We start from the raw sequence: 72,089 nt of genomic DNA on the forward strand, positions 1-72,089 counted from the left end.
ATGCTCCTGATGGCCCTGAACATTATGAGGTCTCTCTAACGTAAAGTCCCTTATTGAGAAAAAACATCTCGAGGTTAGCTTACCAGACGCCGACGGTGTACCACCGACCGAGCGGGAAGCAGAGGCAGAACTCTTCTCTTCTTGGTGAATGGATTTGGGCATGGCAATCATAACTATGGTGAAACAAGAAAAGAGAAATGAAAACTTAACTGAAAAGCCTTGAATTAAAATGGTGAAAGAACTAACGCAAGAAAGAAGAGCTTTATAAAAAGGATAGTTGCTCAAAGTAGGAGAATCCTCGAATAAGAAGAAAGCAAATACATAAAAAGAGCAAGCGACAATTGTTCGCCTATAGAGCAAGTAGTCATTCACTCAATTAATTAGCCCCTGGGCTACCCGAGTTCGAGCCAGTTCTCACTCGGGGACTATGTAAAAAACCTCCAGGTTATCTTTTTTCTCGAGTTCAAGTGAACACTCACTCGATTATTTACCTCCCGGGATACCCGAGTTAGAGCCAGCTCTCGCTCAGGGACTATTTATAAAGCCTCACGGCTATCTTCACTTTAAGTTCGAAGCAAATTTTTGCTCAATTAGAGGCCACCCGAGTTCAAGCAAACTCTCACTCGAGGACTATTGGTAAAGGGGTAAGGGCTATCTTTATTTTCAGGTGATCAAGCAAACTCTCACTTGAGGACTAGCAACAAAGCCTAAATAGGCTAAGCTTTATTTCAAAGAAAATAGGGACCCTGATCTCACTTAACTTGAGTTCAGAAGTCCCAGCGACCTAAGTTTATATCAGATCGATCCATACTAAGTCCGAGGGATGACAAAGAATCTCAATAAATATCATATTAACCAATCGAGAACAGAAGGGATTATGATGTCCAGATCCAGTATTCGGACTGATCGAAAGTAAAATGGAAGTTCAACACAAGCTAAAGGCAAATCAAAAAAACTTTTGTATTGATAAAAGACAATGACAAAAGCCCACGAGGGGTCGTTACACAGAAACAAAGAAGCAAAAAATAATAGCTAAAAAGCCTAACCTACTTTCGGTGGTACATCCTCGGGAGCGATATCTGCGAGAATCGTTTCCTCGGGGAACCAATTTTGATATCCAAAACGACATCATCGAGAATCTCCTCCGCAGCAGCAATAGATGAGGAAGAGGCTATAGCCTATCAAAGAGCAAAAGCTTTTAACAGGAAAAGAAAATAGTGGCTTGGTGGAAAATTTGGCGAGTATGGGTCTCGTCAGCACTACTATTGTGAAGCCACTTCTTGAGACATTGCACCGGTGTGGGATGGAAAAGTTAGTAGATGGCACCACCTCACTCCATGGAAAGCAAAAGGAGTGAAGTGCCACACCAGGTTAAAGTTAAGAGAGATGAGCAGCAGTTTACAGTCCATATATCCTCTGATACAAGGATAATTTGAGGCTACTCTCTCATTATTTTGGGCAAACAACAACAACAACAACCCAGTATGATCCCACTGAGTGGGGAAAAGCTCTGGAAAAGAGCCATGGCATAACTAGCAAAACTGCTTCCGTGTGACCTTACGGTCACGGATTTGAACCATGGAAATCGGAGTTTGGATGAGGATGAAGAGAAGAAAAGGGTTAAAGTCTATTGAAGAAAGGATGAGCAATGTCTTGGCTCAAGCAATTCCCTATTTATAGAGGGACAATAGCGTAACTGACGGTGCAATCAATGCCTTTGGAAAACGTATCAATGGTGCAATCAATGCCCTTGGAAAATGTTTCAACGGTGCAATCAATGCTTTTTAGGGAAGTGGATCGACGGCGCGATCACCGCTTTTAGGAAAGCAAATCGGTGGTATATCCGACGCTTCTAGGTAGACGGACTGATGGGACGTTCTGTTCACTTCAAACGCTTATGTCACGAGTATGACGTCATCACGAGATATTCGAGAGAATTGAGGTCAAGATCATTCCTTTTTAATTCATTCTAAGAAACACCGGGACTATCTGTATACGGCTAAAATCGGAGAGTCCGGTTTTGTGATCATTATGGCATTTCGCAGCCCGTCTTCAGAAGCCTCAAAACATAGCTCGAAATTTGACCCCGAGGTCTCCCAATGCTCGATCTCAGGGTAGTGCAAATCGATGACTATCTTAGACAAGTGGGAAATTCCCAAAAGGCACGTGGCTAAAGCTGACCAGGTCTACAAGAATAGTACAAGTCCGTATCGTGACATTAAATAGTTGTACCAGCTGGTTATCTTTGTAATAAATGCATATGTACTATGTTGGAATTCCCCCTCCGATATAAAGGGGATCCTTGTCATTTTGTAGAGATACATAATATTCAATACAAGAATAAGAACATTATCTGCTCTCTAGCTTAAACATTTTCCATTGTCTTTCCTTTGATTTTGTTGCTTACATTTATTGTGTTTCATTGATTGTTCTTCATTTATTATTCATCGTTGATCATAAAGATCCATCATCAAGGCCCCTCGGACTGTTAGTCCTTCTTAGATCGTCCTCGATCAAGCCTGTCTAGCTCGACCTCGAGGCCCCACTTAGGCCCGTTCGAGACCCAAACTTGCAGCCGTTTGGTTTGAATAACCACACTGCCTCTTACTCTTACTTTACTTTCTTAGCTCATACTTAGCATCTATTGCCTTACAACTAGTATTAAAATGAATCATGTATTTTTAGAACCACTACATCAAATCTAATTGAAATTACCATTTTCAAGGTAAACAATATTAACTACACAAGATCGCTAAACTTAATCCACCACAATAAAATCTCCAACAGGTGTGGACACATAAACAAGAATATCTAAAGAATCACAAGACATACCCAAATGTAATATGACACATATGAATAAGCGAACCCAGCTCAAATAATACTGAAGTATTTATATGAAAACTTAAGATACTAGTGCATCTGACACCACCGACTCAGGTCTACTAGGAAATGTAAAATAATGAGCCTAACCTCCACCAACTTCTCCTTCTTCTCTAGGACAACCTCTAACTGACTAACTTCCACCTCTAGCTGGCTAGCCTCCGACCCAAACTGGTTGGGCAGATAGTATAGCAATTGGGATTGAAATTATAACATACGTACCTTGCTAAGATATACCACTCTGAAGTCTGGGACAATACCTCTTCATATGCCTCAAATCACCATAGCCAAAGAAACCTCTCTACTAGCATAGTTCCTAGAACTGAGTTTGTATCTAATGACTAGAATAAACACTATACGAACCATAAGTTGTAGGTTTGTTGTAGGATGCATGCCCCAAACGAGTACCATGGGAACTACAACCAACTGGAGCATTGTGAGAAGTCTAAAGTACTGAGTGAACTAGCTTACTAGAATATACTCTGCCAAAATGCACATTGCCTCCAAATGAGGCACTACTGAATTCTCCTGAATGACGATGTCTCTTATATTTTGTGGCCCCGCTCCCTAACCATAGATGCTCTCAATCATGTATTTTCTGCTAAAAGTTAGTACTTGTCTCTATCTCTACATCCATGCTAAGCTTAATTTCAAAATTAAGCCCCTCAATAAGCCTTCTCACCTTCTCTGTCTCATAGGGAATCAATAAAGCTGCATAACGAAGATAACTCCACAAACATCATCTCATGTTGAGTAACTGACATACGATCATGTTGTAGGTTCTTAAACTGACTACGCAACTCATTTCTCCTAGTGAGTGGAATAAACTTCTCCAGGAAGAGAGTAAAAAACTTAGTCCAAGTAAGAGGAAATAATCATGTGGGCCTACTTTGCTCATAAATCATCCACCATCTCTTGGCTGGCCCTCTCAATTGAAACATAGTGAAATTAACTCTATAGGACTACACAAGACCCAAATTATGCAAAATATTATGACATATATCCAAGAAATATTGAGCATCAGATGTGAGATCACCATTAAAACATGGAGGATCTAACTTCTGAAACCTATCTATCCTCTTCTTCTCATTAGCAGACATAGCAAGCCTAACCTCAGGCCTAACACAGTAATAGGCTGAACTACCTCGGTTGGTGAAATAACTGAAAATCCCAAAGTCTGGAACATAGTAACGTCATGCTTTAGAGTGTGAGTAGTTGTGGTCTGGCTCCCCCTCCAGCCTAAGAAGTAGTTGGGTCTGTAGGGATCATCTTGGCATGTTCCAAAACATCAAGGTAACTAAGAATCCAGACCATAGTGTCCTAAAGCACTGAGTAATAATAAAATCCTTAGGAGCCTGAATTGTGCCTTGTTTTACAATCTTGTTTGGAATGTGGTCCACCACTAGAGCTATAAGTGGATCCTCAAAAATGGCTCTAGCCAGAGCAAGAGTAGCTGAGGGTGCTCCACCGTTGTTGTTGCACATGCTCTGATCTGGATTCTATCCCTACTTTGTCCCGACCTTTATCTCTAGTAGCGGTTATAACCCGGTGCACTAGCTCATGCTCAGTTGCTGCTGAAGCACGTGTTCTCACTATTTGTGAGAGAATAAAAGAGCAAAGATTAAAATTTTAAGATAAAACAAAGGATAAACAAAAAGGAAAAAAGAAGTAAGTTTCTTAGTTGTCTCATAGCCTCTAAAGATAAGTACAAATGTCTCCACACCGATCCAGAAGACTTTATAAGACATGCTCATGACCCTTGAACCCTTGAACCTAGAGCTCTGATGACAACTTTTTCATGACCCAAAATTTCACTATGGTCATGATGTCACCTAACCCAATATGCTATGTAATCCAACTCCTAAATTTAGACAAAACAAGACAAATAAGGGATAATTGGTTGTTATACTATAGATAAAATACAAATAAGTCTCAAAACAACAATACCAAATGCAAAAAATAAACAACAAACTCCCAAAACCAGATGGTAAAAAGTCATAAGCTACTAAAATGAAATACAATTGAGTCTCATAATACAAGAGTAATATATGGAATAAGATAAACAGTATAAAGGAGAGAAGGGGATTCCATCAGTTATGAATCAAGTACAACAGCTCACCACAAAGTCTCTACATGTAGCTACTAAATGCCCTCCTGAATGATGTTGGGATCGACACAAGAATCTGTATAAAAATATGCAAAAATATAGTATAAGTACAGAACTACGTATACTCAGTAAGTATCAAGTCTAATCTCGAAGAAATAGTAAAGAGATTTTTGACAAAAATATTAAACTCACCTTCGCAATCTGAATAGTTCATAATAGTATGAAATATCAGAAAATAATCAAAATCACATGTATAATAATAAAGAGCACAAACCAGAGATAGGATAAGTATGCTTCTCAAACAAGGCAATCAAAATTTAATTCAATCTCTATGTCTTTCATATAAAGATAAAATGCTAAAATAAATACATATATGAATACCTCTATTTGAATCTAAGATAATTATAAATGCTCAAAACTCAATCATATTCAATATCCAACACATCCCATGTGCTCCAACATGATCCAACACATCCCATGTGCTATAATATGATATGTGTATCACTTGCTCTCAGAAGGGCCAATGTAACATGTGTGATCACCTAATTCCGAAGGAACAGATTCATATCTAAGCGACGCACGAATACTTATCGTGTCATAATATATCAATATCATAATGACCGCATGATATAACCTATCATGCCATAACAATATCAATCCGCTCATAGTGTCTTGATGAGTCATATTATATCAATCTTTATCAAGATCTCCAACTCCAAGAGTGTACACATATGCTCAAGAGATGACAAATAAGATGCATAGGGACATGATAAATAGAGATGCAGATATGTTTTTATGATATAAAGTATGACTACGAGTAAATTAAATATATTAACATCTCAAGAATAGTTCATCATGCCCAATAAAATATCAAAAGTCTAAACATTATATCTAGCACACAAAAATATAATCATGTATTCATACAATCAAATAAAGCAGTAGTCAAGACGAGCATAAAACAACAAGACATAAAAAAGCTATACCACCCCAAACATGTTATAGCTTTAGTATACGTATATACGCTCGGTACCTCGCATCAAGGAATAAAGAATCCTAATACTGCCCCAAACATCATACAGCCTTAGCGTATGTATATATGCTCGTCATCTTATATATAAGCCACCTCCAAATCACGTAGCATGTACACATAGGTCCATTTCTGAAGAAACGTTTCTCTTAACAAGGTTAGACAAGAGACTTACATGTTTTTGGAATAGATTCAACCCTCAAATACTATTTTTTCCTTTTATATTCTCCTCAAAATGAACAAAATCTATTCAAACAACACTTAACAAGGTCAAATAAAGTCATAAAAACTAATTCCAAATAATAAAGCATCACTCTTTAATTAAATCTCAATAGTCAACAAAAGTCAACCCAGGGCCACATGATCAAACCCGGGTCCAAGATCAAATCCCATTAATCCATAACTCCACGAATCCAAATATGTGATTAGTTTTCAAATCCAAGTCCAATTCGGTATTGAAAACCTTAGAATACACTCTCATATGTTTTTGTAATGATCTGACCGCTTGTTTTGAGTATTTTAGCCTTGTTTCCCTTATTTGATGCTTTAGATATGTGTATTTGTGACTATGTTACTTGGGGGATTGGTTGGTTTGGTTTCGGTAGAGTTTTGGGTTAAATTGAGACACTTAGTCCCTTGGTTGGAGGTTTAAGTTGTAAGAGTTGATCGGAGTTTGACTTTTGTGTAGATGACCCCATAATGGTATATTGATGGTTCCAATAGTTTTGTATGGTGATTGTGGATTTAGACATATGTCCGAATTCGGATTTGGAGGTTCCTAAGTTGATTTGGTTCTATTTGGAGAAAGTTGTTGAAGGTTTGGAAGGTTCATAGTTTGACCGGTAGTTGACTTTGTTGATATAGTGTTCAAATTTTAGTTTTGAGAGTTGGAATAGGTCCAATATGTCATTTGGGAGTTTTATGCAAAATTTGAGGTCATTCCGAGTTGATTTGATGTGGTTTCGCATGAGTTTTAGAAGTTGGAAGTTCATTAGTTCCTTAGGCTTGAATTGAGGCCTGATTCATGGTTTTGGTATTATTTTTTTGAGTGATTTGAGGGCCGAGTAAGTTTATTTTATATTTTGGTATTGGTTGGTGCGATTGGACGGGGTTCCTGGTGCCTCAGATGTGTTTTGGATTGATTTCAGATCATTTTGAGTTAGGTGGCTGAAGATTGCTGAGTATGGTGTTTTTGCATTTGTGAAATTGTGGTCATAGATGCAAAGCCGCAGAAGTGGTTGGTGTTACAGATAAGCGGACTAGGTTGGAGGCAAAGGGAAGTCCACAGATGCATAAGTTGGAGCATATAAGCGAGCCCGCAGATGTGGAGGAGGGGCCGCAGATGCGGGAGGTTGGGATTTTAAGTGGGACTCAAAGATACGGGAGGTCGGAAGTGTGTCTGTAAATGTGGAAATACTGGGCAAAATATTAGCTTGAAGGGTTTGGCCATTTTCTTATTATTTCGATTTGTGGAGCTCATCTAGAAGCGATTTTTTGAGGGTTTCTCACTACAATTGAAGAGGTAAGTCCACCTTACTTAATTTCGATGTTAGATATTGATAACCCATGGTTTATTACACCTAGTTTATGTGAATTATATGTGGAATTTGGGGGGTTTTGACTATGGTTTTGTGGAGTACAAATTGATGATTTGAGTCGATTTGAGGTTGGATTTGGAAGAAACATACATATTTGGACTCGTATTGGATTGAGTGTTCGGGATTTGTGAGTTTTTTCAGGTTTTGAAGTGCAGGCCCAGGGTTGACTTTTTGGGTTGACTTTGTATAATTGCATCAAGATCTTAGCTTTATTATTTAGGGTTGTTTTCTATGGCTTCTATTGATATTATTAAGTTGTTTCTAATAGATTCAAGACGTCCGCAGGTTGATTCATGCGGGAAAGGCTTTCTATAATACTGATTTAGCTTGCTTGAGATAAGTATCTAATCTAAACTTGGTTGAGGCACTAGTTGCCTAAGTTATTAGTGATATCTACGTGCTATAGGTGGTGCACATGTGAAGGGATTGAGACCATGTGCATACACTGGGGTAATATCAATCCTCGGGATAATGTTTTGGTGTTACACCCCGCAATATTATGATGATGTTATGTCGTGCAATATTATATTACGATGATATAGTTATGCATTGCAATATTACATTATGATCATGTTACACTTCGCAGTATTAAGTTACGACAATGTTGTACCCTGCAGTATTACATTACGGTGATGTTACACTTTGCAGTATTAAGTTACGACGACATTGCACCCTGTAGTATTGTACGTTGAATTTGTCGTAAGGTAATTGACATCAGACCATGTAAAAGATTATTTGGAGATTATAAGGATTATGTTATTTCACAAGTGATGAGTAAATTCGTGAAGGTGGAAGGGGAAGCAAGTCAAAGAAAAAGAATTTTCGTCAATGTTGGGCATTTTGGGGGTAAAATACGACCCGAGCTAAAATACCTGGTATTTATGGAATAGTACCATACAAGATACCACATTACCATGAAGGTAAGGTATGTGAAAAGTGAGTAATATTTTAAGTAAGTAAAAATAATTCTTAATTATACAGGTAATTGGTTAATTACCGGGTAACGGGACATTACCCAATTAACTAAAAAGTAGATAAAAATTTATAAATTTTCCCCCAAAATAACGCGGCAGCCATGCCACTTTCCAAATAAATGACTCTTAGTCATTTTAGAGTATGTGGAAACCTAGTATGTTGGTTACAAGGCATGTCATGCCTCACATTTTCATTTCCCAACAACACTTTAAATTCTAAGACTTTTACCAAAAGCTTCCATAACTCCAGTAAATCATTTCTAACGTCTCTGTTAAGAATAAGCTCTTCAAACTTCACCAAGACTTTCTTAACTCTTTTCATAGTTAAGGATACATTTTAATGTTATAGTTACTAAAGGAAAAATTCTACCCAGATGGTCTTTGCATAAGAAACATTATTGCTTCAAGCTTTCATACATCTTGTGTCGCACCCCTTTTTTTCCTCCACGGAGAAAGTCCGGATTCCGACGTTCATGGGGGGTAATAACTCATTTCCTTTTAGGATTTGGATATTTGAAGAGTCGCCACCTAACAGATTATGGTGCGTTAGGGCACATAGAGCAATTAACTCTTTGACTAGTTTGCATTACTAGAGATTTAGGGTAAGGGATCGAAATAACCGTGAGATGAAGGTGTTAGGAACCTCTCTCGGTTCACAACGGTGGGTCCCGACCGAACTTATACTTATGAATTAGTCATTTTAACACATAAATAAATTTAACACTTACTTGCAAGTAAAGGCATATTTTGGCATTCTAAGCACATGTATGTTTCAATTAATGAAATAAAAGATAAGGTTTGAACAAGTTGCACATATATAAAGGAAAGTAAATTTATTTAAACAATGGGAATTGGGAAAGAGGGGTCCTAGGTTGGTTAGCCTACAGGATCGCCCCACACAATGCCCAGTAATCACTCCTCAATAAGGGGCTACACATGACATTAGTACGTAGTCATCACATCCTTACTACCTAATTCCCTCCCCTTGGTCATAGCCTAAAGCGTTCTAATAACCTTGAAAAGTATCATATGCGTGTACTACCAGTCCCTTCCTTGTGGCCCTGGAGGTATTTAAGACCTCTAATTTAGGTAGTTATAGAACTTCCTAAGGTTTTAAAAGATAAAAATCTAGGCGTCAATCAAAAACAATTAGGACTACATTTAAAGAGAACAAATACAGGCTCACATTCACCTCCACAAACATAACACGTAAGTGCACGTCTTAAACAATAGTTTCAAGTATTTAAGAGAAAAACCCTAAAACGTGATATCTAGGTGAGCAGAGACTATACAGCATTGAATTAAGACAAAGTGTCAAAGACCTATTCAGCTTGCCTACTGATTTTAGACCTGTTGAATGTGAGCAGTCTCAAATAACAAAGCGCAGTTTTATAGTTGCAAGATTTTAATTGCCCTATAGGCTTGCCAAAGCACATAACCTATGAACATGATATCTATATTGATTAGGAATAAAGTAAAATAGTGAACAATTTTTAAACGGACAACTTGAGATCCTGTAGGCATGTTTTTCTAGCGGTATTAATTTTAGTGTAGTGTTTGAAAATCTTTTAAAGAAGCAGACAGATTTAGTTAATTAAACCACTTCAAAATATATAACCACGAATTTAACTAACTGAACTGTTTTAAGTCTTATAGGCATGACTTCTAATTGAGCATGAGGTAAAATAAACAACATACATTTAACCAAAGTGAAACCCCTATAGGCATGATTTCTATAGAGCTGGCATTTTAATCCTATAGACATGATTTCTATAAAGCTGGATTTTAATCATATAGACATGATTTCTATAGAGTTGGGTTTTAATCATATAGACGTGATCTCGATTATTGAAGCCATTTTACATCCTATAGGCATGGTTTCTAATTGTGTGGAAATAAAGCAAACATAACAAACACATTTGAATCAGCATGGACCCTATAGGCATGGTATCTACCCAATTTTACCCACAATATATACTACCCTCCCTTTTTCACTAATCACCCCAATGTTTGTTTACAAAAATTATTACAGACCAATGAATTGAAATAAAAAAATTACAAAAATAAATAGAAATTAATCTATAGGGAGCCTGTAGTAGGCCCAAATAATTTCCAAGCCTCCAATAGCCTTAAATGCCCAAAGTTTATAGCCAACACCATGTCTAGGTGTGTCAGAGTTCCCTAAGGACCTCAAGGATCTCGAGCAGTGCTCACACCTAGACCTTTTCTCAAATAATAACTGATTTAGGTGCAATGTGGAAAGACCAGCTTTGACATGCCAGAGTTCAGAGAGATCTCAAGGATCTCAAAGTAGTACACATGTCAGAGGGGCAGAACCTAGTATTTTAAGAGTAAAGTGAGAGTGCTCGTCATAGTTTTAAAAGCGTTTTGAAAATAATACACAGATGAATTTAGGAGTGAAAAGGTTTTCTGAAATAGGAAATAGTTTGGTAATAAAAGACAGTTTGAGAAGTGTACCAAAACCCTTTTGAAAATCAGTAGACAATCAATTAGTCATAAAACATCCAAATTCAGAAACACTCAACAAACAGATCTCACATGGGAATAAAGGGATTGGGGCACATAAGAGTCACATTGGGGGTACATGGATAAGTATAGAGGAAGCATATAGTCAACAAACTGCATAAAACACTTAAGGTCTTAGAGACTTAGCAGGCTAGTCATGGATAGTAAACAGTTATGACATAGATCACAGTTGTAATACAAAAAGCCTGACATGTCTTGAACAGGATTAAACATACAAGCATGGTCAATCACCTACATCAAATAGCCAACAAGATCACATAATTAGGGGATTGAACAGATATTCACATATAGACTGGTTAAGTATCAAATAACTAGGTGAAGTGTAGATATGTTAATCAAACATTGAACGTGATGGAGTTTAGACATGCTAGGCAAAGAAGTAAGTAGGAATACAAGTTGAATTCATAGCTGATGAACTATTGTAGGAATGAAACACATAGGGTTTGAATTTCAAAATTTAACTAGAGACATACCAATTGAAGAAAAGAGTGCAGAATATAAAGCAGATGTAGTTCCAATATCTAGCCTTGGCTTTCAGTTGGCTAGACCAGTGAATATCACAAGTAGCAGAGGAGAAAAGAGAGCTTTAGAGTGTAAGTGTGCTTTTGTGAACTAATGTTCGTTGTCAGAAGTGAGAATAGGAAGGAGTTTATATAGTAATCAAAAGCATAGAAAAATAAGGTAATGGATCAATTAAGTAGCAATTAGAGAAATTCATGGAATTAATTACATGTAAAATTAGTGAGTCTTCCCTTGAATCAAGGGATAATCAATCAATGGTTAAAGCAGACAGATACTTAGGGAAGGAAATCGAGTACAACTTAAGTATAGAGTAGGTAATTATGGGTGAATACATAAGGGTTTCAATTAAGGAAACAATCAGTAAGAATCAGCCAAATAAAAAATAAGGCAAGGGAAAATTAAATAAGGTAAGAAGTTCAATTAAACCAAGTAGCGAAGTAAGAATCAAAAGTTTTGTTAAGGAAAAGTGTTCAAATCAAACCAAAAAATAAGGACTTCAGAATAATCAAGGGTTCAATCAAAGAGAAAATCATGAAAGAGTCAGCAAGTTTAGCGAATAAAATAAGGTTAGAAATGAATAGTCAGGATTCGACACATAATTTTAACACAACAAATAGTTAAATCGACACTGATTCAAGATGAATAGTCAGGATGAACACAAACATATAGAATCAGTGAAAGGTTGAACTAAGAAATTCAGTAGAGGCATATTAGGACAAGAAAACCACGAGACATTCAAATGGCTATAGAGAAATCACAAGAACCAAGGCAAAAACACAATCAGTACACCAGTACTCAGAAGCCAAACAAAGAAATGTCAGAAAATTAAGGATTTCAGTACAAGCGAGTTAAGGTTGTAGCAAACTTACAAAATCAGTCAAACACATAAGAAGCAGAAGATCAAACACTCAAACGATTACAAACTGTTTTGAAAAAGAACTCTCAGAACCCTAGTTTAGAGAAAGATTAAGAATCACTCGAAATTCATACGGTTCTTGTAAAGAATCACAAGATTATTGTAAAAATCATATGAAACAAGTCTTAATCATCTCAGATCTGTACAGATCTAAGAGGTTCAGAAGAAAGAAATTTGGGTTTTCGAGGAGAACAACACAGAGGTGAATAAACATGCTTAGAAACCCATAGATCATAGTCGATGTAGGACGATCTTACTCAGAATCATACTGGAACAGCATGAAATAGGCGAGAAAGGAGCTATAGATGTGCAATTTAGCCTTAAAATGTAAATGTAATTACAAAAATACACTTTTTAAACACTATGTTGCCATAAATAATGAATTTAAATGGCTAAATCACCACAAAAGTAATATGAAGGATAATTATTGGATATTTTATAAATAAAAAGAAAAGAAATAAATTGATTTGAAGCTTTTAAAATTATAGAAAAATTATAAAAATGCTTATGCATGCTCATAATTGCATATGTGCTATTTTGAAAGTATATATATGTATTAAAAATATATGAGAAAAAATTGGGTATCAATAGCTGCCCCTCTTTAACAGGGAAGGATGAATGAGTTTTCGGGTAAAGAAATGATGGTCAATTTTGACCGAACGGGATATTTTGAAAGACAGAGGTTGGACTCCGGTCTTGAGTTGCCTACATATCCCTGGTTTTACAGGAATCAGGCCACGTGTAGTTCTGGATTTATTGGCAGATTATACCGATGAAGTCATTGCAAGAACGGACACGAGATTTTGGTGTGGATACAAGAGTGGTTATGGTGAACGGTCCAGGTTTGAGATAGTTGAAGGAACTAGAGCGAGGTCACTCCTGCTAGGATAGCGGTTGCTTGATGTTCACCTGCAGGTAAAGAGATGCTACAGACATGTATTTGTGCTAAAATTTAAACATGATGCAGATTCCCTTTGGTCCATGAGAGTTGTCTTTGGACGGTTAAAGATGACGTCCTTGGACCATGATGTCCTGACCATGAATTGTTCAGTGAGGGATTCGCAAGCCATGAAATGGTGTTCTCGGGCCATGCAGATGGTGCCTCCAAACCATGACGCCTTTGAATAATTATATGCAAATTTGAGGGATCCTCAGGTCATGGCATAGTGCCTTCCGGCTATGAGGATGATGCCTTTTAGACTATGACGCCTTTGGATAGATTGACGATATTTTAGCCCATGAGATGCAATAATACGATGCTACCAAGACAAAGCTTAGTATTGTGAAATGCATGGCAGGGCTTAGCCCGATCAGAAAACAAACAGATGGTACCAGAATAGAGCAATATTCATGCAAAGAGGGACAGTGCCTAGTCCCATGTGAATGTGGAGGCAGGGATTAGCCTCATGCAGTATGGAGGCAAGGATTAGCCCTCATGCAGATATGGAGGCAAGGATTAGCCTCATGCAAATATGGGGCAGGGATTAGCCTCATGCAATATGGAGGCAAGGATTAGCCTCACACGGTATAGAGGCAGGGATTAGCCTCATGCAGATATGGAGGCAAGGATTAGCCTCATGCAGTATGGAGGCAAGGATTAGCCTCATGCAAATATGGAGGTAGGGATTAGCCTCATGCAAATATGGAGGTAGGTATTAACCTCAAGCAAATATGGAGGCAAGGATTAGCCTCAAGCAAATATGGAGGCAAAATTAGCCTCATGTAAATATGGAGGCAAGGATTAGCCTCATGCGGGTAAGGAGGTAGGGATTAGCCTCATGCAAATATGGAGGTAGGGATTAGCCTCATAGGGAGGCAAGGATTAACCTCATGGAGGTATGGAGGCAAGGATTAGCCTCCTGCAAGTGGGGAGGCTGGGATTAGCCTTATGCAAATACGGAGGCAGGGATTAGCCTTATGCAAATATGGAGGCAAGGATTAGCTTCACGCAAGTATGGAGGCAGGGATTAGCCTCATGCAAATATGGAGTCAAGGATTAACCTAATGCTGCACTGTGGGTCGGGCCTGAACCGGACCGGACCGGGCCCGCGGTCCTAACGGGCCTAACGGGCCTGGTGGGCCAGTCCTAACGGTCCCTTAAAGCCCGAGGCGGGCTGGTCTTCAACGTTAAGCGCACGAGCCTGGGACTGTTTAGCCCGGGACCGGCTGGTGGGCCTGGTCCGGGCCCAACGGGCCTAGCGGGCTTAACGGCTATAATTTTAAAAAAAAAATTAAAAAAAAACAACCCAACGGCCATATTTAAAAAGTAGCCGTTTGGGGATTTTAATGGTGGTATTAGTACCTTGTTGTGCTCATTCCATTGGGGGAAGGAAGACTAAGAAAGATGTGCCATTTTTGGTAATAAAAATTATAAGACATGCCCTTTAATATCTTTTTGCAATATTTTCTTGTCTTTAACTTGGAATTATTTATAAGCTATAATATATATATATAACATACAATATATACTACAAGAAAATATATAAGCTATAATATATATACATAAGATACAATATATAATACAAGAAAATATATAAGCTATACTATATATATCCATAACATACAATATATACTACAAGAAAATATATAAGGGAATATATATACATAACATACAATATATATACTACAAGAAAATATATAAGAGAATATATATACATAACATACAATATATACTACAAGAAAATATATAAGGGAATATATATACATAACATACAATATATACTACAAGAAAATATACAATGAAATATATATACATAACATTCTATACTAGTATACTATATATATATATTATATATACTATACTAGTATACTATAGTCTATATATATATTACCTTTTTCGTCAAGCACTTTTAATAATTAGATTTCTACTATTTTATATAGCCATGATATGGTTTACAAGATATTGCCTTAAACAAAAAAAACAAAAAAAACCCGCTAGGCCCGCTAAGACCACGGGCCCGGCCCGCTAAGCCCAGGACCATATGGGCTTAGGCCCGTCATGGGCTAGTCTCACCCGTTGAGCCCACGAAGCCCGGGACCGCCAGGCTTGGGACCACCAGAGCCCAGGCCCGCTAAGTCTGGGCCCGTTAAGCCCGGCCCATTAAGCCCATTTAGGCCTGGGCCCGGCCCACAGTGCAGCATTAGATTAACCTCATGCAGATATGCGGGGCAAGGCTTTGTCCTATGCAAAGAGCGAGTAGTATATTTCTTAGCTGGAGATATATTCGGTGTTTGAGGGTCAGATCGATAGTAAATTTACTTTGTGTATACATGTTTGCGAATGATATCGCCATGTCAAATATACCTGTGTTCAAAAAAAATTGTAAGTTTTGTAAGGGGAGGTTGGTTCATGCTTCTGTCCGCTGGCCTTGCTTTGCTCCATTCCGGAGGCCTTTTCGAGTTTCCCTGGGTAACACCTGACTGTTACGGAAATAAAGTTTTCGAAAATATGCAATTATTAACAAAAAATAGAGTTATTTTAGAAACATGTTGAAGTATCAAGTGATTTTTTTGATGAACTAGTGACTGTAACACATTTCAGAGACATTTTAGCTTCCTCATGTTAGAATTTTGAGGGTTCTCCTCAAAATTTTGCCCCAGTTTGGTAGATGATCCTTCAGTTGTTTGAGGGCAATGAGCCTTGTTGAACCTTCTTCATAATTTTGAGAATCCTTCTCAAAATTTTGTCCCAATTTCTTAACCGATTTATGATCGTCTGACATATGTTGGCGTTGGATGGACTTGCTCCGGAATTTTGAGGGTCCTCCTCAAAATTATGCCCCAATTTCTGATCTTAGGGGAAAATGGAAATTTTATTATGATATGACCGAACCCATAAGGCTTCCTACATATCCTCTCTTTAACGGGAATCAGGTCAAGCGTAGTTCAATTACATCAGATGAGGAAATGTAAATAGTCTAAGCATAGTATCTTTTGACTGCGTTTGAATTGATTGGTTTTGGCCAGATTTCTCCATCCATCTCTGCAAGTATGAGTGCTCCTCCTGTCAGCACCCTGTGAACCATGTAAGGACCTTGCCAGTTGGGAGAGAATTTTCCTTTGGCTTCATCTTGATGTGGGAAGATCTTCTTTAGCACCAGTTATCCTGGCGCAAATTGCCTTGGTTTGACCCTTTTGTTGAAAGCTTGGGACATTCTATTCTGATAAAGCTGACCATGGCATACTGTGTTCATCCTCTTTCCATCAACAAGGGCCAATTGTTCATAGCAGCCTCTTATCCATTATGCATCGCTGAGTTCGGCTTCCTGTATGATTCTTAAAGAAGGAATCTCTACCTCGGCTAGGATGATAGCTTCGGTACCATAAACCAACATATAGGGAGTTGCCCCGATTGATGTGCGAACTGTAGTGCGGTATCCCAACAAAGCAACAGGTAGCTTCATATGCCATTGTTTGTGGTTTTCTACCATTTTCCTTAGTATCTTCTTGATGTTTTTGTTAGCGGCTTCTACGGCTACATTCATCTGAGATCTATAGGCTGTAGAATTCTTGTATTTGATTTTGAAAGTTTCACACATGGCTTTCATCAGATCACTGTTGAGGTTGGCAGCATTATTAGTAACGATGGACTCGGAAACTCCAAATCGGCAAACGATACGATCTTTGACAAAGTTTGCGACAACTTTCTTGGTGACAGCTTTGTACGATGCAGCCTCTACCCATTTTGTGAAGTAATCAATGGCTACCAGAATAAACCTATGCCCATTTGAAGTAGTGGGCTCGATCGGGCCAATGACATCCATTCCCCAGGCAACAAATGGCCAAGGTGAGCTTGTTGCATTGAGCTCATTTGGCGGTACTTTTATCATATCGGCATGCATTTGGCATTGGTAGCATTTGCGGACATACTGGATGCAGTATGTCTCTATAGTCATCCAAAAGTAACTGGCTCTAAGTATCTTCTTAGCTAAGACAAAGACATTCATATGCGGGTAGCAGGTCCAAGCGTTTACGTCCTCAAGTAGTTTAGAAGCCTCTTTTGCGTCGACACATCTTAGCAATACCAAATCAGGAGTTCTTCTATACAAGTTTCCCCCGCTGTGAAAAAAGTGATTGGACAATCTCCGAAGTTTGCATTTCTTAGTGTGGTTTGCATACTCTGGATATTCTCCTTTTGCCAAATACTCTTTGATGTCATGGAACCAAGGTTTTCCATCTGTTTCTTCTTCAATGTGGGCAAAATACACTGACAGATTATGAATCCTCACTGGGATGGGATCAATGAAATTCTTGTCTGAATGTTGTATCATAGATGACAAGGTGGCCAATGTATTGGTAAACACATTCTAAATTTTGGGTACGTGCCGAAATTCTATCTTCGTGAACCTCTTTCTCAATTCCTGTACATGGTGCAGATATGGCAATATCTTGGAATTCTTGGTGGCCCACTCTCCTTGTACCCGGTGCACAAGCAAATCTGAATCACCAATTACCATCAGCTCCTAAATATTCATGTCGACTTCCATGTTGAGTCCTAGTATGTAGGATTCATATTATGCCATGTTGTTGGTGCAGGGAAATCCGAGTTTAGCAGATATCGGATAATGTTGACTGGTTTCTGATACAAAAACTGCTCCAATGCCCACTCTTTTGAAATTTGCAGCTCCGTCAAAGAGCATCCTTTAACCGTCGTATGCTTCGGTAATGTCCTCTCCTATGAATGACAACTCTTCATCAAGAAAATACATTTTCAAGGGCTCGTATTCTCCTCCCACCGGATTTTCAGCAAGATGATATGCCAATGCTTGTCCTTAGACTGCCTTTTGAGTTACGTAGACGATATCAAACTCACTCAATAGTATCTTCCACTTGGCCATCTTTCCAGTTGGCATGGGCTTCTGAAATATATACTTCAAAGGGTCCATCCTGGATATGAGGTATGTAGTACAAGCACAGAAGTAATGCCTCGATTTCTGGGCCGTCCAGGTCAAAGCACAGCAAGTGCGCTCTAGTAGAGAGTATTTTGCTTGGTAAGGCGTGAACTTCTTACTCAAGTAATATATGGCTTGCTCCTTTCTTCCTATCTCGTCATGTTGTCCCAAAACACATCCGAAGGCTCCATCTAATACAGATAGATAGAGTAGCAAAGGTCATCCTGGTTCTAGAGGGACCAGAATCAGTGGTGTGGACAGGTACTCCTTGATCCTGTCAAATGTTTTCTGGCAATCCTCAGTCCAGCTTATCTCGACGTCTTTCCTAAACATCTTGAAGATGGGTTCACATATGACTATGGACTGTGCTATGAAACGACTGATATAGTTGAGACATCCTAGTAAGCTCAACACGTCCTTTTTGCTCCTAAGTGGTGGTAATTCCTAAATAGCCTTGACTTTAGACGGATCCAGCTCGATCCTTCGACGACTGACGATGAATCCCAGTAACTTTCCTGCGGGAACCTCGAATATACATTTTGCGGGGTTCAGCTTCAAGTTGTACCTCCTTAGCCTGTCAAAGAACTTCCTTAAGTCCGCTATGTGATATGTGGCCCTCTTGGATTTGATAATGACGTCCTATACATACACCTCTATCTCCTTGTGTATCATATCATGGAAGATGGTTGTCATTGCTCTCATGTAAGTAGACCCAGCATTCTTCAGACCAAATAGCATCATCTTATAGCAATATATCCCCTAAGGTGTGACAAAAGTTATTTTCTCCGTGTCTTCTTCATCCACCCAGATCTGGTGATAACCCGCGAAGCAATCTACAAAGAATTAGAGTTCATGCTTGGCGCAATTGTTGATCAAAATGGGTATGTTTGGTAGTGGAAAGTCGTCCTTAGGACTTGCTCTATTTAAATCCTGATAGTTAACACATACCCTAACTTTTCCATCCTTCTTCGGAATTGGCACAATGTTAGCTAACCAGGTTGGGTACTCAACCACCTTGAGAACTTTGGCTTTGATCTACTTGGTAACTTCCTCCTTTATTTTCAAACTCATATCTGGTTTGAACTTCCGGAGTTTATGCTTCACTGGCGGACACATGGGGTTAGTAGGCAACTTGTGAGCCACTATGGACGTGCTCAAACCGGTCATGGCATCATATGACCATGCGAAAATGTTCTCATACTCTTTTAGGAAATGGATGTACTCGTCTTTCTCTGTTGGTGACAAGTGAATGTTGATGCAAGTCTCCTTGACGATTTCGGCGTCCCCCAAATTTACTATTTCGGTTTCGTCCAGATTGGACTTAGGCTAATTCTCAAAGTTTTCAACTTCCATGACAACTTCCTCGGGTATCTCATCTTCTTCATCTGAATCATTATTCTCATATTTTGTTGCCTCATTGCATGTCACAGTCACCGGTTCATTAGGAAAAGTAATAATAGTGCCAGGGACTCGGCGGGCCCGGGATGGTGCGGCGGTCCAATTCCTGAGAACAACTCCCTTCTTCACATTCTGAATAGCGAGGCCCTCTTCCTCCTCCTCCTCAATTATGGCACTGCAGTCCATATCTTCATCCTCGAAGAACAGATTCTTCATCCCCCATATTGTATCATCTTGGTGAAAAGCTTGATCTAAATATGGCACTGGTTGCTCGAGAGGGTAATACGGTCCGCGCCATGGAGGTTATCAATCATTATATTCTTTCCATGTGTACTAATATCCGAGCCCAAAGGTAGAACCATGACCCTTCAGTCGTATTGGTTTAGTGATACCCTGGAGATTCTTTCCCAACCCTTTGTCGGGCTCATACCCAGACCATGACAATATGTTTTCCATTTTACTGCTCCACCATTTATCTTTCTCGACAACATTGACACGTTCAATGTGATGATAGGTTCCCCTTAGCCTTCTTCTATGTCCGATGACCGGGATAGTTTGACTGGTGTAAATAGGGTTACTCCCATCTCCGTGAACGATCACCTCCTAACGATTCCATTTAAATTTCATGGCTTGATGTAGTGTGGATGCCACATCCCCTGTGACGTGGATCCATGGTCGGCCTAACAAAAGATTGTATGAGGCTGGTATGTCGAGCACCTGAAACTCGACGTCAAACCAAGTTGGCCCCATCTGCAAGCACAGGTTAATTTCCCTAATCGTGGCTTATTGTGACCCATCGAAATCTTTCACGTTCATGCTTACTGCCCATATTTAATGAAAACCTTTGTCCAACCTTTTCAGAGTGTCTAACGGACAAATATTGAGGCTTGAACCTTCGTCAACCAAAACCCTGGAAATGAATTTGTCTTCAAATTTCACTGTAGTATGCAATGCTCGGTTGTGATTTAACCCTTCAGGTGGTAGCTCATCTTCGTGGAAGATGATCTTATGAATTTCCAGTACTTGTCCTACCATATTGGTCATCTCTCCACCGGTGATGTTATTGGGTACATAAGCTTCACTCAACACTTTCATTAAAGCGTTCTTATGCGCCTCTGAATTTTGCAATAGTGACAGAATAACTATCTAAGCTGGGGTTTTGTTCAGATGGTGAATGACAGAATACTCATTTGCTTGTACTTTCCTCCACAAGTCATCTGGCCCTGTTTCAATGATAGGCTGTCTGGTAGTGGCATCCTTACTTAGTCCTCCCAAATGTTCAGGTGTATAGACTCTTCCAGCCCTAGTCATTCCTTGCACAGCATCGGATTCCTCCATTTTTGCCTTTCCCTTTTGCTGAGCTTCAGTAACGTAGTCCTAGGGTATTGCTTTTGAGTTGAAAGAAGGTGTGGTTGATACTGTCACTGTGAAAGGTGTGACCACTTCTACTTCAAATGGAGCGGGGGTGGCTGCATGTGGAGCTACCTCTACCTTAAATGGGACCGGTGCAACTTCCTCAACCTCGATTGGTGACTGAGTCTGTACCACAATAGGAGTAAGTGTGACTGCAACTTTAAAGTCATCGCCTTCTCAAATAAGCCTAATCGACCGCTCAAGGTCCCATTCTTCATTTGTCTCTATCACATGTACCCCACCACCTCTATGATCAGGGAGGGGGTTGTTGCGGACATTGGGTGCAGATTCCTTTTCCAGTATGACCTTGTTGTCAATTAGCATCTGGATCTTATCTTTCAATGTTCGGCGCTCATTAGTGGTGTGCCCCTTCATACCGGAATGGTACACACAAATTTTGTTTGGATTGACCCATTGGAATGGATTCTCTAATGCCACAGCAGGAATGGGGGTGACATAACCAGCGGCTTTCAACCTTTCATATAGTTGGTCGATGGATTCAACAATAGCGTTGTATTGTCTATGTGGCTTGCAGTCGAAGGTTGGTCATGGTCTTGAAAAGTTTTGGCGAGTTGGAGATGATTGGAAATAGGATGGTTGGAAGTTATAGGTGTGATGGACAGTGGCTGGTTGGGAATATCTGGGAGATGAAGGCTGATATGTAGGTGGTGATTCTTGGCATGTGGGCGGAGGTATTTGGTATGTGGGTGGAGGTGTTTGATAGGTAAGTGGAGATTTTGGACCCTGGGCCACCATTACTGCCCCAACGTCTCTCTTCTTTGATATGCCGCCTGATTGTAACGCTTTGTTTGTGGCCTGTAATGCCTCAAAATTCGTTATCATCCCGCTTTTGATACCTTCCTCAATCTTTCCCCCAAACTTGATGATATCGGAGAACTTATGGTTTTCAATAACCATCAATCTTTCATAATACTGTGGATCATGTGCTCTGACGAAGAATTTGTTCATCTATTCTGTTACACCCCGTAACCTTAACAACCTTGATCCTAATTATTCGATACGATTAAATTTATACAAAAACACTATATGTACATAAAAAAATGGTTTAAAAAATATAATTTTATATAGTTATTAATATTACTACTTTCGCATATGTTTTAAATTATACACATAACCTGAGAAAGTTTAATGAGATTTTCTCTACTCCTAAAGATAGAAAATATTTTGCCACAAGAAAAGAAGGTTATTTTTTACCATTCTAAAAAAATTAAGCATACGAAATTTTTTTACTCTTTATATGAAACTAGAAAAATTAGAATATTGAGAAAATATATTTTTACATGGATGTTTTAATGAAATAATAGTGTATGTATTTATTTTATATGTTACCACATGACCATGATAATATGATGTATAATGTGTATTAAAATTAAGTAGAATTTTAAGTTATTTGAGATAATTCTTAATTATGTGGGTAATTAATTAATTACCGGGTACCGGGGTATTACCTAATTAATTAGTTATTTAATATATTATTGGATAAACTAAAACCCGCCTCTTAACATGGCAGCCCCCCATTTATAATTAAAATGACTCTTTAGTTTATACAATAGGTGGCATATTTATATGTGGCTTAGTCTTTAGTATAAGAGAAGCCTAATTCCTAAAAGCTACAATATAGTACTAATAATTCAAAGAACCCTACTTGGATATGCTTTTCTGGAAGAGTATTAAAATGGATGAGTCTAAATAAAGAAGTTCTATCACAACGAAACCATTCATGTGATTTGCAGAATCTGCTCTCTATCACAAGGAAACCATTCATGTGATTTGCAGAATCTGCTCTAAAACGTTAGGTATATTTTTAAAAAGAGTTTTTCTTGATATTCTTTAGTATTATCTTAGCATTTCTATGAAAAAATATTTTTTTGAGGAAGATTTCATAAATCTTGGAACTTCCACTGATTGATACTTTGGGATCTTTGTATTTTAGATTGGAGTCTAACATGGAAAGTTACTGGGCAGGGAAAGTAGCAAATTTAGAAAATAGACCCTTTCTTTTGTAGCGAGAAACTGGAAAATAATTTTTTCTAAAATGTAAAGGAATAAAGCATGGGTGGTTTTATTAGAAAAAACTTAACTTAATTAAAGTCGTAGATTTTCATTTTATTTTGTCTATTTTTTTTCTCTAGACATTTTTGTATGGGAACTTACGTGCTCCTTTCAAGTAAGTGGTACACTCTAATGAGTTGCTAGAGGCTTATATGCTGCTATGAATAAAGCATGAAGGACTGCCTGTTTGTAATTTATTCTCTACTATCTACTAGATTTGTTATGTTGCTAATGGTGAGGCTATTTTTGTTTGAATAGTATAATGGTGACGGTATTTTTGTTTGAATACTATAATGGAAGTTAAATGCAAACTATTTTCAAAAGTCGAGGGATAAATCTGGCCTAGTAAGAACGTAAGATGAATTGTGTGATGATACATTGAGGAAAATGAGTTCTCAAGAATATCATACGGATTTCTCCCTATTTCGATCTGCCGTTATATGTTTGTCACAATCAACGTGTGTTGGAGAGATTGTCAAGAAAATCGACTCAGGTGTGTTAAGGTTATCCCTTCTTTTCTTTTTGGCATGATCCATATGATACAATGAAACGAGCAAGCACGCAAGTTTCATAAATGATTCTATTATTAGAAGTACTAAGGTTGCCTACGTTCCCGATTCCCCATATGTCCTACTACCATATTGTCTATTCATGGGCCTCATAACCAAGAGATCATATCAACTTACTTCATTATGCATTGCATTCATTTATACATGTGCATTTACCCATGACTCAGACGGTGTTATATACGCGTATATATATATACGCGTATATATATATATATATGGGAAAAGGTTACGACGTTATATACGCACCACCACCTGATCAACTGGTATACGTTGATGATTTTGCCCTGGAGATAAGGAAATAAGAAACAAGTACACATGTAATACCGTTGCAGACGTGCAACACGATCCCATCTCTTATAATACCGTTGCAGGCGTGCAACTCGCTCCCATTTCATATAGTACCGTTGCAGGCATGCAACCCGCTCACATTTTATAAAGTACCGTTGCAGGCTTGCAACCCGCTCCCATTTTATTTACCAACACCAATCATAAAAGAATCCAGGAAGTGAAACAATAATATAACAACAACATCCCGGCAAGGGAACAATAATATAACAACAACATCCCGGCAAGGGAACACTAGTATAACCCCAGCATTCCGGGAAGGGAACAATAATATAACAACAACATCCCGGTAAGGGAACATAATGATAATCCTCATATAAAGCATGAATAACCACAACAGAGTCACAACAATTACAATACAAGACTCACGGGCATGCTTGACACCGACGTATAGATACTCGTCACCATGCATATACGTCGTACTCCACAGTTAACAGATAGCAAATAAGACAGGACTTCTAATCCCTCAGGCTAAGGTTAGACCAAACAGTTACCTCGATGCCACGAACACGATTCAAGCCTCAACTACCGCTTTACCTCTTGATTCCACCACCAATTCGCTCGTATCTAGCCACAAGTTTCTTAACTATATCAATAAATGCTTAATGAATTAATTCTAATGCATGAAAATAGGTTTTCTAAAGTTTTTCCCAAAAAGTCAAAAATCGCCCTCGGGCCCACATGGTTAAAACCCAAGGTTCGAACCAAAACTCAATTACTCATTCCCCTACAAACCCAAATATATAATTTGTTTTGAAATCGGACCTCAAATCGAGGTCCAAATCCCCAAATTTAAAAAAAAAAAACCTAGGTTCTACCCAAAACACCCAGTTTCCCCCATGAAAACCCTTGATTTTGAGTTGAAATCATGTGAAAAGATGTTAAAGATTGAAGAAAATGAGTTAGAAATACTTAAAATGAATTTGGAAAAGAACGTTTCTTTGGGAAATCGCCCAAGAAAGTTTATATTTTGAAATAGTTGAAAAATGAAAGATTTTTGGCTAAGTCATGAATTTGCAGGTTGCAGATGTTTCGCATTTGTGATCACTGTTAGCAATTGCAAACTCGCATTTGCGATGGGGTAGTCGCATTTGCGACAAATGGGGATTTTAGGGCCTCTTCGCATTTGCGAAGAAATGATCGCATTTGCGATCAGGCCTGCTCAGGCCTTCTCTCGCATTTGCGATGGTTTATTCGCATTTGCGATCTCGCATTTGCGTGCGAAGCCTACAGACCTCCAACATACCAGCAATTCCTAAGTGTAAATTTCACTCCGGGGCCTACAAAAAACTCACCCGAGCCCTCGGGGCTCCAAACCAAATATGCACACTAACCTAAAAATATCATACAGACTTGTTCGTGCAATCAAATCACCAAAATAACATCAACATCAACGAAATCTCAAGAACTTTCAAAGTTTCAAATTTTACAACTAAAGTTCCGAATCACGTCATATGACCTCCGTTTCTTACCAAATTTTACATGTTCTACTTAAATCACATATAAGACCTGTACCGGGCTCCGGAACCAAAATACGGGTCCGATACCATCAAATTCCAAACACATTTCATTTCCAAAAACTTATATATATTCCAGAAAACAATTTCTTTAAAAATTCATCTCTCGGGCTTGGGATCTCGGAATTCGATTTCGGGCATACGCACAAGTCCCATATGATCCTACGGACCCTCCGGGACCGTCAAATCACGGATCCGGGTCCGTTAATCCAAAATATTGACCAAAGTCAACCTAAATTTATTTTAAAGGAAAAATTTATTGTTTTCACATATTTTCACATAATGGCTTTTCGAATACGCGCCCGGACTGTGCATGCAAATCGAGGTGAGACAGAAAGAGGCTTTTAAGGCCTCAGAACATAGAATTTATTTCTAAAACAAGTGATGACCTTTCGGGTAATCACATTCTCCACCTCTAAAAGAACCGTTCGTCCTTGAACAGAGATAAGAAGGAAGTACCTGAGTCGGGGAAAAGATAGGGATAATGGCTGCACATATCGGACTCGGACTCCTAGGTCGATGCCTCAACAGGCTGACCTCTCCACTGAACACGAACAGAAGGGAAACTCTTCGATCTCAACTAACTAACCTGTCCATCTAGAATAGCAACCGGCTCCTCCTCATAAGACAAGTCCTTGTCCAACTGGATAGTGCTAAAATCTAACACGTGGGATGGATCGCCGTGATACTTTCGAAGCATGGACACATGAAACACTAGATGCACAGCTAATAAGCTCGGCAGCAACGCAAGTCTATAAGCCACCTCTCCCACTCGATCAAGAATCTCAAATGGGCCAATGAACCTAGGGCTAAGCTTGCCCCTCTTCCCAAATCTCATCACACCCTTCATAGGTGACACCCGAAGCAACACCCGCTTACCGACCATGAATGCCAAATTACGAACCTTGCGGTCGGCATAACTCTTTTGCCTGGACTGAGCTGTACGAAGCCTATCTTGAATGATCCTGACCTTGTCCAAGGAATCCTGTCTAGATCTGTACCCAACAATAGAGCCTCTCCTGGCTCAAACCATCCAACCGGCGACTGACACCGCCTACCATATAAAGCATCATAAGGAGCCATCTGGATACTCGATTGGTAGTTGTTGTTGTAGGCAAACTCTGCTAAAGGCAAGAAATGATCCCACGAGCCTCCAAAGTAAATGACACAAACTCAGAGCATATCCTCTAAATTCTGAATAATCTGCTCGGACTACCTGTCCGTCTGAGGATGAGAGGATGTGCTCAACTCAACCCGTGTGCCCAACTCACGCTAAACTGCTCTCTAGAAATGTAAGGTAAACTGCGTACCTCAGTCCGAAATGATAGCCATGGGCACACCATGAAGTTGAACAACCTCCCGGATATAGATCTCAGCTAACCTCTCGAAAGAATAGGAGACTGCAACAGGAACGAAATGTGCTGACTTGGTCACCCTATCAACAATAACCACACTGCATCGAACTTCCTTTGAGTCCGTGGGAGTCCAACAACGAAGTCCATAGTGATACACTCCCACTTCCACTCAGGAATCTCAATCTTCTGAAACAAACCACCAGGTCTCTAATGCTCGTACTTAACCTGCTGACAATTCAAACACCGAGCCACATAAGAAACAATGTCCTTCTTCATCCTCCTCCACCAATAATGCTGCCGCAAATCCTAATACATCTTAGCAGCACCCGGATGAATAGAGTACCGGGAACTGTAGGCCTCCTCTAGAATCAACTTTCGAAACCCATCCACATTAGGCACACAAACTCTACCCTGCAGCCTCAAAACTCCATCATCTCCCAATGTAACCTGCTTGGCACCACCGTGCTGCATTGTGTCCCTAAGGACAAACAAATGAGGATCGTCATACTGCCGATCTCAGATACACTCCAATAAAGAAGAACAAGCAATTATGCAAGCTAACACACGGCTGGGCTTAGAAACATCCAACCTCACAAACTGATTGGCCAAAGCCTGAACATCCAAAGCAAGCGGTCTCTCACCAACCGGAATATACGCAAGACTGCCAATACTAGCTGACTTCCTACTCAAAGCATCAGCCACCACATTGGCCTTTCTCGAATGGTATAAGATGGTGATATCATAGTCCTTCAATATCTCCAACCACCTTCTCTGCCTCAAATTTAGCTCCTTCTGCTTTAACAAGTATTGCAAACTCTTATGATCCATGAACACCTCGCATGACATGCCATATAGATAATGCCTCCAAATCTTCAACGCGTGAACAATGGCTGCTAAGTCCAAATCATGGACTGGATAATTCTTCTCGTGAATATTCAGCTGACGTGAAATATATGCAATAACCTTGACATCCTGCATCAACACCGCACCAAGTCCAATACGACTTGCATCACAATAAACTGTATATGGCCCTGAACCTGTGGGCAAAACAAACACCGACGCCGTAGTCAAAGATGTCTTGAGCTTCTGAAAGCTCGCCTCACACTCGTTCAACCACCTGAATTGGGCACCCTTCTGGGTCAACCTAGTCATCCGGGCTGCAATAGATGAAAATCCCTCCACAAATCAACGATAATAGCCTGCCAAAGCCAAGAAACTCCGGATCTCTGTAGCTAATGCGGGTCTAGGTCAGTTCTTGACTACCTCTATCTTCTTTGGATCTACCTGAATACCCTCTGATGATACAACATGACCCAAGAATGCAACTGAACTCAACCAGAACTCGCACTTCAAAAACTTGGCATAAAACAGAATATATCTTAAGGTCTGAAGAACCACTCTCAAATGCTGCTCATGCTCCTCTCGGATGCGGGAATAGATCAAAATATCATCAATGAAGACTATCACAAATGAATCCAAGTAAGGCCTGAACACTCGGTTCATCAAATCCATAAAAGTTGGTGGGGCATTTGTCAACCCAAGTGACATCACCAAGAACTCATAATGCATGTACCGAGTGCGAAAAGCTATCTTAAGGACATCGGATGCACTAATCCTCAATGGATAATAGCCAGATCTCAAGTCAATCTTCGAAAATACCTTGGCACCCTGAAGCTGATCAAACAAATCATCAATACTTGGCAATGGATACTTATTCTTGATTGTAACCTTGTTCAACTGCCGGTAATATATACACATCCTCATCGATCCGTCCTTCTTCTTGACAAACAACACCGGCACACCCCAAGGCAAGACATTAGGCCTAATGAAGCCCTTATCAAGCATGTCTTGCAACTGCTCCTTCAACTCTTTCAACTCAGGCGAGGCCATATGATACGGCGGGATAGAAATGGGCTGAGTACCTGGAGCTAAATCAATGCAAAAGTCAATATCTCTGTCGGGTGGCATACCCAGCAGGTTTCAGGGAAATACCTCAGGAAACTCATGAACAACAGGCATAGAATCCATGGAAGGAACCTCAGCACTAGAATCAGGAACATATGCCAAATAGGCCAAACACCCTTTCTCGACCATACGCCAAGCACTCATATATGAGATAACACTACGGGTAGAATGACCAAGAGTCCCTCTACACTCTAAATGAGGCAAACCCGACAAGGCTAAGGTCACGGTCTTGGCATGACAGTCCAAGATCGCATGGTAAGGTGATAACCAGTCCATCCCTAATATGACATCAAAATCAACCATATCCAGAATTACTAAGTCTACTCGGGTCTCAAGACCCCCAATCAAAACTATACAAGAACGATGAACACGATCTACCACAATAGAATCACCCACCGGTGTAGACACATATATAGGAGCACTCAAAGAATCTCTAGGCATGATCAAATACGGTGCAAAATAAGATGACACATAGGAGTATGTAGACCCTAGATCAAATAGCACTGAAGCATCCCTACTACAAACCAGAACAGTATCTGTGATAACTGCATCAAAAGCCTCAGCCTCAGGTCTGGCCGGAAGAGCATAACATTGAGGTTAGGCCCACCGCTCTAAACTACATCTCTAGGACGGCCTGCTGCTGGCTGGCCCCCACCTCTAGCGGCGTGAGCTCCACCTCTAATACCTCTACCTTCACCTCTAGCACCTCAACCTCCACCTCTAGTTGGCTGGGTGGGTGGTGGAACACTCGGTGCCTGAACCATGGCACGAGAACCCTGGTGCTGAGAACTGCTCGGTGCTCGAGGACAAAATCTAGCAATATGCCTCATTTTTCCACAAGTAAAACAAGCCTTCTACTGCTGGAACTGACGACCCTAAAAGCTCTAGAGCGGAGGTGCACTGATAGGAGATGGTGATGCACTGTAAGACTACTGATCAGAATATTGTATATGAGAACCATGGCCACCTAGGGCACTGTGAGAAGTCTGAAGTGCTGACTGAAAAGGCCTAGGAGGATGGCCCCTACCACAAGAATCCCTGCCTCCAGATGAGGCACCACTGAATCTGCATGAATGACGAGGCCTCTTGTCAGACCTGACCACCTCCCTATGATAGAACCATCTCAACTCTCCTGACCACATTGGCCTCCTCCTGAAAATAAATCTCACTCCCTGTCTCCTTAGCAATCTAAAGTCGAATAGGTTGAATGAGTCCCTCAATGAAACCTCCTCACTCTCTTTCTCTCTCAGTGGGAAGTATAAGAAGAGCCTGACGGTCCAAATAAAAAAACCTAGTCTCATACTGAGTAACAGTCATAGAACCCTACTGGAGACGCTCAAATTGCCTCCGATAAATCTCTCTCTGAGTGACAGGAAGAAACTTCTCCAGAAATAGCTAAAAAAACTGATCTTAAGTCAAAGCTGGTGACCCAACCAGTATAGCCAAACAATAATCTCTCCACCAAGTCTTGGCAGATCTAGATAAGTGAAAAGTAGCAAAGTCGACCCAATTGGTCTCCACTATCCCCATTGTATGCGGTGAAATCAAAGGGGTCTATTTCTCGACGTTAGGGCATATTCGGGAAGTCATTTCAGCATCTTGAGGCTGCAGGATTACGATGGAGCTCCCTCCCTCGAGGTTTTTCTATGACCTAGCAAAGATTCCAAGGACAAGGAATTTGTCCGCAACCCAATGAAGGTTCCGAGGACGGGGGATTCCCGAGGCAAGCCGCTAGAATCAGTAAACACTAGTACAATGCATAGCCGTCCCATCCCTGTATCTTTACATTTAATGCACTCTGTACTATATTGTATTCCCTCTTCTATATAAGGAGAATCCATGCCACTTTGTAAAGGGATGATGTTGCTCCATTTCTCCACAAGTGCAATAATATCTCTTTCTCTCTCTCTTTGCTCTCTAACTTGCTCGTTCTTGCTGGCCCAAGGCCGCTTTAATATCTATCACTTCCTTACTTATTCTTCATTATATTGCTTGGTATTGGCCATAAAGAGCCTTGTTTAATCATATTCTTAACTGTTATCCCATTCCCGGCTGCCCCCGATAGCTCGAGCTCTACTTGGACATCGACCCCGAGGTCCCCATCGACCAGTCCTATATCCGGGCAACAGGCCCCTCGGTTTGATTACTGCCTCGTTTTAGCTTGCATTTCATCATTAAACTATATATTCTTAGCATCATCTGCTCTAATAACTAGCATAAAAATAGATCACGTATTTTTTGAATCCCATTTACAAATTTAATTGTTGTTACCATTTTCACGGTAAACAGTTTGGCGCCCACTGTGAGGCTAAAAATAATAGTGATTATTTCTTGTTGGTTTCATTGCACAAACGCGAGATATCTTTTACACTTTTTCTTGTCCAAAGATCTCTTGATTTTAGGTCAAAATGTCTGGCTCGGTAAACAGAGTTGAGAACGACTACCTCGAAAATCACGGCGAAAACGTTGTGGCTCTTCCAGTGGTTGGCGCGATACCGCAGAACCCCGATAACGCATCTGGGCCGATTCCAGCCCACGTGGGTTTGCAAGGCGCACAGTAGGTCGACGAAGCCTCGCACACCGATGGGAGCATATAGCATATCGACCGATAGGAAGCCCAACAAACCCCAGCTCGGAAAACACAGGAAGTAAGTCTTTAAGATATTTTTAAAATGTTGCAGGCACAACAGTTGGCCATCACTCAGTTGCAAAGCTATCTGAAGACTCCCAGCACAGTAGCACCGAAAATAGCTCCCCACATCGAATGAACACCTAAGAGATCAAGCAACAACGGATCGGTAACAGACCCTGCCATAGCGAAGATGCTTGGGGATCTCTCCAAGAGGATCGAGTCAGGTTTGTCACACCTCCTTTTTGCGCGCCCGCCCCGAAGGGTTAAATGCGCGAGGGGAGTTTTTCCAATTTAAGTGACAATATTCGAAACGGGATTATTTATTTTAATTCAGAGTCACCACTTGGGAAAGGTTTGGCATTTGGTGTCCCAAGTCACCGATTTATCTTGAATCCCAAATCGAGGAAAATATTCGACTTTCCAAGTGAAGTCTGCGAACCAGAAATTCTAAGTAAGGAATTCTGTTGACCCGAGGGAAGGTGTTAGGCACCCCCGAATCCCGTGGTTCAAGCACGGTCGCTTAAATTGTTATAGTGGCTAAATATCTGATTTAAATACATGTTATGACTTACGTGCTTTTATTAAGTTTAAACCGCTTTTATTATTATCATTTATTTTTAGATAATTGCAACGTCATAAAAATGCATCTCGAACCACGTCACAATCAATGCACCCGTAGTTGTAACATATTTCGACTCCGTTGAGATTTGGATTTGGGTCACATCAATGTGCACCCGAATTTAAGAATGTAATTTAATTAAACCGCGCCTAAAGAGTCTAACGCGTTATTATCTTTGGGGAAGGCCGTGAAATTCGCTAAACGTCCATCCCAAATTCTAAGTATTTATTATGATCAATTTTTGAGGGCCCCGCAATTTGTGCCTTTTATTTTGGCGAGGCTCATCTCATTTTATGAAAGGATAAACCTATAGCGACTACATTTTTTCTATTTTTTGTTTGTCTCTAAGAAAAATGAAAGAAGGAAAAATACATGCTAATTAAATTACATGCTTGACCAACTTCGAATTCTTATTTGATTATCTGATTATTTGTTTATGAGGCGTGAATTGTTTCGTGCCTTATTTTATGGATGAACATTCTTTTAATTTGCTAGAGGATATTAATATACAAGATTAATAAAGCTGCTAAAACCTACTTTAAAATGTTCTTCAATCCCGAATTTAAACTAACTTATTTAAACTAAGTCAGTAGAATTGACTATCGGAAACTGCTACTAATAGGGTTCGAACGTGGTCATGTAAACTGCCTAACGAGATCCGATAAAGCTAGAACTCAAAAGATTAAAACTACATTGTATTCGGCAGGGTTAAAACATTCTGCCCTATACATACAAAATATAGCTGAAAGGAAATCTAATTATCCGTATGCCAACCACACATGCATTCCTTATCATACAACCAACTAAATAACTGAAATCTCAATTTTAAGCAAAACTAAACTTCAATTAAGTACATGCTACCTTATGTGTTCTTTATTGAGTTGCAAACTAAACAAGTTACACAAATCTAATAACGTTTATAAAACTGTAACTGCAGCAACGAATAATTAAACTCCCGCGTGTCTTTTATTTCATGCTTACATTGTTACATCAGTGCGAAGTTCTAGTGTGTACCTGGATGTTGAATACAACAGAAGAAGCAGGGAAGTCAGTAGAGCAATAGAAGCAATACCAAACAGCAGCAGTAACAGCAGATAACAACAGAACAAATCCCAGTGCAAGATGCAACTATAGCCGATGGAAAAATGGCAAAATGACAGCAGCAAACAGTGCAGTAGAAATAGAAGTCCCAGATAGGCCAACTCCAGAAATAAGCTAATGCAACACACAACCAGTAATCTCAGTTGAGACTTGGAAGAATCAGTACTGCTTAACAGGTCGACGACAAATGAAATCCAAACAACAATAGGAAGAAACAGTTTCTGATTTTTCTGTATGTTTTTTATTTCTTGTTCTCTCTCTATCTGTATATATCCTCTCTCAATGCGTGTCTGTATATGCCTATTCTGTGATATCTCTCTCTGTATCTATGTTTTCTAAAAATCCAGTCTCTCCAACCCCCCCTTAAATGGAAGTTCTGCCTCTTTTTATATCTTAACATCAGGCTATTCACAGCCTGTTAAACAACTCAGAACCCATTCCTTTTCAGCTGTTTTTCCACTCAAATATTTAAAAGTAGAACCCTCCCATGATATTCCCTGACAGCCCTTTTGATCACCTTATTAAACTAAAAGCAGACATGGGCAGCAAGAATATAACCTGACAGCATATGCTGTCAAGTTATTTTTAATCTCTAAAAGGGCCTTAATGCACATGTTGTGCACAAGTGCACATGCCATCAATTCGGACCAAAGTTTGAACTGCAACTATAAACAACATCCTCAAAGGTTTCTGAATTGAACAACTGACAAACAACTACACTCAGTTCCTAATTGGATTCAAACACACTTCAACAGAAAATCCACAATATGAATCAGATTGATATCCTTCAAAGCCAAACTAATTGGCGACGTATATCGACTCGACTATACTAATTGTAACATATACAATTGAAACCAATGATTGGAATCGAGCAGTATCGAACAAGGGGTTCAGATTGTACTGTCAATACAGAAATGACCCTGGGAACTAATTAAACGACCCATTTCAAATTCGTTTGATTGTACAGCTTACACATACACACATTATCAGTAAATGAAAGAAAGACTCGATCAAACAGAGGGGTCCAGGCAAGGTGGACAACAACAGTTGATAAAAATTCAAAGACACAAATTAAACAAAACATTTGGCCATACGAACAGACCTTTAACAACACATGTACTGAATAAAGAAAAAGAAAAACACACTTACCTTAAAGCCCCTGAAAAATCAGAAAGCCTTAGCTCGGATTTGAATAGACCTTTCTTGGGGTTGAACGGATTTTAATCGAAGTGTTCTCAACTGAGAACACTTCGATTAAGGTCCATTAGACCCTAATCACTTGGCTCAAACGGACACAGACCGGGCATGAGGATTCCTAGGGTTCCTAGAGGGCAGATTTGGGATTTGGGTTACCTTGGTTAGATTCAGACCAAACCAAGCATTTTTTGGTCACGAGGGAGGTCCGGGGACTGTCTGGTGTGAAACTGTGGTAGATCGGTGTAGATGGGAGTTCTGCTCGAATCTTCAAATGAAGATTCGAGAGCCTAGGGACTGATTCGAAGCAAGCGGTTGGTGGATTTGGGTTCAGGGTGGTGAGGTGCATCTATGGTGTTAAGGTGGGGGTCACCGACATCCATGCCACTGGGATTAATGGTGAAGGGAAGGGGGGAGGCTAGGGTTCCGTGGGTTTGGGTCTGTGGTGAGGACGACCTAAGGCAGGGGGGGTTTGGATTAGGGCGCGGGGTGAAGGGGGAAGGGTTTATATACGGGGTGAGTTATTGGATGTTGGCCGTTGGATTGCCGATGATCAATGGCTGTGATCTATCTACTAAAGGGAAACGGTGTCGTTTGTTCTTATGCTGGGAACGGGTCAAACCGGGTTCATCGGGTTGGGTCAGATAACGGGTAAGTGATCTAAACCGTTGGATCAATTTGGTTTCATGGTCGGGATGGGTTGGCATTGAAACGACGTAGTTTTGGTGTCAAACTACGCCGTTTTGGTGGCTTGGAGATGGGCTGTTTGGACTGGCTGCTTTTGGGCCTCAGGTTCAAAAGGAAAAATGGACCCAATCCGAGTTTAAACCCATTTGCACCCTCTTTCTTTTATTTTCTAATTTTAAAACACAAAACCTAATTAAATAAAATTAAACACTATTAATTAACACTTAATGTAATTATTACACACATATTAAAGTAGGTAAAATCAACCAAGGCAACAATCAGGACAAAAAATGCATATTTTATGATTTTCCATTTAATAACCGAATTACGGTTCAAACTACACATGACACACATTTTTTGTATTTTGTTTTAATAAAAATAAAATGGGCAAAATCACAGATAATTAACAAAATGCCACGTGAAAATCCAAAAGTTATACAACAAGACCAATTGCTATTATTTTTGTTTCTTTTGGAGTGATTGTCGCGAAAACAAAAATCACGTGCTCACAGCTGCCCCTCTTTTTTCGGAAACATGAAGAGTTTTCGTGCAAAGATAAAGTGAGCGGATATGAGCAATTTTTGCCTATTGGAAAACTCCGTGTGAAGCACATTTTTGAAAGATTTGACTGAATCTTCGCTTCAAAGATTTCCTACATATCCTGGGCTAAACAGGAATCAGGTCAAATGTAGTTCGGGAAGCTTTGGTAGCTGGGACTACCATGGGACTGCAATGCTTACCGTTACTACTGTCGTCGTTGCTGCTTACTGACTCCCTTATTACAACCAAAGGTAAATTGAAACTGAACTAAATACGTATGCATGTCAACCGCTAGTTACAAGATTCCTATCTATGATTCTTTTGCGACTTGATCTTGGGTCTTAGCTGATTCTGCTCGTAGACTTCGATCTGAATCTTGGTGCTTGCAAGTTGTAGGTGCCTGTTTTATTCCGGGACACTGAGTAAGACGGGATTGGTAGAACTCGGGACCTTGATCAAACCTTTGAGCGATCCGCCCCTCGTCTTTCCAATTATCTCGGAACATCTTCTTTTTTGTCTTTTTCTTATTTTATTCTGAGTTGAGACTCATCTCGTGGGTCGTCTCGATCCGTGTGTCTCGAGGTCAGACCTGCGGGAAAAACAAACGAACGAAATTTTCTGCCCCAGTTGTACTAGGAAAATTTCCTGAGTTAGTTGCCAGGAAGTTTATAGAGTTGATAAAAGGATTTGACTACAAAATGCAACTCCGGGATCGGATCCCTAATATTGCCATGAGGTAAAAATGCTCAGTTCAGGGTCGGGGCCCTAATGCTGGCTGACAGACAAATGCTCAGTTAAGGGTTGGAGCCCTAATGCTGGCGGAATGGAAATAGTTCAGTTCAGGGTTGGAGCCCTAATGCTGACTAGCTGGGGAGAAGTTCAGTTTAGAGTAGAAAACCTAATGCTGACTGACTGGGGAAAAGTTCAGTTTTAGGGTTGAAGCCCTAATGCTGACTAAGGAAAAGTTCAGTTTAGTGTTTAAAACCCTAATGCTGACTGAAGGGAAAAGTTTAGTTTAGGGTTTAAAACCCTAATGTTGACTAAATGGAAAAAGTTCAGTTTAGGGTTTAAAACCCTAATGCTGACTAAAAGGGAAAAAGTTCAGTTTTATGGTTTAAAACCCTAATGCTGACTAAAAGGGAAAAAGTTCAGTTTAGGGTTTAAAACCCTAATGCTGACTAAAAAGGAAAAAGTTGAGTTTAGGGTTTAAAACCCTAATGCTGACTAAAGGAAAGAGTTCAATTTAGGGTTTAAAACCCTAATGCTGACTAAAAGGAAAAAGTTCAGTTTAGGGTTTAAAACCCAAATGCTGACTACAGGAAAGAGTTCAGTTTAGGGTTTAAAACCCTAATGCTGACTAAATGGGAAAAGTTCAGCTTAGGGTTTAAAACCCTAATGTTGACTGAATGGGAAAAGTTCAGTGTAGGGTTTAAAATCCTAACGCTGACTAAAGGAAAAGTTTAGTTTAGGGTTTAAAACCCTAATGCTGACTGAAGGAAAGAGTTCAGTATAGGGTTTAAAACCCTAATGCTGACTAAATGGGAAAAGTTCAGTTTAGGGTTTAAAACCCTAATGTTGACTAAAGGAAAAAAGTTCAGTTTAGGGTTTAAAACCCTAATGCTGACTAAAGGAAAGAGTTCAGTTCAGGGTTTAAAACCCTAATGCTGACTAAAGGAAAAAGTTCAGCTTAGGGTTTAAAACCCTAATGCTGACTAAAGGAAAAAAGTTCAATATAGGGTTTAAAACCCTAACGCTGACTGAAGGAAAGAGTTCAGTTTAGGGTTTAAAACCCTAATGCTGACTAAAGGAAAAAGTTCAGTTTAGGGTTTTAAAACCCTAATGCTGACTGAAGGAAAGAGTTCAGTTTAGGGTTTAAAACCCTAATGCTGACTACAGGGAAAGTTCAGTTTAGGGTTTAAAACCTTAATGCTGATTACAGGGAAAAAGTTAAGTTTAGAGTTTAAAACCCTAATGTTGACTGAAGAAAAGAGTTCAGTTTAGGGTTTAAAAGCCTAATGCTGACTAAATGGGAAAAGTTCAGTTTAGGGTTTAAAACTCTTATGCTGACTAAAGGGAAAAAGTTCAGTTTAGGATTTTAAAACCCTAATGCCGACTAAAGGAAAAAGTTCAGTTCAGGGTTTAAAACCCTAATGCTGACTAAAGGAAAAAAGTTCAGTTTAGGGTTTAAAACCCTAATGCTGACTAAAGGAAAAAAGTTTAGTTTAGGGTTTAAAACCCTAATGCTGACTAAATGGGAAAAGTTCAGTTTAGGGTTTAAAACTCTAATGCTGACTAAAGGGAAAAAGTTCAGTTTAGGATTTTAAAACCCTAATGCTGACTAAAGGAAAGAGTTCAGTTCAGGGTTTAAAACCTTAATGATGACTAAAGGAAAAAGTTCAGTTTAGGGTTTAAAACCCTAATGCTGACTAAAGGAAAAAAGTTCAGTTTAGGGTTTAAAACCCTAATGCTGACTAAATGGGAAAAGTTCAGCTTAGGGTTTAAAACCCTAATGTTGACTGAATGGGAAAAGTTCAGTGTAGGGTTTAAAATCCTAACGCTGACTAAAGGAAAAGTTCAGTTTAGGGTTTAAAACCCTAATGTTGACTGAAGGAAAGAGTTCAGTTTAGGGTTTAAAACCCTAATGCTGACTAAATGGGAAAAGTTCAGTTTAGGGTTTAAAACCCTAATGCTGACTAAAGGGAAAAAGTTCAGTTTAGGGTTTAAAACCCTAATGCTGACTGAAGGAAAGAGTTCAGCTTAGGGTTTAAAACCCTAATGTTGACTAAAGGAAAAAAGTTCAGTTTAGGGTTTAATACCATAATGCTGACTGAAGGAAAGAGTTCAGTTTAGGGTTTAAAACCCTAATGCTGACTAAAGGAAAAAGTTCAGTTTAGGGTTTTAAAACCCTAATGCTGACTGAAGGAAAGAGTTCAGTTTAGGGTTTAAAACTCTAATGCTGACTACAGGGAAAGTTCAGTTTAGGGTTTAAAACCTTAATGCTGATTACAGGGAAAAAGTTAAGTTTAGGGTTTAAAATCCTAATGCTGACTGAAGGAAAGAGTTCAGTTTAGGGTTTAAAACCCTAATGCTGACTAAATGGGAAAAGTTCAGTTTACGGTTTAAAACCCTAATGCTGACTAAAGGGAAAAAGTTCAGTTTAGGGTTTTAAAACCCTAATGCTGACTAAAGGAAAGAGTTCAGTTCAGGGTTTAAAACCCTAATGCTGACTAAAGGAAAAAGTTCAGTTTAGGGTTTAAAACCCTAATGCTGACTGAAGGAAAAAAGTTCAGTTTAGGGTTTAAAACCCTAATGCTGACTAAATGGGAAAAGTTCAGCTTAGGGTTTAAAACCCTAATGTTGACTGAATGGGAAAAGTTCAGTGTAGGGTTTAAAATCCTAACGCTGACTAAAGGAAAAGTTCAGTTTAGGGTTTAAAACCATAATGCTGACTGAAGGAAAGAGTTCAATTTAGGGTTTAAAACCCTAATGCTGACTAAATGGGAAAAGTTCAGTTTAGGGTTTAAAACCCTAATGCTGACTAAAGGGAAAAAGTTTAGTTTAGGGTTTAAAACCCTAATGCTGACTAAAGGAAAGAGTTAGTTCAGGGTTTAAAATCCTAATGCTGACTAAAGGAAAAAGTTCAGCTTAGGGTTTAAAACCCTAATGTTGACTAAAGGAAAAAAGTTCAGTTTAGGGTTTAAAACCCTAATGCTGACTGAAGGAAAGAGTTCAGTTTAGGGTTTAAAACCCTAATGCTGACTAAAGGAAAAAGTTCAGTTTAGGGTTTTAAAACCCTAATGCTGACTGAAGGAAAGAGTTCAGTTTAGGGTTTAAAACCCTAATGCTGACTACAGGGAAAGTTCAGTTTAGGGTTTAAAACCTTAATGCTGATTACAGGGAAAAAGTTAAGTTTAGAGTTTAAAACCCTAATGTTGACTGAAGAAAAGAGTTCAGTTTAGGGTTTAAAAGCCTAATGCTGACTAAATGGGAAAAGTTTAGTTTAGGGTTTAACACCCTAATGCTGACTAAAGGGAAAAAGTTCAGTTTAGGGTTTTAAAACCCTAATGCTGACTAAAGGAAAGAGTTCAGTTCAGGTTTAAAACCCTAATGCTGACTAAAGGAAAAAGTTCAATTTAGGGTTTAAAACCCTAATGCTGACTAAAGGAAAAAAGTTCAGTTTAGGGTTTAAAACCCTAATGCTGACTAAATGGGAAAAGTTCAGCTTAGGGTTTAAAACCCTAATGTTGACTGAATGGGAAAAGTTCAGTGTAGGGTTTAAAATCCTAACGCTGACTAAAGGAAAAGTTCAGTTTAGGGTTTAAAACCCTAATGCTGACTGAAGGAAAGAGTTCAGTTTAGGGTTTAAAACCCTAATGCTGACTAAATGGGAAAAGTTCAGTTTAGGGTTTAAAACCCTAATGTTGACTAAAGGGAAAAAGTTCAGTTTAGGGTTTAAAACCCTAATGCTGACTAAAGGAAAGAGTTAGTTCAGGGTTTAAAACCCTAATGCTGACTAAAGGAAAAAGTTCAGCTTAAGGTTTAAAACCCTAATGGTGACTAAAGGAAAAGAGTTCAGTTTAGGGTTTAAAACCCTAATGCTGACTGAAGGAAAGAGTTCAGTTTGGGGTTTAAACCCCTAATGCCGACTAAAGGAAAAAAGTTCAGTTTAGGGTTTTAAAACCCTAATGCTGACTGAAGGAAAGAGTTCAGTTTAGGGTTTAAAACCCTAATGCTGACTGAAGGAAAGAGTTCAGGTTAGGGTTTAAAACCCTAATGCTGACTAAATGGAAAAAGTTCAGTTTAGGGTTTAAAACCCTAATGCTGACTAAAAGGGAAAAAGTTCAGTTTTATGGTTTAAAACCCTAATGCTGACTAAAAGGGAAAAAGTTCAGTTTAGGGTTTAAAACCCTAATGCTGACTAAAAAGGAAAAAGTTGAGTTTAGGGTTTAAAACCCTAACGCTGACTAAAGGAAAGAGTTCAATTTAGGGTTTAAAACCCTAATGCTGACTGAAGGAAAAAGTTCAGTTTAGGGTTTAAAACCCTAATGCTGACTAAATGGGAAAAGTTCAGTTTAGGGTTTAAACCCCTAATGCTGACTAAAGGGAAAAAGTTCAGTTTAGGGTTTAAAACCCTAATGCTGACTAAAGGAAAGAGTTCAGTTTAGGGTTTAAAACCCTAATGCTGACTAAAGGAAAGAGTTCAGTTCAGGGTTTAAAACACTAATGCTGACTAAAGGAAAAAGTTCAGCTTAGGGTTAAAAACCCTAATGCTGACTAAAGGAAAAAAGTTCAGTTTAGGGTTTAAAACCCTAATGCTGACTGAAGGAAAGAGTTCAGTTTAGGGTTTAAAACCCTAATGCTGACTAAAGGAAAAAGTTCAGTTTAGGGTTATAAAACCCTAATGCTGACTGAAGGAAAGAGTTCAGTTTAGGGTTTAAAACCCTAATGCTGACTGAAGGAAAGAGTTCAGGTTAGGGTTTAAAACCCTAATGCTGACTAAAGGAAAAAGTTCAGTTTAGGGTTTTAAAACCCTAATGCTGACTGAAGGAAAGAGTTCAGTTTAGGGTTTAAAACCCTAATGCTGACAACAGAGAAAGTTCAGTTTAGGGTTTAAAACCCTAATGCTGATTACAGGGAAAAAGTTCAGTTTAGGGTTTAAAACCCTAATGCTGACTAAAGGAAAGAGTTCAGTTCAGGGTTTAAAACCCTAATGCTGACTAAATGAAAAAGTTCAGTTTAGGGTTTAAAACCCTAATGCTGACTAAAGGAAAAAAGTTCAGTTTAGGGTTTAAAACCCTAATGCTGACTGAAGGAAAGAGTTCAGTTTAGGGTTTAAAACCCTAATGCTGACTAAATGGGAAAAGTTCAGTTTAGGGTTTAAAAACCCTAATGCTGACTCAAGGAAAAGTTCAGTTTAGGGTTTAAAACCCTAATGCTGACTGAAGGAAAGAGTTCAGTTTAGGGTTTAAAACCCTAATGCTGACTAAATGGGAAAAGTTCAGTTTAGGGTTTAAAACCCTAATGTTGACTAAAGGGAAAAAGTTCAGTTTAGGGTTTAAAACCCTAATGCTGACTAAAAGAAAGAGTTCAGTTCAGGGTTTAAAACCCTAATGCTGACTAAAGGAAAAAGTTCAGCTTAGGGTTTAAAACCCTAATGCTGACTAAAGGAAAAAAGTTCAGTTTAGGGTTTAAAACCCTAATGCTGACTGAAGGAAAGAGTTCAGTTTAGGGTTTAAAACCCTAATGCTGACTAAAGGAAAAAGTTCAGTTTTGGGTTATAAAACCCTAATGCTGACTGAAGGAAAGAGTTCAGTTTAGGGTTTAAAACCCTAATGCAGACTGAAGGAAAGAGTTCAGGTTAGGGTTTAAAACCCTAATGCTGACTAAAGGAAAAAGTTCAGTTTAGGGTTTTAAAACCCTAATGCTTACTGAAGGAAAGAGTTTAGTTTAGGGTTTAAAACCCTAATGCTGACTACAGAGAAAGTTTAGTTTAGGGTTTAAAACCCTAATGCTAATTAAATGGAAAAAGTTCAGTTTAGGGTTTAAAACCCTAATGCTGACTAAAGGAAAGAGTTCAGTTCAGGGTTTAAAACCCTAATGCTGACAAAATGAAAAAGTTCTGTTTAGGGTTTAAAACCCTAATGCTGACTAAAGGAAAAAAGTTCAGTTTAGGGTTTAAAACCCTAATACTGACTAAATGGGAAAAGTTCAGCTTAGGGTTTAAAACCCTAATGTTGACTGAATGGGAAAAGTTCAGTGTAGGGTTTAAAATCCTAACGCTGACTAAAGGAAAAGTTCAGTTTAGGGTTTAAAACCCTTATGCTGACTGAAGGAAAGAGTTCAGTTTAGGGTTTAAAACCCTAATGCTGACTAAATGGGAAAAGTTCAGTTTAGGGTTTAAAACCCTAATGCTGACTAAAGGGAAAAAGTTCAGTTTAGGGTTTAAAACCCTAATGCAGACTAAAGGAAAGAGTTCAGTTCAGGGTTTAAAACCCTAATGCTGACTAAAGGAAAAAAGTTCAGTTTAGGGTTTAAAACCCTAATGCTGACTGAAGGAAAGAGTTCAGTTTAGTTTTTAAAACCCTAATGCTGACTAAAGGAAAAAGTTCAGTTTAGGGTTATAAAACCCTAATGCTGACTGAAGGAAAGAGTTCAGTTTAGGGTTTAAAACCCTAATGCTGACTGAAGGAAAGAGTTCAGGTTAGGGTTTAAAACCCTAATGCTGACTAAAGGAAAAAGTTCAGTTTAGGGTTTTAAAACCCTAATGCTGACTGAAGGAAAGAGTTCAGTTTAGGGTTTAAAACCCTAATGCTGACTATAGAGAAAGTTCAGTTTAGGGTTTAAAACCCTAATGCTGATTACAGGGAAAAAGTTCAGTTTAGGGTTTAAAACCCTAATAGTGACTAAAGGAAAGAGTTCAGGGTTTAAAACCCTAATGCTGACTAAATGAAAAAGTTCAGTTTAGGGTTTAAAACCCTAATGCTGACTAAAGGAAAAAAGTTCAGTTTAGGGTTTAAAACCCTAATGCTGACTGAAGGAAAGAGTTCAGTTTAGGGTTTAAAACCCTAATGCTGACTAAATGGGAAAAGTTCAGTTTAGGGTTTAAAAACCCTAATGCTGACTTAAGGGAAAAAATTCAGTTTAGGGTTTAAAACCGTAATGCTGACTGAAGGAAAGAATTCAGTTTAGGGTTTAAAACCCTAATGCTGACTGAATGGGAAAAGTTCAGTGTAGAGTTTAAAACCCTAACGCTGACTAAAGGGAAAGTTCAGTTTAGGGTTTAAAACCCTAATGCTGACTGAAGGAAAGAGTTCAGTTCAGGGTTTAAAACCCTAATGCTGACTAAAGGAAAAAGTTCAGTTTAGGGTTTAAAACCCTAATGCAGACAAAAGGAAAAAAGTTTCAGTTTAGGGTTTAAAACCCTAATGCTGACTGAAGGAAAGAGTTCAGTTTAGGGTTTAAAACCCTAATGCTGACTACAGGGAAAGTTCAGTTTAGGGTTTAAAACCTTAATGCTGATTACAGGGAAAAAGTTAAGTTTAGAGTTTAAAACCCTAATGTTGACTGAAGAAAAGAGTTCAGTTTAGGGTTTAAAAGCCTAATGCTGACTAAATGGGAAAAGTTCAGTTTAGGGTTTAAAACTCTTATGCTGACTAAAGGGAAAAAGTTCAGTTTAGGATTTTAAAACCCTAATGCCGACTAAAGGAAAAAGTTCAGTTCAGGGTTTAAAACCCTAATGCTGACTAAAGGAAAAAAGTTCAGTTTAGGGTTTAAAACCCTAATGCTGACTAAAGGAAAAAAGTTTAGTTTAGGGTTTAAAACCCTAATGCTGACTAAATGGGAAAAGTTTAGTTTAGGGTTTAACACCCTAATGCTGACTAAAGGGAAAAAGTTCAGTTTAGGGTTTTAAAACCCTAATGCTGACTAAAGGAAAGAGTTCAGTTCAGGTTTAAAACCCTAATGCTGACTAAAGGAAAAAGTTCAGCTTAAGGTTTAAAACCCTAATGGTGACTAAAGGAAAAGAGTTCAGTTTAGGGTTTAAAACCCTAATGCTGACTGAAGGAAAGAGTTCAGTTTGGGGTTTAAACCCCTAATGCCAACTAAAGGAAAAAGTTCAGTTTAGGGTTTTAAAACCCTAATGCTGACTGAAGGAAAGAGTTCAGTTTAGGGTTTAAAACCCTAATGCTGACTGAAGGAAAGAGTTCAGGTTAGGGTTTAAAACCCTAATGCTGACTAAAGGAAAAAGTTCAGTTTAGGGTTTTAAAACCCTAATGCTGACTGAAGGAAAGAGTTCAGTTTAGGGTTTAAAACCCTAATGCTGACTACAGAGAAAGTTCAGTTTAGGGTTTAAAACCCTAATGCTGATTACAGGGAAAAAGTTCAGTTTAGGGTTTAAAACCCTAATGCTGACTAAAGGAAAGAGTTCAGTTCAGGGTTTAAAACCCTAATGCTGACTAAATGAAAAAGTTCAGTTTAGGGTTTAAAACCCTAATGCTGACTAAAGGAAAAAGTTCAGTTTAGGGTTTAAAACCCTAATGCTGACTAAATGGGAAAAGTTCAGCTTAGGGTTTAAAACCCTAATGTTGACTGAATGGGAAAAGTTCAGTGTAGGGTTTAAAATCCTAACGCTGACTAAAGGAAAAGTTTAGTTTAGGGTTTAAAACCCTAATGCTGACTGAAGGAAAGAGTTCAGTTTAGGGTTTAAAACCCTAATGCTGACTAAATGGGAAAAGTTCAGTTTAGGGTTTAAACCCCTAATGCTGACTAAAGGGAAAAAGTTCAGTTTAGGGTTTAAAACCCTAATGCTGACTAAAGGAAAGAGTTCAGTTCAGGGTTTAAAACACTAATGCTGACTAAAGGAAAAAGTTCAGCTTAGGGTTAAAAACCCTAATGCTGACTAAAGGAAAAAAGTTCAGTTTAGGGTTTAAAACCCTAATGCTGACTGAAGGAAAGAGTTCAGTTTAGGGTTTAAAACCCTAATGCTGACTAAAGGAAAAAGTTCAGTTTAGGGTTATAAAACCCTAATGCTGACTGAAGGAAAGAGTTCAGTTTAGGGTTTAAAACCCTAATGCTGACTGAAGGAAAGAGTTCAGGTTAGGGTTTAAAACCCTAATGCTGACTAAAGGAAAAAGTTCAGTTTAGGGTTTTAAAACCCTAATGCTGACTGAAGGAAAGAGTTCAGTTTAGGGTTTAAAACCCTAATGCTGACAACAGAGAAAGTTCAGTTTAGGGTTTAAAACCCTAATGCTGATTACAGGGAAAAAGTTCAGTTTAGGGTTTAAAACCCTAATGCTGACTAAAGGAAAGAGTTCAGTTCAGGGTTTAAAACCCTAATGCTGACTAAATGAAAAAGTTCAGTTTAGGGTTTAAAACCCTAATGCTGACTAAAGGAAAAAAGTTCAGTTTAGGGTTTAAAACCCTAATGCTGACTGAAGGAAAGAGTTCAGTTTAGGGTTTAAAACCCTAATGCTGACTAAATGGGAAAAGTTCAGTTTAGGGTTTAAAAACCCTAATGCTGACTCAAGGAAAAGTTCAGTTTAGGGTTTAAAACCCTAATGCTGACTGAAGGAAAGAGTTCAGTTTAGGGTTTAAAACCCTAATGCTGACTAAATGGGAAAAGTTCAGTTTAGGGTTTAAAACCCTAATGCTGACTAAAGGGAAAAAGTTCAGTTTAGGGTTTAAAACCCTAATGCTGACTGAAGGAAAGAGTTCAGTTTAGGGTTTAAAACCCTAATGCTGACTAAATGGGAAAAGTTCAGTTTAGGGTTTAAAACCCTAATGCTGACTAAAGGAAAAAAGTTCAGTTTAGGGTTTAAAACCCTAATGCTGACTGAAGGAAAGAGTTCAGTTTAGGGTTTAAAACCCTAATGCTGACTAAAGGAAAAAGTTCAGTTTTGGGTTATAAAACCCTAATGCTGACTGAAGGAAAGAGTTCAGTTTAGGGTTTAAAACCCTAATGCTGACTGAAGGAAAGAGTTCAGGTTAGGGTTTAAAACCCTAATGCTGACTAAAGGAAAAAGTTCAGTTTAGGGTTTTAAAACCCTAATGCTGACTGAAGGAAAGAGTTCAGTTTAGGGTTTAAAACCCTAATGCTGACTACAGAGAAAGTTTAGTTTAGGGTTTAAAACCCTAATGCTAATTAAATGGAAAAAGTTCAGTTTAGGGTTTAAAACCCTAATGCTGACTAAAGGAAAGAGTTCAGTTCAGGGTTTAAAACCCTAATGCTGACAAAATGAAAAAGTTCAGTTTAGGGTTTAAAACCCTAATGCTGACTAAAGGAAAAAAGTTCAGTTTAGGGTTTAAAACCCTAATACTGACTAAATGGGAAAAGTTCAGCTTAGGGTTTAAAACCCTAATGTTGACTGAATGGGAAAAGTTCAGTGTAGGGTTTAAAATCCTAACGCTGACTAAAGGAAAAGTTCAGTTTAGGGTTTAAAACCCTTATGCTGACTGAAGGAAAGAGTTCAGTTTAGGGTTTAAAACCCTAATGCTGACTAAATGGGAAAAGTTCAGTTTAGGGTTTAAAACCCTAATGCTGACTAAAGGGAAAAAGTTCAGTTTAGGGTTTAAAACCCTAATGCAGACTAAAGGAAAGAGTTCAGTTCAGGGTTTAAAACCCTAATGCTGACTAAAGGAAAAAGTTCAGCTTAGGGTTTAAAACCCTAATGCTGACTAAAGGAAAAAAGTTCAGTTTAGGGTTTAAAACCTTAATGCTGACTGAAGGAAAGAGTTCAGTTTAGTTTTTAAAACCCTAATGCTGACTAAAGGAAAAAGTTCAGTTTAGGGTTATAAAACCCTAATGCTGACTGAAGGAAAGAGTTCAGTTTAGGGTTTAAAACCCTAATGCTGACTGAAGGAAAGAGTTCAGGTTAGGGTTTAAAACCCTAATGCTGACTAAAGGAAAAAGTTCAGTTTAGGGTTTTAAAACCCTAATGCTGACTGAAGGAAAGAGTTCAGTTTAGGGTTTAAAACCCTAATGCTGACTACAGAGAAAGTTCAGTTTAGGGTTTAAAACCCTAATGCTGATTACAGGGAAAAAGTTCAGTTTAGGGTTTAAAACCCTAATGCTGACTAAAGGAAAGAGTTCAGGGTTTAAAACCCTAATGCTGACTAAATGAAAAAGTTCAGTTTAGGGTTTAAAACCCTAATGCTGACTAAAGGAAAAAAGTTCAGTTTAGGGTTTAAAACCCTAATGCTGACTGAAGGAAAGAGTTCAGTTTAGGGTTTAAAACCCTAATGCTGACTAAATGGGAAAAGTTCAGTTTAGGGTTTAAAAACCCTAATGCTGACTTAAGGGAAAAAATTCAGTTTAGGGTTTAAAACCGTAATGCTGACTGAAGGAAAGAATTCAGTTTAGGGTTTAAAACCCTAATGCTGACTGAATGGGAAAAGTTCAGTGTAGAGTTTAAAACCCTAACGCTGACTAAAGGGAAAGTTCAGTTTAGGGTTTAAAACCCTAATGCTGACTGAAGGAAAGAGTTCAGTTCAGGGTTTAAAACCCTAATGCTGACTAAAGGAAAAAGTTCAGTTTAGGGTTTAAAACCCTAATGCAGACAAAAGGAAAAAAGTTCAGTTTAGGGTTTAAAACCCTAATGCTGACTAAAGGAAAAAGTTCAGTTTAGGGTTTAAAACCCTAATGCTGACTAAAGGAAAAAAGTTCAGTTTAGGGTTTAAAACCCTAATGTTGACTGAAGGAAAGAGTTCAGTTTAGGGTTTAAAACCCTAATGCTGACTAAATGGGAAAAGTTCAGTTTAGGGTTTAAAACCCTAATGCTGACTAAAGGGAAAAAGTTTAGTTTAGGGTTTAAAACCCTAATGCTGACTGAAGGAAAGAGTTCAGTTTAGGGTTTAAAATCCTAATGCTGACAAAATGGGAAAAGTTCAGTTTAGGGTTTAAACCCCTAATGTTGACTAAAGGGAAAAAGTTCGAGGATATAAACTGACCGGTTTTTTTTGAATTTTCTTGTTCTAGTAAAAGATAAAAGAGAATTTCGTGGAAACTTACCTTTCGAGTGGATTCCTTATTGCCAAACTGTTTCTTGCACTCATTATTTCTTCTTTGGGTGACACCTGCTTCTTGCACGGTTGTCTTGGATCATACCTGTTTCAACTTTTCAAACAAAGAACAATCGTTAGCTCGGAAATGGCGGTTGGTTCGGTGACCTTGATTGTTCCAGTTGCTTTGCTGCGTCCTTATTTCTGTTGAGAAATTCCGCCATTGATTGGATTCGAATGGCAAAAAACCCTTTGGACTACTCAGGCTTGCGTTTCCAGATTCTGTGATGATTTGCCTTGTAAGGCTATGGTTTTTCCATCAGGTTTTGCTTGGGGATTTCAAACGCGGATTTTATTGGGGAGACTCTGTGGGGATTTGTACAAGGGGAAGCTCTGTGGGGATTTGTACAATGGGGACTTGCTGGGGATTTGTTGCAAAACGGGCTTTCCAGGATTTGTTGGGGTAAGCTTGCTGGGGAATCTTTATAAAGGGACTTGCTGGGGATTTGTTGGGGAAAATCTGTGGGGATTTCGCTGGGGCAGACTCTTTGGGGAATATTTACAAAGTGGATCCTTTGTGGGGATTTGTACAAAGGGAAACTCTGTGGGATTTGTACAAAGGAAAACTCTATGGGATTTGTACAAGGCGTACTTGCCGGGGATTTATTGTTGTAGGCTATGCTGGGGGAAAAATTTTCTTCTCTCCCTTTTTCTTTTTGCGACTTTACTCCAAATGCAAACAACATCATGATCCATCAGGTTTGGACAAATGTACCAATGAAACGAGGTATTTTCCTTCGTAAGACGGAACTCCGCGAAGCCAGACCTGCCACCTATCCTTTCCAGTATATCTGGGACTTGGGGTTAAAAGTGAAAGGGATTTGAAGAAGAATAAAATAAAGAAACGGAGAAAGCAAATTTTTAGCAGAGAAGTGTCCCTTTCGGGACAAGAAAGACTTATCTGAGGGAAACAATGCTGACTTTAAATGGACATGACATGCTTTTTGGGCTGGACTCCTGACCTTCAATGAACTTGCATTTCCCCCGAACCAAAACGGATCTGATTTTTTAAACCGGTGGGACATTGCCGAGACCTCCTTGGGTGGAGTCATTCTTTCGGCCAACAGCGCCCTTTGCGGGTTTTTGCTGGCTGACCTCTCTCATTTCTCTTCCTGTCGTCGCTTGATAGCACTCTTTGCGAGTTTTTACTAAACAAGCTCTCTTATTTTGGTTTCTCTACTCCCGTCGCCTCGCGGTGCCCAAAGGTTTTCACCGACGAGACTCTCTCATTTTATCTCTCTCAATTTAGAGTGTGCCGGCCTCCATTCGTGACGCTTCTTGGCTTCCCGCTACCTTTGGTAATTGATCTGAAGGCTTGTGCTTGGTAAAGAGAGGTAGATGATACTACGACTTTTAAACCGTTTAGCGTGACCCGGCTTCGATTTTAGGGTAAATGGGATTTTATTGTTGGTGTGACTGAACCTCAGAAAGAGGCTGCCTACGTATCCTTTCGGAATCAAGTCGGACGTAGTTCAGGCCTCGATCAATGTTTGTTTTGTTTGTCTTTTTTTTTTAATTGGCTCAAAGGCTTGTAGAGAGAGTTGATAGTGGGAATAAAACCTTCAGCATTTCTAATGTGTCAGGACCGCTGGGGTGTCACTCAGACATAGTATCTCTTGACCGCATCCGCGTTTACTGCTGTTTCGGGGTCATTTCCTTCGATATCACCTAGATACAATGCTCCTCTTGGCAATATCTTTCTGATGATGTAGGGGCCTTTCCAGTTTGGAGCGAATTTCCCTTTTGCTTCCTGGTGATGTGGAAAAATGCGCCTCAGTACCAGTTGACCTACTTCGAAATTCCTGGGTCGGACTTTCTTGTTGTTAGCACGAGCCATTCTTTGTTGGTACAACTTCCCGTGACAAACTGCAGCCATTCGTTTCTCGTCGATCAAAGTCAACTACTCCAATCGAGTCTTAACCCACTCGCTGTCTTCGATTTCTGCTTCGACAATGGTTCGAAGCGAAGGAATTTCTACCTCTGCTGGTATCACAGCTTCGGTCCCATAAACCAAGAGATAAGGGGTTGCCCCTACTGATGTGCGTACCGTAGTGCGATATCCCAATAATGCAAATGGTAGTTGTTCATGCCACTGTCGGGAACTCTGGATCGTCTTCCTCAAAATCTTCTTGATGTTCTTGTTTGCTGCTTCTACAGCGCCATTGGCCTTAGGCTGATAAGGAGTGGAATTCCTATGTGTTATCTTGAACTGCTCGCATACATCTCCCATCAAGTGACTATTCAGGTTTGCTGCGTTATCTGTGATGATAGTTGCAGGAATACCGAAACGACAGATAAGATTTGAGTGTACAAAATCCACTACAGCTTTTTTAGTGACCGACTTGAGAGTGACAGCCTCTACACATTTTGTGAAGTAGTTGATGGCAACCAGTATAAATCTGTGTCCATTTGAGGCTTTTGGCTCGATTGGTCCAATGACGTCCATGCCCCATGCAACAAATGGCCAAAGTGCAGACATGGGATGCAATTCTGTGGGAGGTGCATGAATCAAATCACCGTGCACCTGACACTGATGACACCTCCGAACGAAGCTAAAGCAGTCCTTTTCCATGGTCATCCAGTAATAACCTGCTCGAAGGATTTTCTTTGCCAAGACAATACCCGTTCATGTGGGGTCCGCACACTCCTGCGTGTACTTCGTGCATGATCTTTCTTGCCTCCTCAGCGTCAACACATCTTAGTAGATTGAGGTCCGGGGTCCTCTTATACAACAATTCACCGCTCAAAAAGAAACCACTTGCATGCGGCCTGATGGTTCTCTTTTGATCTCCAGTAGCATGCTCGGGGTATTCTTGTGTCTTCAAGAACCTCCTGATATCATGGTACCAAGGTTGCGTATTTGATCCTGCCTCGATTACGTTACAGTAACCATGTCTTTCCCTGATTTGGATTTCCAAGGGATCGACGTGGGCGTTGCCTGGGTAAGGTAGCATTGAAGCCAAAGTAGCAAGTGCATCCGCTAGTTCATTGTGACACCGCGGGATATACCTGAACTCTATTGATTTAAAACGCTTGCCGAGGTCCTCCACGTGCTGTCGGTAAGGAATAAGCTTGACATCCCGAGTTTCCCATTCACCTTGGGCTTGCCGGATAATCAGGTCAGAATCTCCCATAATCAGTAAGTCTTCGACATCCTGATCAATCGCCATATGCATGCCCATGATGCAGGCTTCATACTCAGCTGTATTGTTTGTGCAAAAGAAACGCAGTCTAGCTGTGGCTGGATAATGCTGACCGGAAGGCGAGATCAAAATTGCCCCAATCCCTACACCTTTGGCGTTTACGGCTCCATCAAAGAACATCTTCCAAACATGAGCGTTCTCCGAGACCACTTCTACAATGTTTATTTCTTCATCTGGAAAGTAGGTACTCAATGGCTGGTATTCCTCATCGACTGGATTTTCGGCCAAATGATCTGCTAGCGCCTGGGCTTTCATTGCCGTGCGAGTGACATAGACTATGTCGAATTCAGTAAGCAAAATTTGCCACTTGGCCAGTCTTCCAGTAGGCATCGGTTTCTGAAATATATACTTCAAAGGATCCAGCCTGCTTATGAGGAAAGTAGTGTGGGCTTGGAGATAATGTCTCAGCTTTTGGGCGACCCACGTCAGAGCGCAACATGTTCTTTCCAGCAGAGTGTACTTGGCCTCGTAGCCGGTGAATTTCTTGCTCAAGTAGTAGATTGCTTGTTCTTTCTTTCCGGTTATGTCATGTTGCCCGAGGACGCAACCGAAAGAATTCTCCAAGACTGTTAAATACAAGAACAGTGGTCTTTCTGGCTCTGGTGGGACTAAAACTGGGGGATTTGAAAGATATTCTTTAATTTTGTCAAAAGCTTCTTGACATTCAACCGTCCATTTGATCTCCGCATCTTTCCTCAATAGCTTAAATATGGGCTCACACGTGCTAGTTAACTGGGCAATGAATCGACTGATATAGTTCAATCTGCCCAACAAATGCATCACGTCTTTCTTCGTTCTTGGGGGAGGTAGATCCCTGATAGATTTTATCTTTGTTGGATCTAATTCAATACCTCTCCTGCTCACTATGAAGCCCAAAAGCTTGCCCGATAGGACTCCGAAAGTACATTTGACTGGGTTCAGCTTCAAGTCGTACTTCCTCAGTCTCTCGAAGAACTTCCTCAAGTCTTGGATGTGATTATCCTGCGTCCTGGATTTGATTATCACATCGTCCACGTACACCTCTATTTCTTGATGCATCATGTCATGAAAAATGGCAGTCAAGGCTCTCATGTAAGTTGCCCCAGCATTCTTCAGACCAAATGGCATAACCCGATAACAGTAAGTGCCCCAAGGCGTGGTGAAGGCAGTCTTCTCGGCGTCTTCTTCATCCATCAATACCTGATGATACCCAACGTAACAATCTACGAAAGACTGGATCTCATGTTTGGCGCAATTATCAACAAGGATGTGGATGTTGGGCAATGGGAAATTATCCTTGGGACTCGCTCTATTCAGGTCTCGATAGTCCACACATACCCAAGTCTTCCCATCTTTTTTCGGCACTGGAACCACATTTGCCAACCATGTTGTATACTGGACTACCCGGATCACTCCCGTTTTTAGCTGCTTGGTGATCTCCTCTTTAATCTTCTCACTGACCTCAGTTTTGAACTTTCGTTGCTTTTGTTGAACTGGAGGACATTCAGGGTGAATTGGCAATTTATGAGCCACTAGATCAACACCTGGTCCTGGCATGTCATCGTATGACCAAGCAAACACGTCTTTAAACTCAAAAAGGAGTTGAATTATCGCGTCTCACATTTTTTTGTCCGTGTGAATGCTTATTTTGGTCTCCCGGATTTCTTCAGGAGTTCCTAAATTAACCGGTTCGGTGTCATTCAGATTTGGCTTAGGTTTATTCTCAAAATGTTCCAACTCTCGGTTTATTTCCCTAAAAGCCTCTTCTTCATCATATTCTGGTTCTGGGTTCATTATTTCACAATTAAATAGCTCGTTGTGATCTGGGTGTGAAGTCCACAAGCATGTCATATTTAAAGCCGCATTATTATAACTGAAAGAAAAGATAAAGGAAAAATAACAAAATCAGAACAAAGGGAAAAATGGGAAAACAATGATGATTTTTTTTCATTTTCTTCTTGAAATCTGGAAGACAACAATGTTTACAAACTCAGGAATTCAAAACAACAAATAAAAGAAGAAAACATCCAAGTTATATCCTGGAGATAACTTGTGATGCAGGAAAGGTGGCAGGACAGGTCTACCCGGACTTCCGCCTAGTCGGGAATGGCATGGCCTCCCAGTTTCGGAGTTTGGTGTCTTGCCCCATATATAGTATTTCGGCGGTGCTGGTGCCTTCTCCTGGTTGAACCATGTGAGCCTCGTAGAGCATTTTTCTCATTGCCCCACATATCTCCTCTATTTCCTCAGCCATGAAAACCTCATCGTCTTCTTCTTCAGTGTATTATGGTTCGACGAAAGTTTCATATAAATCCGGCAGTGGCCGAGGCAGTTTCCACCCCTTATTCTTCCTTTTCTTCGCCCATTCTTCATCTTCTGGGGTTGGTTGAAAACCTATCCCAAAAAGATTTTTGGCGGAAGGCAGGGTGATGGGTTCCGTTATTCCCTGCAATGTCCGTCCGAGCCCTTTCCCTGGCCTGAATCCGTGCCGGATCATCTCTTTAGCCACCATAACCGAGGCGTTAGACAAGAAAGGTTGGGGCAAGGTCTTCCCTCTTCATGCTGCTCTGCTAATACAATCTCGAAAGCTTGATAGACCGTGTGTTCGCTCCCTTCTCTTGGTTCAAGATATGGGATGGATGGGTCCCGATAAATAGCATGCTCGTATTCTCCATGGACCACAATCTCTCGGTTTTCGTACTCAAACTTCACCATCTGGTGAAGAGTGGAAGGCACAGCTCCTGCCGCATGAATCCAAGGTCTGCCGAGGAGGAAATTGTAGGACGTATCCATGTCAAGTACTTGGAAAGTTACCTCAAACTCTATTGGCCCTATGGTCAAAGCCAAGTCTATTTCTCCAAAGGTGTCTCTCTTGATGTTGTCAAAAGCCCCCACGCAGACATTATTGGGGCGGATTCTTCCGGTCCCAATTTCCATTCTCTGTAGCGTGAGAGCGGACAAATGTCAACACCTGAACCCCCATCCAACATTACCCGTTTGACGTAGTAGTCTTCGCATTTAACTGTTAGATGCAAGGCCTTGTTGTGTGCCGCTCCCTCTGGGGGTAAGTCGTTCTTGCTGAAAGAGACCTAGTTAACGGCGAAGAACCTTTCTGTCATCCGTTCCAGTTGTTCAACTGAGGTTTCAACTGGTACGTATGCTTCGTTCAAGGTTTTGAGTAAGATCTTTTGATGCTCGGTTGACCTCATTAGCAGATATAGCATGGACACTTGCTCAAGGCACTTGCGCAGTTGATCTACTACTTCGTAGTCCGGCATTTTCATCTGTTGGAAGAAAAATTCCGCTTCTTCAATGCTTACAGGCTTCTTTGGTGGGAAACGTCTCCGTGTGGCGTTGTTCAGCTCTTGGGTGTTTGAATACCTTCCAATGAAAGTATTTTCCGGAAGTTCCCCCGTGACTTCTTTACCTTTGTACGTTACCAACGTCCTTTGATAATTCCACGGCACTGTGGACGGGTTTGTCATCGGCTTTTGTGGCACGCGTCCGATAACCACTGGCTCATTCAGCCGAGGTGGTTGAATCGTCCCACGGATCACATAGGCCCCTTTTGGCACGTACATAGGTTTTGCCCTTTCGACCTCGAAGCTCTGCGGCTTCTCTGCTCGACCTCGTGGGATGTAAAGAACTCCATTCTTCACAGGGACCGCCTTCTTCTCCACCTTCTTTTCGGGCTCGCACTTTACCGTACTGGCCTTTTCCCCTTTTCTGGTTTCTGGGTTGTTTCAGGCCTTTTCTCTGCGTCAACAATGGCAATTATAGCTTTCAAAGCAGGGTCAAATTCTTTGTCTTCGCAAATCATTCCGATCAGCAGCCCATTATTGTGAGCAGGTAATGGATTGTTAGTCACATTTGGGACCTCCTCGTCCTTTAGCACTATTTTCCCTTGCTCTATTAAATTCTCGACCACTCTTCTCAATGACCAGCAGTCATTTGTATCGTGTCCCTCGGCCCTTGAATGATAGGCGCATCTGACCCCGGCTTTGTAAGAAGGTGACGCCGGGTTTTGCCTTGTCTGGGGGACTGGTTGCAGGAAACCCAACTGGACTAGCTTCGGGAACAAAGTAGAGTATGGTTCACCGATGGGCGTGAAAGTCCTCCTTCTAGGTGAATCCTGAGGACGGAAGTTATTTTGCGGAGGCTGTGTATTATAGTGGTTGCGGTAAGGAGGCTGATTTCTGGGAGGTGGAGCTTGGCCTCTGTTGGCTTGGTGCGGCGGGTGGACATAAGGCTGGGCGTTCATGACCATGTAGGGTTGAGGAGGATATGCCGCGTTTGAGTGGGGGTAGTAGTGTTGCGAGGTCATTTCCGGAAAACGGGGCCTGGGATTACGATATTCTCTTGCTTCCGATGCTGCCATGGCCGTTTCTTCCTTTTTCTTTCCTCTTGCCATTCCTCCGGACCCGCTTTGGACGGCTTGGGAGGTTGCCCTTATGGCTGCTTGACTCAAAATCCTACCTGTTTTCAAACCATTCTCCACCATCTCTCCAATCTTAATCGCTTCTGCGAACGGCTTTCCCATGGCTGACATCATGTTTTGGAAATAGTCGGACTCTTGAGCCTGGAGAAAAGTAGTGACCATTTCTACCTCATCCATGGGAGGCTTCACCCTCGAAGCCTGCTCACGCCACTTAATAGCATATTCTCTGAAGCTTTCTGAAGGTTTCTTCTTCAAGTTCGACAGAGAATTTCGGTCTGGTGCAATGTCGATGTTATACTGGAATTGTTTCACAAAATCTCTGGCGAGATCATCCCATATATGCCATCGGGACATTTCCTGGTCCATATACCATTCCGAGGCTATCCCTACTAGACTTTCCCTAAAATATGCCATTAGTAGTTCCTCTTTTCCGCCGGCTCCCCGCAATTGGTTGCAATATTTCTTAAGATGAGCAATGGGGTCACCGTGTCCATCGTACTTTTCAAACTTTGGGGTCTTGAAACCCACTGGCAGGTGCACGTGAGGGAACATGCATAGATCGGTGTAGGAGACGCTTTTCTGTCCGCTCAAACCCTGAATGTTCTTCAACCTCTGTTCAAGGCTTCTCATCCTTTTGGCCATCTCATCCTGTTCAGTAAATTTGGGGTTTTGAATCTGCCCAGGTGCAAACTCGCACTGAGGCTGTGGAGGATGAGTGCTGGTGGCGAACCTAGTTGGTTCCATTGAGAAAGATGGTGCTTGTAATGTAAACAAGGACGAGTCAAAATTCGTCTTGTATGCAGCAGGTTGTGCCGTGATCGGGCAAGATGGTGCAGTAAAGATGTTTGTGTTTACATCCGTTGTTGACACTCGGGGATGAGACTCGGAGGGTGATCCAGCAGAGAAGGCCGGAACGGCTGGGTACCCGAATGGGGTAGCAGGATAGCTTATGGGGACATTAGAAGTCCCGTTTGTCCTGGAAAATAACTCAGGGAATCCAGGGACGACACTTGGTGGCTCTTTCCCGTTACTCCAGTCATCCAGCATTTCCAACATGCGGAGCCGTAGGATTCTATTTTCTTCCGCAGTTGCGGACTCAGGCGTGAGGACAGCCGAGATCGAACTCTCCTCGGAAACAGGAACTGTTGGTAAAGGAATTTCTGCAGACATTTCTATGCTTCCTTTGGACCTTGTGAAATAAGTGTGAGCACCGCTTCTTGACTTATTAACAGGTAGTTGAACACTCCCTTTCGATCTCGTGAAGTATGAGTGCGAGGCCAGACTTTCACCAAACCAAACCGCCTTTTCCAAAAACCTGGAAGAACTCAACGACAAACGAACGGTTAATTCGAAACAAATAACAGATAGGCAATCTCACCTTTGGGCATGATGCACCTATACAATTAAATGGATTCCTAAACGTTTGCGACGAAAGCATGCGTCGTTCTAGCTTCCTTTTAGGATTCCCCCTTTTTCTTTTTTCTTTTTATTATTATTATTATTATTATTATTATTATTATGTTTTTCTTTCTTTCTTTCTCCTTTTGTTACTGTTTTTAATTTTTGTGGTCAAAATGTGACCGGATCCGATGAGGATTGCCTACGTATCGCGATGCCATGCGAATCAGATCATCACGTAGTTCAAAGACAGATGAATGTAAAAGAAACATACATTTTATTACTGAAATGATCTGTTACAAGCAATATTTCTAAAAAGGAAAAACAAAACTTAAAAATAAACATAGACTCAAACAGACTAAAACACCCTGATGCGAAAAGATGGACAGAATATGTTAAGATACAGACTCGACCTATGAATACATTATGGTTTTGAAAATCGGTTCCCGCGGGGCATCGTTCGGCCTCGCCGCGGTCCTAGGTGTGAGATCCCTTTCAAGTTGCTCCAACTCATGCATGGTCTGCTTGACATAACTCATCACTGCCGAGAGAATGGTAACGCTGGGCATGTTCTCACAACGTAGACATCGTCTGATGATGGCGTGGGCAATGGTCCTGATCCTATCTCTGGTTTGTTTCTTTTCTATGAGCAGGCGTTTCATCTGATCACTGCATGCTTTTAAAGCCTGAGAATCTTGTATATGCTGATTCTTTAGTTGCCGCACTTCTGTCTTCATTTGGGCCAACATGTCGTAATAGTATCTGCTCTCAAATTGGAAATCCTCGGCCTATTTAGCTGCTTTAACCTCAAGCGTAGCCATCTCTTTCTTCATTTTAGCGACAGTTTTCTCGTGGTCACGTTTAAGTTGGTTCAAGTATCGACGATGCTTATCTGTTCTTGTACCCCACTGTGCTTTGAGTTCTGCCATGACATTTTCAGATTCTTCTAAACCATCTCGCCATTCCCTGACTTCTCTTTTCAAACCTTTTATCAACTGCTTGTCTGATCGGCTTCTGGGCTGTTCATCAAGAGCCAATCTCAATTCTTGGATTTGGGCCTTAAGTTCTTCATTCTCTTGGATCAATCTATTCCTTTTGCCCCGATCCGCAGTGATGTGTATGCTGTTATTGAATTTCAGACTGTCAATTTGTAGCTTCAAATCATCGATCTCTGCCTGATACCCCTTTTCTTTTGCTAACCAGTTCCATTGCCCTTGGGATGAATCCACGAAATCTTTGAGATGAGGTCTCTTAGCTGGTCTCTCGTAGGACAGGTCACCTCTGAACCAAGCGTGATACCCTGGGGCAACTTCCCCTTTTGCTGTATCCCTCACACAAGTGTTTGCTGTCAGATGTTGGCACTCACTCTAGATTTGGCGAACTCCCTCTTCGGGGAAATGACCATCCGGGCTGATTTCAATCACTTGAGTACTCAGATCTTCATCTTTTGGTACTATTTGATACCTCCCAAGTTGCCTTAAAACCCGATATGGTGCATAGGGTTGGATGCTTTTAAGTCCCATTAACAGAAAATGGGGCCTGGTTGCCGGCATGTATAAGATTTCCTCAACGGGCAACCATCCGAGCGTCCACTGGATTTGGTTGGCAGTGAGAGTTCGGAGAAATGAAGTCCATGCTGTGACTCCCTCGGGTAGATTGAATCCTTTGATTCTTGTGTAGAATTCTCCAATACAAGTTTTCTCGGGCGAACCGTAACCCAAGAGCGAGGAGCGGTGGCATAAATGATCGGTCATCCACATTTGCAACAGTAGGTTACATCCTTCGAAAAAGTCAGCCCCGGCTCGGCAAGCAGTGAGAGCCCGGAAAATGTCGGCCATAATCATAGGTGCCAGAGTACTTTTATCTTGGGTGAGCAAAGTACTGACGACCCCAGTTACTTTTAGATCGATGTTTCCGTCTTTCCTTGGAAACACTATAAGACCCAAAAAGGCTGTCATAAAAGCTAACAGCCTGTGTTCGTCCCACTTTTGTCGGTTGCCTCTACTACATAGTTTGAAATCTGGCTTACTGAACCCGCTCTCGTGGCTGTATCTAGCATACATGAGGTGGAGACTGCAGAAACCTTTGGCAAGATCTGGATGGTGAAATGTTCGGGGTATTTTTAGGAAATCCAGAAATCAGTGTACCGTGACGGCCCTAGGTGCAATCAAGTATTTGAACCTTAATGGAGCTTCATCCCCTCGAATGTATCCCGCTATTTCTTCCAACGTCGGGGTGAGCTCAAATTCTGAGAAACGAAATACATTGTGCGCTGAATCCCAGCAAGTGACCAGTGATCTGATAATATCACCCCGAGGCTGAATGTCTAGTAAATCCGGGAGATCTTTCAGATATTTTCTTACTTTGTCTTGCCCCTCCTTGCCCAAGTCGTTCCACCATAGCCGCAACTCAAAAGGGATCTTGGTCATTATTGAAAAGGGTTTGTTTTGTATCGTGCTCATCCTGCACATTTATTAGGGTGATTATGCTAATGAAAAGACTTTTATTAGACTCAAAATAAAACTATCTGGATTTTTTCAAGATTTTTTTTTTTATTTTTTTTTTATTTTTTCCAAAACGACGAACTCGATTTCCAAAATGCGGCCTTTTAGTACTTCGAATAAAGACTCTAAAGCTGCGAGGACCAACCGATCAAAAATGATGACCGAAGATGGCCGTTATGCAATGTCAGCCTTCCGGCGTCCCGTGTGGCACCCGCACGACCCTGGGGTCGGAACTCCGGGCTCACAAAGCCCTAGCAAGGCAACTCCAAGCTCACGAAAAGCGACCTTCGAGCCTAAACAAACTCGATGACTCGGAGACTGTCATTAATCGCCATGCACTGGAAAACCCAAAATTGTAAGACCCCGAGCAGGCAGACTCGGCATAACCAGATCTATTCTACATTACAACAAAAACTGTAAGACCTCAAAAGGCATGACACACTGTAAGACCTCAATAGGCATTAAATTCAAAATCCCAAAGTTTAGGCTATACGTCGCATTTGTAAGAATCCCAAAAGGGCATACCTTCGGTGTAGACGCCTAAACTATCACTCAGGATCAAAAATGGCTCCGACCAAATCACACGGTCTTGATCTACTCAGCCTACGAGCTAAGAACCTTCCGAGGTACGTGAACATCGCCGCTAACGACTTCAAATTGAGGTTCTTCCAGAACTGATGATGGGTCAGGAAAATTCATTTCAAAAAGACCTTAACGAGCAGAGAACAAAGCCTACAAAAAGCCCACAGGGAAAAAAGCATAATAGCCATTGTCGCCAGCCAAACGAGCCTCTGGGCCACACATTAAAAGGTCTCAAAGACCCAACATCGTAAGAGCCATTGTCGCTAGCTTGCAAATTGAAAACTTGAGGATTAAAATGAGCTCAAATAGTAACCCGATTCGGAGACCAGATCCAAAATAGTTAACTACACATACCTAAGGGCCATATATATAGAAGTTCGCTCTAACCTAAGGCGTAAAAGCAACTTTCGCCAGCCCATACAAATGCAAAACTCGAGGGTAAATTAAGTTCGAGTCGGATCCCTACTTGGAGATTGAACCCGAAGACAATTAAAGCACGCAAGCCTAAGGGCAATTATGAGGTCGAATCGACCCAATTGGAACTCCAACAAGCAGAAATATAGAAGATACAAATTTTGGGGTTCCCCCTCTTATTTCTACATATTGACGATGAAGCGCAATCTTAGCCTATGACATATAATGAAAACTATATACACAACAAAGAAGGAAGGGAATAGACATTCCCCCCTTTTTCCAGCAACTATGGTCTGGTGGTCTCCTCCTCATTGTCCTCAGCATTGGACAGTAAGAACTGGGCATCATACTCCTCTCCTTTGGCTTGCTCGATCTCCCCCGAGAGATCAAAGCCCCTGGCATGAATCTCCTCGAGGATTTCCCTCCGGGATCTACACCTCACATACTCCTTGCTATTGTTTACATGATCGAGGGTCTTCTTTAGCTCAACTTTAGCAGCGGGAGCGCTTCTTGAATAAGATTCCAATTTCTGTCCCGCCATGGTATTATTCATCACAACCTCATCCCGGACATTCACCACCTCGGTTTTCGCCCTCGAAAGCTTGGATGAGAGTCTTGTGATCATCTTTGCTCGAGCAGAATCATTCGCATGGGTGCTCTGAATTTGGGCCTCAAAAGTGGAAGACCTGGCATGAGCCCTCTCTTTGGCCACAAAGTAGGCATTCACATGCTCCTGCATCTCGGTGAATTCGCGTTCTGCTTTTCCAACCTTGCCCTAGAGTTGTTCCAGCTCATCCACCTTATCCTTCAACTGAAATAGCAAAACATCAAGGCGGCGAGACAAAAAGGGAATGCAGGCCAGCGCAAAATACAGGGTACCTGTTTCTCCAAGAGGGCCTCACGGGCCTGGCTCTGGTCCACCTCATGCGGTAAAGAGACGAGCTAGCTTTCCTTTGCTGCACAAAGAAGTTTGAGGGATTTCTCCCTATCTCGAGCCTCCCGCAACGGGGCCTCGCAATGGAGCAGTTCGGCTTTGAGCCTATCAAAGGCCTGAGAAAGGAAGCCAGGTAAATAAAAAAAAGAAGGGGGAGGAGCACAGGGCCAGAACATCCTTACAGCAGCCGAAACTCACCATAAGGCCAAAACGCTGAGCCTCGCCGAAGGCCGAAGCAACGTCTGATGGTACATCAATACCGGAAGGTTGTCGGTCGGCCGAATCACTTCCCCTTAACCGTTGTGAAGAAGTCGCCTCACTACAAGCCTTCTCGCACCCCGGAGCATCTTTCCTTTTACCGGTGCTCCTTAACCCTGGTGCCAACAAACTCTCATCCTCCCTCAAGGAACTCGACCTTGCTTTGAAAGGATTCCCGACACCTGCAACAAATAAATCAGATGAGTCGGTAAGAAGGAAGCCATCTCGTAGGGGAGCAGAACGCCAGGCACCTACCATGATGCTTCGCCTCCCATCTCTCTTTTTATAGATCTCGCCACCGACGCCAATCATAAATCGAGCAAGCCGTGAGCTTACAAGACCATTAGGCTAAATCGAGGACCTCTCCGGGCAACCAATGAGTTGCTATAAACAAAGAACAGAAAGATATCGTTACGGGGCCAACCTTATGTTGAGATAAAGGCAGTTCAAACGGAGCACTTACGTGTGAAGTTCCATTTCGTATAAAACGGCAAAAACTTTCCAGGGATAACATCGATCGTCCGGATTCGAATGAACCGATTCATCCATCCACGATCCTCATCCTCCTTGCTACCGATTACAGGAGCTCTGGTGGAACTGCGCTAAAAAGCAATCAGGCCCCGATAGCGCAATAGCTGGTACAACCTCACGAGGTGGCTGAGGGTGAATTCTATCCCGGCCTTGTCAGCAAAATATCTCATCGACTGCACTATTCTCCAAAGAAAGGGATGAACCTGTTCCAACGTTACTTGATATCTTCTACAGAAATCAAACACGACCTGGTCTGGGGAACCCGGCGCAAGAACGTGAATATACACACTCAAGAATCCCTCAACATATGTCATGACACTCTCCTTGGGGGAAGGTGCTTGCAAAATCGTGCCTTCCCCCCATCTGCATTCTTTTCTGATCATCCCAAGGTTTTTCTCCCTCACCGATGAAATAATCCTCGACACATGCTCTCGATGGCCCGAAACATTGGGAGGCCTCCCTGGTACGACGGCCCTCCCCGAGGCAGGGCACCCCGAGCCTCACTCTCCGACATAGGAGGCGAGCCGCTGGTACCAACCAAACGAGGAGCACAATAGGGACTCTCCTTTATCCGAGGATCAGGCGTCAAAGCAGCAGCCATGACTATGGCAAAATAGGGGGAAGAAGATGAAGATCCAAGCAAAAAAATTCTAAAATAGGGAAGCGAGAGTACTAGCACAAAGCGCCAGGCTCTGCAGAGGAGATAGGTTTGTCAAGAACCGCAAAATCACCGCTTAAGAGGCAGATGAGCAAATATATAGAGGCAAAGCGACAACTGCTCGCTTGCCCAATGGGGCCAATTAATTCTGGTCGTGTTAACGTCACCCTCTCCTAGGGGAGTGTACTGGCAGAATCACCCCGGCTCCCACATGACTCATAAAACTACGGGACCTCGGGAGGTCCCCAACGTCATAAAATGGTTCGGGAGGAGCTATCAATTCAACCTCGGGACATGGCTAGTCTCGGGGCCTCGGTTTGTCCAAAGAAAAGGCCCCGAAGGGCCGATGCCGAAACGCAAAAGTAAAAAAGCAAGGAGAAGGGCTGACAGAATGAAAGCTCATTTTAAACATTGACAAAAAGGAAAAGACATCTTTATACTATCCGTTTCCCGGGGGAGGGGGCAACATACGAAGCAAAAAAGGAAGGCATACAAAAAGGACTCGGAGACTACTCCTCGTCACTATCATCTTCACCCTTATAAGGGGCAATCAAGAGCGCCAATCTTCCCTCCACTACACGGGCCTCCTTGAGATTAGCTGACAGGTCGATGCCTATGGCCCCGAGTTTTTCCAGGTTCTCCCTCTTCGCCTCTGCTTTGGCATGCTCGATAGCTCGAATTAGTTTCTGCTCAGCTGTCATGGATATGTCACGAACCATTGTATGCGTTGTGGCCGCATCCTCCCGATAAGTGGCAGCATCTCGTTCGGCCTCTGACTTAGCCGCGGCCAAAGCAACAATCTCCCTGCAAGTGTTCATGAGAATATCCTGGGATGTCACCAATTCCATGGCCACTATCTTGTTTCGCTCTCTCAACCCGGAGATCTCCGCTTTCAATGGACTAATCTGTGAGCCACTCTGCTCGACTTATGGGAGAAGGGCAAGTCAATGAAAATATGGACAGGACTCAAATCTCAAAATTCGGTAAAAGGTCGGGTATGAGCAAGGCAAAGTACCTGAGCAGCAAGATTGGCCTTCTCCTGGAGCGCCGTCTCCAAAGCGACCCGAAGCTCTCCCAGCTTTTTATCCCCCTAGACAGATCGACCCTCCAAATACTGTAGCTTCGAAGCAATTTTCTTACGCTCCTTTTCGTGATAGGAAAGTTCCTCGCGGAGCCAAAGGATGGCATAGTCATACATCTCCCTACATTGTGGCACAACGGAAAAGTTAGAAAGACGACGAATGACGCCTTAGAACGAAAGAAATATGCAAGTAATGACTATCACCTACTGCATGGACTTCTCCGTTGCTTTAACGGCGCCAGAAATATTGAGATCAGCTCTGTCTATCACGCCATCGAAAATGTTGGCAGTAAAGTATCCCCCTTTGGGAGGAGTCCCAGCTGTGTTGTCGATCATCCCTTGGGCATCCCTCAGTTCCCCTGATGAAACCGGAAAGTTAGAAATAAAGTCGTTCGGTTCGCCGATTTCTCCAAGTGGCAACCAACATTCCTAGAAGGCCCCGAGCTCCGATCCCTCTGGATCAACGCCAACAATCCTCCTAGCAGAAGATACACCGAATCCGGCTATACAATTCGAAGCTACATCAATGTCCTCTTCAAGGACCCCCGGCCCACGAGCCCGGCCAGAGCCAGCCATTCCGGACTCAACAGCCTCCGACCGAGGTGCCTACAAGTCTCTCGCACTGGACCTTGTTCTCCTCCTTTACGGACTTCCATCATCGTCCTCCCCTTCGATATTAGGATTTGACCCTGAGGTTAGAGCAGCAGTCCCACTAGTGGCTTGGCACTCGAGTGACCTGGTTTTCTATGCCGCAGGACGGGCAACGGCTGCCCTACTTTTCCTCTTCTTGTTCATGCTAAGCTCCAAGGCCCCCGCTTCACCATCAGGGGGCAGCCTCATCTGCATATTCTCGTCAAGACCTACGCCAGCACAATAACTGCGATATGCTTTCGCTAAGGGCTCAGAAGAAAACACAAAAGACGAAGCATATGCGGTAAAGGAACCTCACCGTGATTCTTGGCCACCCAACGCTTCTTAGCCAGGACGGTCCAAGACCGAACGCGGTACGGGAATTTCTTGTTCAACCGCCTGATCCATCCCGTCAAATCTGGGACCACCTCCGAATGCCAAGATGTGGCTGCAGAAAGCACAAAGAGATTATTATGACAAACGAAAGAGTAGTTGAAAAGTGGCTAAAGGGAAAATCGCTTACGTCGGGCGTTCCACCGCTCCGGAAAGGGCATTCTCCGAGCCAGGATAATATCTGAGGTCCTCACTCGAATAAACCTGCTCATCCATCCTCAGACCTTCCCCTCGTCAACACTCGTGAAAAAAAGATTTTTTGGACCGATGGCGGATCTTGATTAAGCCTCGATACAGTCGAGGGTTGTAAATTCTGATCAGATGACTAAAGGTAAAAACCTCACCTTCAACCCCTTCGGTGAAATGTCTAAGCATTAACACTATCCTCCAAAAAGAAGGGTAGATCTGACCAAGTTTCACCTGGTATCGATCGCAAAAGTCAAGAATAACTGGGTCGATCTCCAGGGGAGGAAACTCGACGGATTTATCAGGGCCCAGGGTGAACGGGTAAGTGTATACATAAAGGAAGCCAACCTTGAAGTCAGTAATATTATCGTTGGGACCGGGGAATCTCCACCTCCACTGCCTTGCTCCATCGGCAATCCTCCCTCACCTTGCTAATGTCGGTCACAATGCTAATCTACGTGCTCACACCGGCCTGGCGTAGATGAAGTAGTCTCGATATCAAAATATATTGACGTGTCGAGATCGGGTGGGGTACATTGTTCCAAGGTGGGAATCGATCTGGTTTCTTCTTTAGGTAATCGAGACGATGATGCAATATTATTCCGTCAGGGAACCGTCCTAGCCATGTCAAATGGTAAAAACCCATCTGTGAAAAGAAGAAAGAGTGTCAAACACAAAATTCTGACTTGCGGGCTTGTAAGTGGGGTGAAAATGGGAAGTATCTAGCAACCGGAAAATTTATAGGAATCACCAGGGAAGTAGAAGAAATGAGTGATGGCAGCTCGTGGGTTTCTCGATTACCGCATCTGACGACGGCTTGCACGGTTCTCTGAGCATGGCATTTAATGCTCTTAAATGGTTGATGTCACGGCAATGATGACCTCGAGACGATGGTTCAATATTATTTCCTATTACTTCACTCTAGGAAACGTGGAGACTATCTATATGCGGTGAAATTAGAGGGGTCTATTTTTCACCATTAGGGCACGTTCGGGAAGTCATTTCTGCATCTCAAGGCTGCAGGATTATGATCGAGCTCCCTTCCTCAAGTTTTGTTACGACCTAGCAAAGATTCTAAGGATAAGGAATTTGTTCGTGACCCAACGAAGGTTCCGAGGATGGGGAATTCCCGAGGCGAGTGGCTAGAATCAGTAAACACTAGTACCATGCCTAGCCGTCCCATCCTCGTATCATTACATTTAATGCACTTTGTACTATATTGTATTCCCTTTCCTATTTAAGGGGAATCCATGCCATTTTGTAAAGGGCTGATGTTGCTCCATTTCTCCACAAGTGCAATAATATCTCTCTCTCTCTCTTTTCTTTCTAACTTGCTCGTTCTCGCTGGCCTGAGGCTGCTTTAATATATGTCGCTTCCTTACTTGTTCTTCATTATATTGATTGGTATTGGCCATAAGAGCCTTGTTTAATCATATCCTTAACTGTTATCCCATTCTCGGTTGCCCCCGATAGCCCGAGCTTGACCTGAACATCAAACCCGAGGTCCCCATAGACCGGTCCTATATCCGGGCAGCAGGCCCCTCAATTTGATTACTACCTCATTTTAGCTTGCAATTAATCATTAAACTCCATATTCTTAGCATCATCTTCTCTAACAACTAGCATAAAAATAGATCACATATTTTTAGAATCCCATTTACAAATTTAATTATTGTTACCATTTTCATGGTAAATACCCATGTTCCTGAGAACCTCATGACAACTGTCCAAATAATCCTAGGGATCCTCAGAAGATGCACCGCTGAATGTGGTAGTGAAGGTCTTGGTAAACTTGTCCAACCTCCACAAGGCATCAGCAGACATAGCTGTTCCATCACCAGTCTGAGCTACCATACCGGCTGAACTACTGGAGTCTGAAACTAGGGAGCCATCTGCTCCGGAGTGCGGGTAGCAGGAGCCTGGACTCCTCCTCCAGCCTAAGAGACGGCTGGTGCTACAGGAAGCAAGTCTCCTCGGGTGACACTCTCCATAAGGCCTACTAGACGGACCAGAGCATTTTGAAGTACTGGGGTAGCAATGAACGCCTCTGGGACCTGATCTAGGCCCACCGGAATTGCCTGGGCCGGAACTTCATCATCAAACTCAACTTGAGGCTCCGCTGCTGGTGTTGCTGCTTTGGGCTGAGCTCTACCCCTACCTCAGGCTCTAGCACTGCCTCGGCCTCGCCCTGTGCCCCTCGTGGGAGCTGTTGCTGGGCGCTCGGGCTGCTGATCAGTAGATGAGGAAGCGCGTGTTTTCGCCATCTGCGAAAGAATAGAGTAGAAATTCAATTAGCAATGAGAAACCAAACCGCACGATAGAAAAGAATAGATGTGAAGTTTTTCCTAACTCTGTAGCCTATGGGGATAAATACAGACGTCTCTGTACCAATCCCTCAGACTCTACTAAGCTTGTCCGTGAATTGTGAGACCTAAGTAACCTAGAGCTCTGATACCAACTTATCACGACACGGATTTTCCTCCCTCAGGAATCGTGATGGCGCCTACTCGTGAAAGCTAGGCAAGCCGAGTATTATAAAATCATTACCTTTTTTATTAAGCACGTTCAATAATTCAAAGAAATAAGCAATTTAACCAGCGGAATGAATTAAATAACCAGAAATGCAGATGACAAAAACTTAATCGTTTAACCAAACATTGCTACATAATCTGAAGTACAATACTACCCAGAATTTGGTGTCACAAGTCACGGACCATCTGAGAGTACTACAAATAAGGTCTAAATAAAAATACACAAATTTGTCTCTGAATAAGTAAAAACAAAAAGAGAAATGATAGGAGGAGACGCTAAGGCCCGCTGACATCTGCAGGACTACCTCGGGCCGCCTGAGTGGACTGAAGACAGTACCCTCACTGTGGTCCAAATGCTCCGGTATTGATATTTGCACACAGTGCAGAGTGTAGTATCAGCACAACCAACCCCATGTGTTGGTAAGTGCCTAGCCTAACCTCGGCGAAGTAGTGACGAGGCTAGGACCAGACTACCAAATAAACCTATGCAGTTAAATCATATACAGCGGAAAATAAAGTAGGAGTGTACAGTTAAGGATGGGAGGGGGAAAACATGCTGCGGGGAAATATCAAACAGCAGAAACAAATAGAGAAATGCAAAGAACGCCATAAATCAATTTCCAGCAAAAGATAAGGAAATAAGAAACAAGTACACATGTAATACTGTTGCAGGCATGCAACCCGATGCCATCTCTTATAATACCGTTACAGGCGTGCAATCCACTCCCATTTCACATAGTACCGTTGCAGGCGTGCAACCCGCTCCCATTTCATATAGTACCGTTGCAGGCGTGCGACCCGCTCCCATTTCATATAGTACCGTTGCAGGCGTTCAACCCGCTCCCATTTCATATAGTACCATTGGAGGTGTGCAACTCGCTCCCATTTAATTTACCAACACCAATCATAAAAGAATCCCGACAAGGGAACAATAATATAACAACAATATCCCGGCACGGGAACAATAATATAACAACCACATCCCGGCAAGGGAACACTAATATAACCCCAACATCCCGGCAAGGGAACAATAATATAATAACAACATCCCGGCAAGGGAATAATAATATAACAAAACACCCTGGCAAGGGAACAATAATGATAATCCTCATATGAAGCACGAATAACCACAACGGAGTCACAACAATTACAATACAAGACTTACAGGCATGCTTGACACTGACGTATAGATACTTTTCACCATGCCTATACATCGTACTCCACAGTTAACACATAGCAAATAAGACGTGACTCCTAATCCCTCAAGCTAAGGTTAGACCAAATACTTGCCTCGATGCCACGAACACAATCCAAGCCGCAACTACCACTTTACCTCTTGATTCCACCACCAATTCGCTCGTATCTAGCCAAAAGTTGCTTAACTATACCAATAAATGCTTAATGAATTAATTCTAATGCATGAAAATAGGTTTTCTAAGGTTTTTCCCATAACGTCAAAAATCGCCCCCGGGCCCACATGGTCAGAACTCGAGGTTCGAACCAAAACCCGATTACCCATTCTCCCACGAACCCAAATATATAATTTGTTTTGAAATCGAATCTCAAATCGAGGTCCAAATCCCCAAATTTTAAAAAACCCTAGATTCTACCCAAAACACCTAATTTTTCCCATGAAAACCCTTGATTTTGAGTTGAAATAATGTGAAAAGATGTTAAAGATTGAAGAAAACGAGTTAGAAATGACTTATAATTGATTTGGAGAAAAACATTTCTTTGGGAAATCGCCCAAGAGAGTTTATGTTTTTAAAGAGTTTGAAAAACGAAAGATTTTCGACTAAGTCATGAATTTGAAGGTCGCAGATGTCGCAATTGAGAACCCTTCAGAACTTGCTAATCTCGCATTTGAAATCACTGTTCGCAATTGTGAACTCGCATTTGTGATGGAGTAGTCACTTTTGCGACAAATGGGGATTTCTGTGCGAAGCCTGCAGACCTGCAATATACCATCAATTCCTAAGTGCAAATTTCACTCTGGGGCCTATCCAAAACTCACCGAGCCCTCGGGGCTCCAAACGAAACATGCACACTAACCTAAAAATATCATACAAACTTGCTCGTGTAATCAAATCACCAAAATCACATCAACAGCTATGAATTTAGCATCAAAATCAAGGAAAATCTCAAGAACTTTCAAAGTTTCAAATTTTACAACTAAAGTTCCGAATCACGTCATATGACCTCCCTTTCTTACCAAATTTTACAGGTTCGACTTAAATCACATATAAGACCTGTATCAGGCTCCGAAACCAAAATACGGGCCCGATACTAACAAATTCCAAACACATTTCATTTCCAAAAACTTATATATATTCCAGAAAATAATTTTCTTTAAATATTTATTTCTCGGGCTTGGGATCTCGGAATTTGATTTCGGGTATACGCCCAAGTCCCATATTTTCCTACGAACCCTCCGAAATCGTCAAATCGTGGGTCCGGGTCCGTTTAGCCAAAATATTGATCGAAGTCAACTTAAATTCATTTTAAAGGCAAAATTTATTATTTTTCATATATTTTCACATAATGGCTTTACGGATACGTGCCCGGACTGCACATGCAAATCGAGGTGAGACAGAAAGAGGTTTTTCAGTCCTCAGAACACAAAATTTATTTCTAAAACAAGTGATGACCTTTTGGGTAATCACAATAAGGGTATATCCCTCTCAACCTAATCAGTACCAAGTGTGGAGCATCCCTGGATCTGATGATGAATTCGTTTGTTAGGAACCATTCAAACATTCATTGCACTTGTTCCTCAGTTAGATTGTCGAAGAACTCTACCCACTCTTTTGCGCTTTCCGGCTAAGCAAACCTATCCGAAATGTAAGTCATCCGCTTGGGGTGATGGAAGGCAATATGGTTGTTCCAAGCCCTTCGCGGAAATTCTTGGCGATAGTGACCTTTTTGAAGATGTTCTAATAACCACAACTGCAGCAATAGGTAACAACCCTCGAAATTCTTGACCCCTCTTTGACAGCGCTCCAAAGCCCCGTAGATGTCGGCTATGATCATTGGGACTATAGTTTATGTTTGCCCATTGATCCCCTCCATCAAAGTCTTGGCGACCATGGCCAACCTAGTATGGATTCTTTCCCTTTTCATTGGGAACACTATCAGGCCCAAGAAACACACAATGAACACGAACACTCTGCGATATAGGTGGCCCAGAAAAGTGATGGAAAGCTCGTCATGGAAGGTACGGTAGGACTTTCTATGGCCATATCTCTCGTACAAGTATTCAAAGGGTATGTAGGACTTCTCCAAGCATCCCAGGTCAGCATTTTCCTTCAACCCCATAATCTTTAGGAACCCCTTACCAGTACGGTTCTCTAATACCAACAACCCAGTGCTATCCCAAGTCAATCCCGCAAGTCCTCCAATTTCCTCTAGGAGTGGAGTCATCTCTATATTGCCGAAATGGAACACGACCCTTTCACTGTCCCAGAATAAAGTGGCAGCCTTGATCAACCTGTTGTTTGGCTGAATGTCTAGTAGAGAAGGCAAGTTGCCCAAGTACTTTCTTACATGTTTCTTGTCACTTGAGGAAAGGTCCTCCCACCAATCTAGCAGCAATGGTGGAATGTTGCTAATCATACCGAATTTGGGGACCTCGTGCCTCATTTTCTACAAAACGGAAAAATTAGGCCTTTTTCCCCCAACAGACTCGACTATTTATACATTCATGATTAGAATATTGACATTTAATTCTCCAAATTAATGCACGGAATATGGTTGTGTCTGTTGGGATTAGGGAAACCCCGGTAGACTTTTGGATAAGGCTCGTCTTAAAGGATTATTATGTGGATAACATATTAATCCGACTAAGTTTGACCATGATGTATGCATAATTTAAATCAGAGTAAGGTTACTATGGGGGTCTAGACTGGTACCCTCAAGCGGATAACTTGAGGGGAAAAGGCACGGAA

The sequence above is a fragment of the Nicotiana tabacum genome, chromosome 6 (assembly GCF_000715075.1).
Source record: "Nicotiana tabacum cultivar K326 chromosome 6, ASM71507v2, whole genome shotgun sequence".
Classification (NCBI taxonomy): Eukaryota; Viridiplantae; Streptophyta; class Magnoliopsida; order Solanales; family Solanaceae; genus Nicotiana; species Nicotiana tabacum.